Genomic DNA, 63,763 nt, shown 5'->3' on the forward strand with positions numbered 1-63,763 from the left:
CTTTACCATACGTTTCCGCATTTCCCTTGCGAAGTAGGGATCGATAGCGGCGAAATAGTTCTCGACAGCTTTGGAAACGAAGGGCTCGTTCATCACGGTAACAGCTCTGCCGCGGATGATCTTGATCCGACCGAACGCATGCTCCACCAATTGAGGATCTACCTCCTTGAGGACAAGGTCGTGATTCCCAAACATGCAACGCTGATACATAAGGAGGCCCAGCATGCTGTCGATAGACTCCACAAGCTGATCCTTGTATTTGTTGTGTTTGTCGTGGAGGCGAGATATCTCGTAGCACAAATTGCCTTTGATGTGCCGATGCGCCCAAGATACCAGCCTGTCCTCTGCATCCTCGATAGTCTTCTTCCATGCACCAGGGTCGCTGTATTCGACAACCCTTTCCTATAGACGGAAAGACAATAAGACTGTGAGTACTGAGCATACTGTGCGTTCGATCGCTTCATTGCCTCTTTTCTCTTCGAGGTCATCTCAAGTTGACATACCATTGCAGCTATGGCCGGACGATAGCGGCCCGCAAATTTTTGGAACAGCATCTCGACTGCCTCCTGCGAGAGATATTCGTCCAAAGCCAGCTTTGACTGCTCGTCGTGCAAACAATCCCGCACTCGGGAAATGTACGTATTGATCGACTCCTTGTCTGACCAACCTGGGAATTCAAGATACTGGCGTTGTTTTGTTTGTTTTGTGGTGTAGGTAGAAAGAAGAAGTAAAAAGAGTCAAACATTAGTCAGTCTTTGAGCTCAAACGCGACTGAAAGACAAGCCAGCGTTAATAAAGTTGAACTACTCACCTCAAAGGTAGTCGAGCTGTCCTTCAGACCAGAACCTGAGCTCTGAACCCAGAAAAGGGTATTTATTGACAAGCCTGTGCCACAGGTAACCAATGTAAGCTGATCATCACCAACGTCCCGAAAAGCGTGTAAAATTGGAGACAAGAGGGGTCGCGGGGATTCGTCTGAAGAAGACATCGACTGGAAGTCCCCGTTGAATTCGTCGCCAAGAAACTGAGCTTCGTCGTGGACCACGAGGAGCCTAGTGTCCTCCTTTATCTTTGGTAGACCTCCGTGTTTGATAATGTAGTGTTTCGTGTCTTCAAACTGGTTGCGGACCAAATCGGAAAGATCGATCTCACGGTGATGTCGAAGGTTGAGAAGTTGGCGAAAGAGGCTGTTGAAGATGTCCTTGAAAAAAACATGCGGGCACACTTGCAGGAGAGTCCACCTTGCGCTTGTAAATGTCTCACTGCTGTCAGCGACTTTCAAACAGTGCTTGAAAATGAGGAGTCGGGAGAGGAAGAGCAGTAATGTTGCCTTCCTTGCAAAGGCGTTATTGACTTGTCGGTCGACAATAAAAGATCCTCGGGTATCTTTCAAGTATTTTTGGACGGTAGAGTGAAGCGTGATCATGTCGCTGGAGCCCCAGTCGTCGCTAGAGGCATTGAAGTAGAACCCCCAGTGCTGAGATAGGAGCTCGATCACAGCGCGGGTTTTGCCACAGCCTACATGAACACGAAGGGATGCGGATAAAATTAGTTTGTATAATTAAGTGCTTTTTGTTATTCAGCAACCACACATTACTCAAGGAACCTTACCGGAGACCCCGAAAACGGGTATTTGCGGTCGATTATTCTCTTTCATCATGTCCAGAATAGATCCAGCCGCATGATTCCTTGATGTCAAGTCAGGCGTGGATGGGTTGGGGAGGTCCATAAACAGCAGACTCGGTCGAGATTCAGGTGCTTTTCCGAACCCACGACGCCACGCTCTTGGTAAACCACGAATGGGTCCTGAAGTAATAGGTAGAGCCCCTTCGCCCTTCACAAACGCGTCGAGAAAGGCGACAATTGGTCCAGGAGCAAAGAACTTGTCCGTGATCCGTTTGATGTCAGCATGGAGATCGCCTAATTGTATGGAAAGCGAAGGCAGGTGGGTCAGTTAGATATACAAATAAAGCAAACAGAGAATGACGCGTGAAGAGGAACGGCTCCTACCAGACAGAGGAGTGCCAGGACGAGAACCATCCGAAAGATATCCAGGGAGTGGAGTGGAGGCTCGAGCAGGGATAGGTGCATGGACTATGTTAGTGCAATTGGATGAGTGAATTAAGGTTAGTACAATGGACAAGCTCACGCGCAAGGAATGAATGAGAGCAACGCGTGTGCATTACCTGGAGGAGGTCGCTGGACGATGATGTGAATCGTTCTCTTGGCTGGGTTCTCGTTGAAGACGTCAGAAAGTTCACGTGTTGCTTTGAGCTTCTTTTTGTCTTTGGCAGGTGTATTGTCGAGAAGAACGGGCAAGTCCTCGTCGTCGTCGTCGTCGTCGTCTGGGATCGAGACACGCCAAAGGGTAAGCTGGTCTGCATCGACATCACTGAAGTTGTTGGTCTTCTCGGCCTTGATGAGTTTCTTGAGGTCATCAACAGTGTCCGTTGAGGCAATCTTGACAGAAAACGCATTGGGTGTGCCCTCTCCATCAACAAGACAGAAAAGGTTCAGGAGGTTGTCGGTCATGGTATTGCGAAGCATCAAAGGAAAAGAAAGTGCAGGGAAGAAAGTGAGAGTCGTGGAAGAGATTTGGGTGTAGAGAAGGCAAGGAGTAAAAGAAACAAAAAAGAGAAAAGGATGCAAAATGGAGGTTTAAAAGGAAAAGAAAGAAAAAAAAAGATGAAGGACGAAGAAAAGGCGTGGGAGTGGTGGCACAGGCGATGAGGGTGTGGGAATGGTGGCAAAAAGAAAGGAGTTGAGGGTGGTGAGAATGAGAAACAAAGGGAGAGCAAAGTCAAAGAGAGAGCATGGGAGCAGTGACAAAGGTAATGGGCGAGAATGAACAAGGCAAAAAAAAGGGGGAGAAACGATAAGAAAAGACGGAGGAGGGTGGCACAGCAAAGAGATGTGGGAAGAGTGCGCGTGGGAGAGACAGAAAAAGGAAGAGGCGCGGAGGGTGGTGGTAAAGGGAGTTGGATAAGGGCGATGAAGGTGTGGGAATGGTGGCAAAAAGGAGAGGTGATAAAGGAGGTAGCTAGAAACAAAGAAAGACAAGTAAAAAGAGCGTGGGAGCGGTGGCAAAATAATTGTTATTTCCTATACCGCGGGGAAATAAAAATAGTGACGTCACCAACTCGCGTTATTTTTTTTTTCTTGCTTTTTGCCACCACTCCTCTTTCATCCTTCCACCACTCCTCTTTCATCCTTCCACCACTCCCCACGCCCTTTCATCTCTTCAACAGCAACCTCATCTTCACTCCCACGCCTATTTCATCACTACATTTATACCCGACCCTCTTTTCGTCACCCGCCACGCTCATCGTCGCCCTTCTGTTTCCCTTTCTTATCCTTTACTCTTTCCATCACCTTCTCTTTGTACCCTTCTCCCTTGTTTACCTTAATCCTTCCCCTGCACATCTCTCTCTCTCTCTCTCTCTCTCTCTCTCTCTCTCTCTCTCTCTCTCTCTCTCTCTCTCTCTCTCTCTCTCTCTCTCTCTCTCTCTCTCTCTCTCTCTCTCTCTCTCTCTCTCTCTCTCTCTCTCTCTCTCTCTCTCTCTCTCTCTCTCTCTCTCTCTTCCAAGGTATATCCTTAATTGATTACGCCATGCATGAGCACATTGTCATGAAGTGGCCCGCTTCATCGGCTCCAGCAGATATACTTCGGGCTCTGCCGAGTCATGAAGTGGTTACGACAGTTGCGGTCATGCACGGCATAGATGTTCCACTGAAACGCAATGTCATGAAGTGGCCCGCTTCATCGGCTCCAGCAGATATACTTCGGGCTCTGCCGAGTCATGAAGTGGTTACGACACTGTGGTTTTCAGTTGATGCACTTGAGAGATCACTTTCAAGAAGTGTATACTATTGACATGCCTCTCTCCCTTGTCTAATTTAATGTTACTAGACATGACGGTGCCGCAAGATTGGCTGAAATGGGCACAGAGATTTGATGACGATGAACATGTCTCCTTCCAGAACTTCGTTACTAAATTTAACTGTACCGACCAAACGACTGCGACCGAAGGCTTTCTGGAATTGCTGGAGTCTGATGTAATTCGACAGAAAAGGCGAGATGCACTGAAGGCATCCTTCAACTATTTCCGCATAAATGATGAGCAACAGTTCTGGATTCAGCGCACTGCGGAAGTCGAGTTTCAAATGTCTGCCGCACGTGCAGGACTTCGGATCAACAATGCTGGAGAAGTGGAGTCCAAAATTACTTGCGCCAATGTTCTCTCAAAAAGACACGAAGTACTAGAAACTCGCCAAGATGATTTGGACATGTCTTCACTATATTCTCTTCCGGCTCCCAGAAAACCCAGTCGCCTTACCTCGTTCCTCCCATTGAAGCCTCAATCTGTCAAAGACGGTAGGTTCAATCATTTCTTCAAAGAAGGTGTGAGGCTACCTCTTATATCTAATTATCCGTTGTTTAATGTAATTTAGTAAAATCTTCACCGGCCCTATCGTCCTCATCCTCGTCCTCGACCCCACTCTCTTCTGTAGAGCTGCCTACACCGATTGGTAATTGTAGTTTTAGCTTTCTTGAGCATTTTATACTTGTACAGTACATCATGCTATACCTTCAAAGACCATGTGTAATTTTCTCCTGACTTTACCTTCCTCATTATATGAGATTAGACAAAACCAGCGCTGGCGAACTTTCCTCTGCTTCGCCAGCTTCTGAGACGGTATTGTCAGCCAACTTCAGATCGGCCAGCTCCACATTAACCAACTCCACACCGACCAGCTCCTCAGCGTCAGCACCATCAGCTCCGCCAAGGCAAAGAAAATCGGTAAGCTCCATAAGTTATATCTACCAGTTTGTTTTCATTGATGACAGACTGACGTAGTATATTTTTATTTTATTTGACTATAGTTCACCAACAAGAATCGGCTATCACTAGAAGGGCGATATCGAAATCTAGGAGAGAAATGGGTCCTGGAATCAGGCACCGTAGTGGAGGACGTGCTGTACGCTGCTGGCTCCAACGAAAACTGTGCTGTCTTCAGGTACTTTTCATTCTTTTTTTCGTTGTCTAGTTTTCTTTTGGCTCTGAAAACGAGCGTATGCTGACGTTTGCCATGTTTTCAGTCCAATCCACAGCTTTATGATTGATTTGGACGACCCAAAAATAGAGGCATTGTTCTCCAAAACCGATTGGAAAGAAATTATCGCCGACCTTCCGCCTTTCCAACATTATGGAGATGACGCAGACAAATACTTGGACCGATGCATGGATGTCGACACCAAGGAGGGGTTGAAGGCCGTATTGGAGACGCGGCAACAAGATCCCGAGTGCAGAATAATTCACTACTGTTTGGACCAGTGGTAAGTTTATGTCTAGAGCGTTCCCTGTTCCATTGTTGATGTTGATTGACTTGGACACACCTAAACTGAACAAGTATATTTATTTTATCTGCAACCAATCAAGGGAGGATTTGCTTATCTCGGAGTCGTCGCCTTTCCTTGTGACAGCGCAGCTGGGGGAAACATGGTGGAAGGAGAATGCCTGGGGAGTGTGTAGGCGTCTAGCCACAGCGGTCAAAGGTGCTTTCATTATCATGGGAGAAAAAGCCGGTCACGACTCGACGGAAAGAAGAAATCAGGCTATCAACAATGATGATAGGAAGAAGATCGGGGTCAAAGTTGATTTTCTTTGGAGGACAATATCCTCTCCTGATGTAGATTGGTCTGCTGGGGAATCAGCGACGGTTTGGGACCCAGCGTCAATGAAGTATCGCTACGAAGGTGTCTTCAAGTTGCCTCGGCAACTGCACGATATTCTTGTTGCGAGGACGTCTGAGGTTGGCGGCGTGGACTCCCTTCGCAAGGAGTATGTTTGTGGTCTGTTGACTGGAGGTAAGGATATTTGCTTGAAGATACCCTGATTATTGCTGAATCGACTTTGACTGCAATTAAACATTGTTACGGAATAATTTAAATCAAATAGGGCCAGTCATCCAGAGGGTTCAGATTTGTTGGGGAACCAAAGGTAAAAACATTACGCGATTCTTCAGGTCTCCGGAGCGTCGCCTCTTCTCGACTGTGCAGGAATTGGGCATGAGTTTACTGGCTGTTCATGATCTTCTCATCTTACGAGTAAGTGATAAGTATGGCGGACAATTACGTATTTAAACAAACGAAAAAAATACGTAACTGATCTCTGATCTTGGTAAACCTTCTAGGCGACGACCTTGCGACTGTGTCGCACATATGAGACCAGTCGCCACCAACTAGCCAAAGAGCAGGCGAAGAAGAGACGCCAGGAGCTGCTGTTCCCCTCTGCCATGCCGAACGAAAAGAGAAGAAGATTCAGTCTTCTGAGTTCCTCTCCTTGAAGGTCTCTTCTGTATAATAAATCCAGCATGCTGGCATTCTTCCGTATGTGCACGAAAAAGTGCGGCGTTCTGTAATCTCTTCATCCCTTGCTATTTATGCCAGCATCCCTTACTTATTCATTTCCCTTGACTCCAATTGATTTTTTCCATCCCTTGATGCTGTCCCTTAATGTTGTCCCTTGATGTTGTCCCTTGATGTTGTCCCTTGATGTTGTCCATTGGTGTTGGCCTTTGATGTTGTCCCTTGACGCGGTCTTCTAAATTTTTCTCTTGCCTCTTCACTCTATTGGTTGTCCCTTGATTTGTTCTCTTGGTGTTGTCCTTTGGTGTTGTCTCCAGCGCTACTTTTAACTGTTAACAGTTCTGCTCCTATTCTTTTGATATAAAAGACGCTACCTCAACTTGCACTTCATCACTGTTCACCTACAAACTTAGACTCACTCATTTTTTTCACCACTGCGTTCAGCAACACCTCTCCCCATCTTCAACATGGTAAATAATTCTCTAATGTCTTTCAATGCAATTTGCCATGTTACGCGGTTTTCTTTTCATGCTTACTACTTAATTATCTCATGCTAACATGGCCACCATCCCTTCCCCAGAAACGCCAAACTATGAACATCTGCATGACACTCGTCTTGGGTCTCTGCTTGACTCTGTCCATGTTTCCAACCAACTGCGCGGCAACAGTTGAAAGTTGCCTGGAGAATTCAGGCAGCTTTGAGGATTTCAAGCGAATGATAATGCTGAGAAAAAAAAAACTCCAGGGTTGCATGGAGATGTGCGCTTCACGCTGTTGCGCGGATCAGGGATGTCTCGATGATTGATGTTCCATGCAGTTAGACACCCCTTAATTAAAGATAAAGTTCACACAAGTAGAGCTACAAGCAGATTGCCGAGCCATTTTTTTTGGCCAAAACTCGCTCACTTTACATAAAAATGCCCCTTAAAATCTGCTCACCCTTGCTTGCACTTCTACACACAAGTGAACAAAGCTCTTTTTTTTTTTTTTTTTTTGGTCTTTCATTGTTTTTATATGTGTCTCTTAAGGGACTAAGAGAACTAAAGTACTGAGTAAACTATGGGGACTGCACTCGTACAACTGCCATTGGACAGTGAAAAATCAAGATGATTTGGAAGAAAGGGGAAGCCTGGAAGATAAGGTAATATCGAATAGTGAGGGTGCATGAATATCGAGTGGTACAAGAACATCTCTCTCGAAGCAAGTGGAGGTAGTGTCATTTCGTTAGACTACCCTTAAACTGCGCCCCAGATGGAAAAAAAAGAGAAAAAAGAGGAGATGTTGTTCTTTCGAACAAATCTATAGAACAATGGGCTTAATCTCAGCAGATCGTAGCAACAAGGCTACTCTACTGCTTACAATACCCCGTTCAATTAAAGTCGTCTGCAATGGATTTATCTCTTCCAATATTTGAAATTAACATTAGCAGGCGCCTCATGAAGCCTTTCCGCTCCACAAGACGACCCCACATAGTATGATTCAGGACCCGAGGGTCTATTCGTATTCAACTAAAAATCGGAAAAGGCGGTAATCGTCGCGTTCTAGCACGGATTCTGACTTAGAGGCGTTCAGCCATAATCCAACGGATGATAGCTTCGGGCCATTGCCTGCTCAGGCAGGCCCAAATACCAATTATCCGAATGAACGGTTCCTCTCGTACTAAGTTCAATTACTATTGCAACAACATTTCATCAGTAGGGTAAAACTAACCTGTCTCACGACGGTCTAAACCCAGCTCACGTTCCCTATTAGTGGGTGAACAATCCAACGCTTACTGAATTCTGCTTCAGTATGATAGGAAGAGCCGACATCGAAGGATCAAAAAGCAACGTCGCTATGAACGCTTGGCTGCCACAAGCCAGTTAATATATATGCAACAGCAGCAGAGTCAAGGGGTCAAGGGTAGTGGTCAAGTAGGAATGCGTAGAAATGAATGCTGTTTAATGATCGTAAGTAGGGTCTATATATACATGTCTGGGGCCTATTGTACAGTGTCGTAGTGGAGTTGTCATGATGCCGGGCTCCCATCCTGGCTCTGTGTGTCGTAACCGTGCAGCTTGGTAACCGAGTGGTAATCCTGTTGCACGCCACTTCTTGAAGGACAAGCAGAAACGGCGTGTGGACACAGTCATCTACGTCCTTGCTGTAATGGCCGTACCGCACTTTCAACAGAAATGTATTCGCAGCGTTGTCAACGTAGGTCGGATGAACCCTGCCCAAAGAACGGAACTAAAGCTCAGCCATGTTGCCGAGAACCATCTCAAGAACAGAGAATCGAAGGGATACACAGGCGACTACATCATGCAAGCCTCGGACACGATACTCCGAGTAGAATCCTTTACGCGCGTTGGAGTACAATACGATGTCGAGATTGACTTTAGCAAGGCTACTGGAGGCCATGTCATCAGCTGCTCATGCGAATACTTTCGCTCAGAGGCGACTTGCTGCAAGCACATCGCTTTAGTGCAGCTGGAGATGCCTTCTATGAAGTTGTTCAGAGAGGAGCTATGGACGTATGAAGAGAAATTCCACCCAGACATGCTCGAGCCGGACTGCGAGGATCACGCAGTACCTTAAGCGCTTTCATTGCCATTCTTGGGTGCCCTAAGCCGTTGTTCTGAGCTTTTTGCCGCATTGAACGCATTACGGGACACATCTGCACCTTTACCACACATGGAGCGGATCAATCTGTACTTGCAGGGAGCACATCAACAATTTCAAGATGCCCTCGATTTGTTTGAAGCAAGTTTCCCTCGGAAACAAGGCCACGATCTCAGCAATAAGCGGCAACGACAGCGCTACTAGAGTTGATGAAGCTTCCATGCACGTACAAGGGCTTTAGGTTTTTCTCACGGCGGATAGTAAAAATCTGAAATAAAGTTTTACGCACAATACCAATGCAAATCGTGGGGGAGAGCAGGGGGTGAAAAGAGAACTTGAACACTGAATCACTCTTGAATTCTTTCGACAGCACAAAACGGCCAATTGCTATGGCTATACTTACAAGAGAGAAGCACCAATACTCTCAATCGATAGATGTGTCATTCATCTACAAAATAATGAGTATCCATGGCCCTGTACTTGGAAATAGTATGCAGCGTCGTCTAACGCGAGCACATTCTCATCACAAAAGCGCATCCCGCCGGTTCACTTGATCACCTCTGCACCTATCAATGCTACCACTGATAGCTATGGAATATAGCTACAGTATGGAAGTCGTATTTAACGAATCTGTTCAGTATTCATAGACTTTTCTTACTAGGACATCACAAACTTGAGTCATTTTGGTAACTCAACGTCCTTGTCTATAAGCAAACTTTTGTTTTCGACATATTAAAGTGTGCTGCTTTCCTATGCATTAGATTCTCCATTGCCGACTTATACTTTTCAGAAAGTATGAGCCGGTTTCAATGTATAATGCTTATATCGACGCGTATCAAAGAAACTTGGCAGATATTCTGCTGTAGTTGTTCTCGCTCCAGTGTTCAATTTCAGTCTATCATATAGCGCGTCCATTCAAGTTGATTTAAAAGTGCTCTAACCCCAATAAGGACATAGGTTTTAATGATATCTATCGGTCGCAAAAAGGCTGGGTGCATTTGAGCCAGTATTGGCGGACTTTACTATGTAGCATGTTAGATCCTAGAATCCTATGTAGGGCTAATTGCATGTAAGGAGAGCCAGTGCATATAGGGAAGAGATGACATGCATGGAAGGAAGATTAATGCGTATAGAGAAGAAGGTGGTGTGCATATAGAGAGATATATGCATATAGGGAGCAGCTTGCATAGAGGGAAGCGGCCTCAATTTGTGACTTTGGAGGGTACCTAAGGACACTCTTTTATTCATGTGACCTATTGAGGATATCAGCCATCAGGGCGGTGCTCTATAAAGGCCGGCCTGCTGCTGAAATAAAGATACCAACTTTTCGTCTCCTTGACTTCCGGACCCCTAAACATTTCACTGCTCTCTTCGCTTGCTGCAGGGCCGATAATGTTATGATCTTGGCAGTCAAGTGCTTCACAACAACGCTGCTTTAATTTCATGCCAAAGTCTCCAAATAAAGATCATGCTCAAGAGCACTTCAATAGGCTTTCAAGGCAGTTTTATTCAACGAAATCGCAAATTTTATGTAAAGTGCAGTTGAGCGCAGGTTGTAGTTGCCAAATGGCTGATAGATGCAAATGGGTTTGTCTGTCAGTGTGCCGGTGGTTGCACCTGGCTGGCAGAAGCAGAAAAGTTGGATAGTGGACAAAGCCAAGGTTGTAGGGATGACAAGCAGGAGATGATCAGGATTTGAGTTGAAAAGACAGGCCAGGAAAGTTGTGAATGTTACTCGCCATCACGAACGAGTGTCCTTGTTGGCTTGTTGAAGGATGGCCTGATCCAAGAGAGAGGCACTTTTGGACTTGTGCTTGGGCGAACCTTCACACGACGAATAGCAGAGACTGTCTTCTTGACCTTTAATTGCGCATGTTGAAATGACTCCATCAGAGTAACGATGGGTAGCACGTTCAAAGGATCAGTAGCAATGTAACAAACCGCAAACCGGCGCAAGATGTATGTTCCCTCAGCACATATCTTCATTATGAAAAATTCAATCAGAGGTTCTAGAGACAAGTAAATATAGAGACAGATTAATAACACACGCAAAGCTGGAGAGGTTAAAGTATATTCAACATGATCAACATGGACAAACCTCGAACGAGGATGCCAACAACGCAAACATCTTCTTCTGGAAGAAGCTTCAGGATCGAGTCCAGCGCAAGTTTCATCTCCTGACCTAATGACAAGAGAAAGAGTCAGAATGTGATGAATTGTTCAAAGAGTCTATTGTCCTCGCTATTGGCAGTCACGCACCAAGCTTGGTTCTGTCATCCCAGATTTGTAATGTCCTGTTTGAAGCAACCTTGCCCTCCAAAAGCACCACAGATAACCCCCTCCGTCCAGCTACAGTTATAGTCGAGTAGTCAGGCACGAGAAGATCGTAGTCTGTGTTTTGAGTGTCCTGTTGTGTCTGCGTCCTATGAAACATGAAAGGGTAGGAGATTGGCATTTCGACAGGTGACCAGGCATATTGAGAAGGAGAGCATCGGCGCTGCTTACCAGCCACTTGTTGTAAACGTAATATTGCCGAAGTACGTTTCTAAGAAAGGTCCCAGCCGTGATTTGAGGTAGGTGTCCTCATTGCATACTTGATCGCTCCAGAGATGACCACTGCTGACCATCAAGTTCAACAGAGAGTGGAGGGTAGGGTCATTGGGAGGAAAAGCTCTCAAATGAGTCCTGAAGGACTCTGGGCTCTCCCGTGCTAAAAAGTGCGCCCACCAATGAACTTCCTCGAGAGTATGTTTTGGGAGAGGCTCCACTTGGTTCCTTGTCGCGTCACAAAGTGCGGCCCATGACTCATCCTCAACCTCCATATGTAGGCCTCTGGTCTGGTGGTCCCCCTCAATAAGGAACACAAAGTTCACTGCCCTGTATAGAACATGGTCTCAAAGGATTAGGAAATAGAAGGGTCTCACTCAGTCATGCTCTCTCTTACACCCAGCCAGCAAAAGTCCAAGGGCTGAAACTACTTACAGTTTTTCATGGGGTTCCACCATGCCGCCGTCATTTTGAATAACTCGATCCCTGAAATCCATCAAATCATGACCAACCTCCACATCATTGTGTATCCATGGGCTGTCAACATTTGAGTCACATCGTCCACTCCCCACAAGACAGTTCCAGCGATAAATTCTAGTAGTTGACTCATAGAGGTCCTGGTCTGAAAAATAATCCAGATCATTTGGATCAGTCGAAGGGAGGTCCAATTCAAGCAGGGGCTGTGGATTTGTTGGTTTTGTCGCCTTAAGATCGTTTCCACAACTGTCACTCGGCAAGGAGTAACCAGGAGGACTCATTAATAATGAAATCATTTATACATAAAATTAATGTCAATGTGAAATTCCACAGCCTTGACAAAGAGTAAGCCCACTTACAATCCTCCAGTGCCAGGCTGCGTCCAAATGAAACTATATCAATGAAGTAAAACAGAAGTAAGTTCATTGCTCATCAAACAAAAGTCTGGTTCGTTTAGCTGCGATATAACTCACCTCTCCTCGATTCTCCCTGATTCTGTCCAGTGGAAGTTCCAGATGCAGATTGTCCATACAGGTCTTCAGGCACAGTGACTGCGGATGGGGCCAAGGGTGCAGCAGTCTCGGGGAGCGTCCTGTGTGATCCAGCCAAAGAAGGCGCGTGTCCATCAGACGTTGTAGATGATCCAGTCTGTGTCCTACTAAAGTCTGGCTTTCTACCATCACCCAAAGGAGTATAGGTTGAAGGACCACCCACTGCCAAGGAAGGCTCGAAAGCTACATGTGGCGCAGGACAATCAGTCTGTTTTGGGCCAGAGTCAAACTCGGAGGAGGTCGTCGATGGTGCAGCAGCCTGGTCCAAAGTACTGGGCTGTGGAGGCGTTCGTGGTTGATTTGTCCTAGAACCGCAATCGTCAAGGTTGCCCGAAGAGGCTGGCTAGAGGGACATTGACAACACTGAAGGCACATCTTCATAGGAACAAAAATACAAATTGATAGTCATCAGTAAAGAGATAAGAATGCAAAGTTCATTCCGGACAAGCGGAGGGAATAGCAAATGAAGGTTGCAAGAAAAAGGAACAGCTCATACTGTTAAGACACCTGATCTTCTTGGTATACTGCTGGAACTGGGCATCCAGTTGATCAACAGCATTCGCTTGCAGATCAAATGATGCTTTCGATCAAGTTGCCGTGATATATCATTTGCTTCATCCTCAGCCATCTTGTCCCAATATTCCTTTGTTTCGGCCGTTTGTTCCTGCCATTCGCGAACCAGCCGCCCATGTTGATCGAAAACTTGCTGGATCTTACTCGCCTTGAGGTTTGGCAGGATGACGCTCAGCCAACGCTTGTGTAGAGCATCCTTATCAGATGGTCGAGGTGAGCAATACCTGAAATAATCTAGGTGGTGGATTTCGGTCGGAACGGACAGGGTGTAGAAGTACTTGTTGTTCACAATACCATCGAACTCTACGTGCCATGGCATTTTTCTGCCGTATTGAGACATGTCAACGAGTCAAATACTCCAGCAACTGAACTGGAGAGATTGAAAGAATGGAAAGATGATGAAGACAGGTGATTGAAATGTTTATCGACAGCACAGGCCAGCTTATCAAAAACCTCGATCCTGGAAGTCAAAAATCGGGATGGTTAGACGCACCACTTTACCCCGCTACACTGCTGGGACACGTGGTAGGCAGCCGTCTATACGAGCATGCACGACCGCCATCAACTTCTCTTCTGCAGTTAGAAAAGGATCGAAGAGATGCTGGTTGGAAGACAAGAAGAAGTAATGATACCTCGACTCTCTTCCTGACGTTCATGCCATCCTTACCATCCACTGCATGGTAGAGAATGGTAGACGCACTACTTTTACCCCGCTACACTGCTGGGATACGTGGTAGGCAGCCGTCTATGTGAGCATGCACGACCGCCACCAGCCCTTCTTCTGCAGTTAGAAAAGGATCGAAGAGATGCTGGTTGGAAGACAAGAAGAGGTAATGATACCCTCGACTCTTCCCGACGTTCGTGCCATCCTCACCATTCATACCATTCATGTGTGAAAATATTTTAAAAAAACTTTTACCTTGTAGACCGATGAAAACAGGTGGCAAGATGTATGGCGATGAGAATGATGAGAAGAAGGGTGTGATACGTGCGATGAAGGCGTGAGAGTGCTGGTAAAAGGGAGTGTGATGATAAGCACGATGGTGTGGGAGTGATGGCGACGGAGGGGATGATGCTAGGACGTAAGAATTGTAGTGAATAATGAAAGACCGTAAGAATTGTAGTGAATAATGGAAAGGGCGTGTGAGTGGTGACAAAGGGATGATGAAAAGGGTGTACAAGTGGAGGCAAAGGCGATGATGAAAAGGGCGTGCGAGTGGTGGCAAAGGCGATGATGAAAAGGGCATGCGATGGTGTGAGTGTGTGTAAGAAAAAAACTTGCGTCGACACTAGTGACGTCACACTTTTTTTGCCACCACCTTTTTTCTACCGCTCACACGCGCTGCTCTATTCCTTTGCTTTGCCATAATCATTCCCACGTCTTTCTTCATCGCCTTCCTCGATACCCTTCTCTTTGTTCATTCTTCATTCTTCGCCTTCTTTCTTTCCATCTTTCCTTTCTTTCATCCCTCACCACATTTGTCCTCTCTTCATTCAATGCTTCGCAACACCATGACCGACAACCGCATAACTCTGCTCTGTATTGAAAATGAAGAGACTACACCATTCTCTGTCGACATCGATCCATCAAAGACAGTCGATCACCTCAAGGTGTCCATCCATGCCAGACTGGAAATTGATACACCGTCTAAGGATCTCACCCTCTGGCACGTCTCCATTCCTCTTGTTCCTCTGAAGGAGCGCAGGCCTATCGTCCTCACCGAGCACAAGTCAGCAACAGAGCTTGACCGACAGACGACATCTATGACGTCTTCAAAGAGACGCCGCCTAAGAAAACAGTTCACATCATCGTGCAACGCCCACTACCGGGTACTTAATCAACACTCGCTTTGCTCCATTGACACCTCGCGCATGAGCTTATCCGTGCTCTAACCTTATTTCACACGTCCAATTGTACTGACATAGTCCATGCACCTGTCCCTGCCCGTGGCTCCACTCCTCTCTTTGGCCATCTCTCGGATAGTTCTCGTCCTAGCACTCCGCTGTCTGGTAGGAGTAATTGCTCTTCACGCGTTTCTCTGTTTGCTTTATTTGTATATCCAACTGACCCATAGCTGCCTGCCCTCTCTTTCCATACAATTAGGCGATCTCCATACTAACATCAAAAGGATCACAGACAAGTTCTTTGCTCCTGGACCAGTTGTCGACTTTCTCGGCGCGTTTGTGAAGGGCGAAGGGGCGCTACCTATTACTTCAGGATCCATTCGTGGTTTACCAAGAGCGTGGCGTCGTGGATTCGGAATAGCACTTGAGAACCGGCCGAGTCTGCTGTTCATGGACCTCCCCGACCCATCCACGCCTGACTCGGCATCAAGGAATCATGCGGCAGGATCTATTCTCGAACTTGTGAAAGAAAACAACCGTTACCATATATCCGTCTTTGGCGTCTCTGGTAGGCTACATGCTGCAAAGTGCGTTCTGTGGATATCACCCAACAGCTCTGAGGTATAGTACTGACTATAATTTGCGCTCCTTTGTGCTCCATAGGCTGTGGCAAGACCCGTGCAGTGATCGAGCTTCTATCCCAGCACTGGGGGTTCTACTTCAATGCTTCTAATGACGATTGAGGATCGGACGACATGATGACCCTTCGATCTGCTGTCCAAAAGTATTTGAATGATACCCGAGGATCCTTTATTGTTGACCGAGAAGCCAACAACGGTTACGCAAGAAAGACGACACTTTTACTCTTTCTCTCTCGGCTTCTCGTTTTTAAGTACTGTTTGAATGCCTCCGGCAGTAGTGAATCATTTACCAGCGCTAGGTGGACTCTCCTGCAAGTGTGCCCGCATGTGTTCTTCGAACAGGACATTTTTAACATGCTATTCCTTCAGCTCCTCAAGCTTCGACATTACCATGAGAGCGATCTCTGGGATTTTGTGCGCGCCATGTATGAAGAAACGAAAGGCAACCTTGTCGAGCATGGATGCCTACCAAAGATCAAGGACAACACCAGGCTCCTAGTGGTCCACGATGGAGCGCAAGTCCTCGGCGGTGAATTCGACAGCTCTTTTCAATCGACGACATCAACAGATTCCCCGCGCCCATTGCTCTCTCCGATTTTACATGCGTTTCGGGACATCGGCAAATATGAGCTTACATTGATTACCTGTGGCACTGGCTTATGACTGCCAAGGTCATTGGCAGGTGCACCGAAATAGGTAGCGATAGTTGAAAATACAATGACGCAAACATTTTTTTTACCGCGCGCTGCATGCCACCCCTTTTTTTACCACCATCGCTTCGCCATGAACCTGGCCGCATATTCTCTAATCTTAATCTTGGCATTGTTCCCTTCCCTCTTCATCCTTCACCGCCTTCTCCTTGATGCTTCGCAATACAATGACCAGTTATCTCTCCGCTCTGTGATGTCTCGTGGACGGCGATCCTATCTCGAAATCATTCAAGCTAACTCCACCGTCAACGGAGATTATTGAGCTAAACATGGTCGAAGATCTTCGAGCAGCAAGCCGGTTTGATTTAAGGATGTAGAGGCAGAGGATCTCACTCTGTGGTCTGTCTCGATTCCTATCCCTGATGACGACGATGACGGCGAGGTCCCCATTTACATCAACAATATACCAAGGACGACAAGAAGAAACTCAAGGCAACTCGTGGACTCCGCCGTGTCTTGGCGATGAGCCTGCAAAAAACATGATCCACATCATAGTCCAACAACCACCGCCAGGTAATGTTGTTCTTTCTTGCAGCCCTAACTCCCACGCTACATTGCTCTGACATAGTTCATACTCCTGTCCTTGCTCGAGCCACAACGCCACTCCTTAGTCATCTCAGATAATTCTCGTCCCGGCACGCCACGGTCAGGTAAGTTTGACGAATATACCTCGGAACTGCACTAAATGGACCTTCTTTGTGTTTCATTTCATTTGCTCTCTATTCAGGCGATGTCGAGGTATGTGGCTAGCAGACTACAGTCCTTAAACTCCTTAGGCGTCAATAAAACTTGCTCTCCATATCCCTGAGTAGTTTCACCCATGGCGTAACTATGATTCCAAACAGCTCGCCGATCTCAGCTTTCGTTCTCTTATAAGGAGCATTATCTCCTGGTACCGACTTGAACCAGAAAAACTCTGTGTGTGTTGTCCGACCGCGCCAATTCCCATGTTTGCATGAGATGTCATACTGATGGGCTACAAAAATTTCATGCATGATCTTCTCCAACAAGTATACAAAACCAAGAGGGTTGACATCATGCTCGGTCAAACCCAGGAGTTTCTGGATCGTGACCTCACCGGGGAAAGCCCTAAATGACTTCAATTCGACCTTGCAATGGCACCTGCCAATCTCAAGGATGCGTTCTGCAAGTTTTCCTGAATAGCCAATTTTGAACCCAACACTTGAATCGAAGCCTTTGGGAATCAGAATAAATATCTATATTAGAACCCACACACTGCATTTATAAGCCGCACTGTGTCTGTATCCAGAAATTCAATTCACTGATGATACGGTACCTTGAATCAAACGCACATTAGCCATATCATGTTCATTGCATTCCATGATGTAAACATATCCTTTCTTGAGGCATTCTTCATAGAGCTCTAGATCTCCTTTTCCCGTAAATGATTCAAAGTCTTTTCGCCATCGACGGTCTCTGGTGCTGAGAAATTGAAAATAAGAACAAATGACAGTTCTTAATTTCTTCTTAATTGAAGAGTCAAGGTACCACGTCAAGTCTACATGAAGGTCAGGCCAATGCTTGAATCAGATATATTGTGTACATTGTCTTATACATACAGTACACGCAAGTGAAAAATTACCGTTGAACTCGTCGGCCGTGATAATGATCTCCTTTCTCTGAGAGAGTTCGAAACTGAGGTCGTTGTGTTCTTTCTGATCTTCCAGATCTTTCGTGAGTATGAATGGGCTAATTTCGACTCGAGCCAGTAAGGAGGCGGGCATGCCAGAACGATAGAGGTGTCCACGTTGGAGCATGCTATTTCCGTGTTTCCCGCATAGGTAACCCCATTCCTCTTGCTGGGAGTAGGGTCCCATTTTGTTGCTCGTTTCCTTGCATTGAAGTCCTTCTTTAGTGAACGAGGTACACCTCACTTCTCGGAGTTTGCCTTCGCGATGAAACTCACAGATGTCGCGGTCCCTGGAAACTTCGGCGATGCAACAGGTACCATTGAGATACGTTTCAGAACAAAATATGCCACTAAAGGCTTTCGGTTCTCTTTGACTCTTGGGAACGCTTCCCAGTCCGTTGGTAATTCTTGCCGCCAATAGTAATGTATCGAAGTTTCGAATTACATTCCTATTAATCACTCCATTGACGACAAGTCCCGGATACCCCAGCTCGTACCATCGTTCACTCCCAGGCGCAGGCGTCTCGTTGTTGTTATTACTGTTGCCCTTCGACTTTGTCATGACCGAATAATTATCGCCTACTTGGATATTGCTGCCTGACGGCTCTTTTGGTGGTGGTGACTCTTGAACCACAACAGCATGAGCCTTTGTGAGCGAGAAGGCGAAGTAAAAAGGTTTGAAAACAAGGCTGTTACGAGTGTGTTGATTGGCTGACATTTTAACAATAATAAAACTCAAAACGCACTGCCCCGCCGTACTGTACTTACGTCCAAAAAAGCAACTCCAGCAGCTTTATCCGTGGGTGCTTTGATACCTTTGGATCTTTGACGTTGATGATTCTTGACTTTCATGTCGCTGTGACAGAAAATAAGTAAATACAATAGTCAGTTGCAGAATAAGTGGTTAGGTGCTGAAAGAGACAACGGGATTGAGAAAGAGAGTGAAACAACTGAAAATGAGGTGTATTACAAAAAACCGTTGGAATAGAGAAGGAGAGAACTTGTTACGCGCTGATGGGATGTAAAAAGGAGCGCTGAGGTTACTGCGCAATAAAAAAAAAGATAGAACAGGAGAACAGGGGGATGGAAATCGGCGTGTGCCTTACATCGTGGAAAGATGGAAGGATGATGTCAAGGAATTAAGCGATAAGGACCCTTTGTGGGGCTGACTGGGGCTTACCTAAGCCCTGGGATGTTGATTCAGTCTAAGTGACTATGGCTGTTAAGGAGAGGGAGCTGCGGTGAAGGTTGTTCAGACAGGTCAGTAAGACGGACTTTCGTGTGATTCAGGACAATGGACGCGAAAATACGTCACCGTATATCGGCCCCTACCTAGATCTAAACTTGTGACTTATGTCTGCTAACACATAAATTTTTTTTGCGTACAGTTGGATAAGAAAACTGTCCCTAAAAAAATTTCGAATAAATGAATTGAAATGCTACTCAGTCCAAGAAATTATTCAGTCATATGATGGGTTTTCAACACACACAAAATGAACAGAGGCAAGTTATCTATAATGGACTCTGAAGCCAATAGCGTGACTGTTTCCTTGTATATCCATTTTGTTTCAGCGCTAAATGTACACGACCTGTGTCCCACATGACTACTTTTTGGTCCCAACTGTCTTTTTTTTGTATTGGCTTCCAATTGATCGATTTTTGGTTTTTTTTGCGCATTTGACACATTCAAACACGAATTTTCTCACCTTTAGTCTTTAGCATGCAGCATGCACCAACGCCAATAAAACACAACCACATAATTGCATAACCCAGAACGCTATAAAAATGTCAACACAGCAAACACAGCAAAGTCAGCAATTCCCGAATGGAGGCGGAAAAGTAATCGTCTTTCGCATGGAGCAACCGCAAAGAAAGCGGCAGCAGCAGAGCAAGAGGAAAGCACCCAAAGAAACAACTAGCAGCACTCCAGCAAAGAGAAAGCCGAACCCGACTCAAACTCAGAGAGCCGAGCGATCAGCCATGACTCCGACGGCTTCCATTTCGCAAGAGTCGCTCCCTCACCGCCCTATATCGTCCATGACCGAGCAGGAGCTAGCTCAGGCGCGAAAGGACTCTGCGAACGAGGTCCTGAGATCGATTTTGGAGATGAATCCAGTGTCATCCACCATACGGTTATATAGGACCCACCTCAGGGTGTGGAAGGTGCGCGCGTTTACCTGTGTCTGTATTTTTTTTCTCTTCATGTCTGAGGTCTGTACTGGGTATGGCGGGCACACATGCAAGCAATCTCATATCTCATATGGGCGCGCATGGTGGTCCTCCCATTAGACATTTTGCGACGAAAGGTACAACGGGGACTGCAGCGTTGATGCAGCTCGGATGCTCGAGTATTTCACTTCAGTCGTCTTTAAACGAACAGTGAAAAAATACATCTCTGCAGAGGCTGGCTACAGCGGGGTGATTGGGCAGGCACCGCCGAAACGCGCAGAGGATGCGGAAGGCACATCCACGTCGCATCTTCAGCAGGAGCAGGAGCAGGAGCAGGAACAGGAAAAAGAGCAGGAACAGGGGAAGGAGCAGGAACAGGGGAAGGAGCAGGAACAGGAGAAGGAGCAGGAGCAGGAACAAGGAGCTACTTGGAAAGCAGTTGATCGGCCTGTGGATATGGATCCATTCGAGTGACAGACCAATGATGCCTTGAGTACTGTGGGAAGGACACCACCTGCGGCTACTACTGCTGCGGCTACTCCCCGGCTGGAGGATCAAGATCATGACTTGGATGAGGGTGGCAGCGAGGACGAGATGGACGATCTTTCAGAAGATGGTGAAGGGGATCAGCAGATCGCTCAGGGTTCTAAGGCCTACTCCATCAGCAATATTGTCGAGAAGACACAGGGTAAGCGTTATCAATATCTTAGTATTGTTTATGCTTGCATACCAGCGTTGTTGTTGGTTCTCATTGTCTTAACTCTCCTCTCTATCCTCTTCCACAGTTATTGAGGAGGCCATCATTGACAAGTTTGGTCGCAAGGTGATCCATGTTCCTCTGACAGCAGGATCCGCGGACAATATCAGGAAGGCGCTCATATATTTGTGGAATCAGCAGGCATCAAGGACAGCATCTTACCCTAACACAGCACCCAATCCTCGCCACGATATTCTCTTGAGAACGGCCTTCGAGTCTTACGAAGTGGGCCTAGTTTACGATCGCGTAACGCCCGGAACAACGCGTACAAGAACCTGTGCAATACGCGACCCGTCTTCCGAGAAATTCTTCATTCGCATGCTTTCATATCTATGGCGGGAGCTCCCTCTGCCTCAGCAGATCGGAAAGCGTGCGTACAATGCTGTAAACCGGTTCCAGTACATGCGGGAACGACTATGTCTTCTGGCTCGCCATCACATGCTCTTGCGCGAAGAAGACATCCGTAACCTCAACCTGTCAGATCTATTTAATATACAAACAATGCATCCTGCCACAGGGTCGAGGCTGGCATCTGGCCTTGTCTTTTGCATCACCCGAGGCAAGACCAACAAGAAGGGTGTAAATTTGTATGCAACGGCTTTTCGCCACAAGAACTTTCTTCGATGTACTGTAGCCGCGTTCGCATTCTATATGCTGGAGCGTTTCCAGGTAAGCACCACTATCGAGTTGTAGAGGAAACGATTCCGTGCGCGCAGCTTACAAGACTGATAACTAAATTTCCCCTCACCTTTTTTATTTTTAAGATTGAACATGAACCTATTCCTAATTTCTCTAATCCAAAGGATTGGCACAATATTAAACTCTTGACTGGTGGCGGCGCTCCGGAAGAGCGTGAAGCACACCGGACAGAGTCCCTTACCAGCAGGACCCAAATTGAAACCACCGCTGCTGTCATGCGTGCCTGCGAGGTATACTCCACCAAAGTGACGCATTCTGGACGCCATGCTGGCACTTCGGAAGCATACCATTTGGGTCTGAGTCTGGATAATATCCGCCATCTTGGCCGATGGGTGATGGGCCAGATGGAGAACTTCTATGCACCCAAGAGCCCAGTCATTGGAGCCTTTTATATGGCCCACTTCAACAAACGCGATGAACCTTACTTTATAGAGCGCGACCTTGTCACACCCCCTCTTGCGCTGCAACGCCTCATCTTCCCCTGGATTGAGCACGCTTTCGACAAGGACTACAAGAATCAGCCTGAAAAGAAGAAGGAGTGGGAGAAGGAATGCGACAAGGAGATGGAAGGTGTGAATCCAGACAATGCAACAGAGAGCGACGTATTCTGGAAAATAACAGCGACGATGAAGCTCTCCACCAAGCTGAACAGCAGTACTCAACTCGACAGGATCGGTTTCCTCAAGCTGCTTGTTCGAATGCGCCGCGTGATACTTCAGGACGCAGTCCTTTATATGGAGACTAGACGAGGCGACCAGACGTTGACCAACAGACTTATCATTTCATTACCGGAGATATTTAAAAGCAAGATGTTCTTGGACTTCAAGGCCCAGCTCCTGGACGAAATGAATAGACGCCGCCAACGCACGGACATCATCAGCTCCAGCGTGCAAGTCGACAATCAGACCATGGTCGGTGCTTTCAATACCGTTGGTAAACAGATACAAGAGTTGCAAGCGGATATGCGATCAGAGATGAGTACGATGCGATCAGAGATGAGTACGATGCGATCAGAGATGAGTACGATGCAATCAGGGATGAGCACGATGCAGTCAGGGATGAGCACAATGCAATCGGAGGTGAGTGCGATACGGACAGGCATTGAGGCCCAACAACAGCATTGTGATCAAGTGCATATGCGACTCCTTCAAGCACAGAGGCCACAGTATTATCCGCACGCTCCATTGTCTATGCCTGTGAATGATTTCGTGTCTACTCAGCAGCAAGTGCAGCTACTACAACAACAGCTTTGGCAACAACAGTTTTTGCAACCGCAGCTATTTTTGCAACAACAGCAACAACAGCTTCAGCAACAACAGCAACAACAGCTTCAGCAACAACAGCAACAACAACAGCGCCAACAGGAACCGCCACAACAAGTCCATCAGTCATCATCGACACAGCTCGACGATAGGCTCAGAGGGTACGTGATGCTGCCGGACAACGGACAATTGACCGTCCGCCAAGCATGGGATGAATACCATGGTCCCATCGCAGCAGCAAGACAGCAAGACTCGGACTGGCCCTTTACTCCAGCGCGCAGAAAGGCGTTACAACGCTGGCAGCAATTCATTGGATTGGTTAAAGTGAGGATGGAGGAGGAGAAGGAGAAGGAGGAAGGTCATTCAGTCGAGAGTCTCCAGAACTTTCTGGATGCTATGACGGCCCAGTACAAGAACAAAACTATCAATTCAATCCGAGAAGAATTTCTTAAGAGATAGTGAGATAGTACCACGAATATGAAGAACGCTATATTTTTTCAGCATCTTTATTGTTCTTCGATTGCAAATACGGCGACTTTTAACGATGGTATGAGGTAAAAACATACGCCAGAGACTGAGGAGACTGAGGTTGAGGAGTTTTGAGAGGTTAGCGTCAAAGTGTCAACAGGGAATGAAGGAGAATGGAGCCATGGGTCAGATGGAATATGGGTGGCGGGCGGTGAAGTGGTGAAATGGAGACAACAGGAGTGAATTGGTGCTGAAAAGAGGGCAGAGCGATGTGGTCTCATCTTTCAGGAACTCAGGAACTCAGGAACAGCCACAACCGTGGAGGGTTTCAGGGGCAAGGCTATTTTTGGCAAAAACGCAAGGACAATGGAACCCAATTGCCTCCAATCCTTCAGAAGTAAACCATTTCCGGAGCGTGAAAGAAAGATAAATTAAACTGATATGTGCAGTATACGAATCGGGAATGGGAGAAAGACATGGGAAGGCATGGGAAAGAGACATGCATACGATGGGAAAAAGACGTGTGTCAAAAAGTTTCAAATTTAAGTTCGTAATCTATTTGACAACCCGGGTTGTCATGCATTATTTGGCAACTCCCCTCTAATTGACATTATCACGTGACCTATTTGCCAACCAGGTTGTCAACGTTCTCCATACGTTGCTTGACAACCCGGTTGGCAAACTGTAAACACTAAAGCAGCAACTGAGGCTACGGTCACCTTATCTCTTCTCAGTCAAGCAAATGTGAATGTGCAGCCTACGATGGACACACTGTGCAATGAGCAGAGGACACTGTGCGCTGAGTACAACGTGCGGCGAGCCAGTACATTGGGTTTGACATATGGTGGTGGTCAGTACATTGGGAATTTCCGTCCCAGTACAATTTTTTATGAACTCTAAATCGTATGGTCGAGTTTCATTGGCCAAATGGTCATGATGTTCACCACATGCCGTCCTTGCTTGCAGCTTGCTCTCTTTCTCTCATTCTTCCTCTCTGCCTGTCTGTCTGCTCACTGCAACAACCTCCAGCCCAGTCAATACTCACTTACAAATCACCAACTGCTCCACACCTGCGGCTGCTCCCCCTCCTCCTCCCCCTCCACCTCCCTCATTGAACTATCCTCCACCCTCCACCCCTCATGTCAGCACTCAGCTCTCTTGCCTCAGAAAAAAGAAAGCGACCAAGGAGCCGCGCTGATGCCCAGTCGACCGAGAAGCAACCTACAAAAAAGCATCCGAGGAGGATCAAGGAACTCATTCACTTGGATGGTTCGTGATCGAACAATCAGGGGGTAGAGAGTTAGAGAGTAGGGCTTTGCACTAAACAAGAGTGCTTACCCTGCTATCTCAGGCACCATTGTCATAGACTTGCACGCTTATACCCTCCTATTAATCCACTCTGTGTCAATGTAGTCATTGCGGATAACCCAGCATTACTGGATATGTCCGACGAGCCATTACACGGAGAAGTTGAATCATACTCAGATTACGACTCGGACTCATGAGGAATCGGTTAATGAATCGATCAATGGCGGGTCAGCGCGAAGGCTCTCGATTCAGGAAGCAACCGAGGATGAAAACATGGATGTCGACGAGGCCAAGCTTAACACTCATGGTATGAATGCTGTCATTGCGGAATCCAACCCAGTGAAAGGCACCGAAGGCTCTTGCTCGTAATAATCAACTATCTATTCCTAGTCAAGTTTGAAGCGATTTTACGATACCTAATAGCCCCACCGGATCTTTACCAAACTGAAGGCGGCATGGCAGGGGACCATGGTGAATCGACGGACAGCAAGATCATGAGAGAAGCCCTCGCTTTGCAGACCTCGAACCTGAGCGTTAACACCAAGAACCAATACAAGACGCACTTGAGAAAGTTCTTAGTAAATGACGACAGCAACATACGTCGCTGGCGAGCAGACATGGTTGCGATGGAGCTGATTCAATAACCAAGTTTTGTCGCTTCTCTATCTCTTAGAAATTTTGCAGCAATCTTCCTCTCGGCAATGTCAACGGAGACAGCGGAAGGGCTCACACCTACGATGTTTCCGAGGTGAAGGTGCTTCGATTCTTCAAGGAGGTCATGTTCAAGTCAACCACCAAGAAGTACTTCAGTATGAACCAGAGCAGAGACGTTCGGACACCGTATATGTTCAAATCGACCACTACAAAGGACCACATACCGACTTCGGCTCAAGGTATGCACAAAAGAAAGGAATTTCGTGACGCTCGCACTCTCAGGCCATTAACTGTTTACATGGTGGCCTTTCTTTCATACATATGACATATGGAACAGTCCTGCATGATATCAAACCGGATGCGAAAGGGCGGAAAGTGCTGAGCGTCCCCTGTGGCCGTCAGACCATGGAGAATGCGCTGAAGGCACTTTGCTATCTCCAGGATAGACAGAGCAAACGTCCGATACGCCCGAACGAGGAGCCCGAGCTTCGTAAATCGTCACTCATCAATAACGCCATGGACAAGTACTCTAACGACCTTGTAGTTGGCATCCTTGTGAACCACAAGGATCTTTCAGCCGAGTGCGAGATCCGAAATGCCTATACCGTCGCTCAGCACATCAAGTGTCTGTTGTACACATGGGCCCAGCCCATTACGATCCTGTCACCTTGGACGAGGGAACATCTGGCCTTGGCAATCCGGCATAGCATGATTCTACGCAATGAGGACCTCTGTCATTTGAATCTCGTGGACTGCTTCATGATACAGGTCGAAAACCGAGACAGAGGATCGCAGTCAGCGTTGGCGCTCGTCTGTGCAATGCATCGCGGCAAGACCAATCGAAGCGGCCATACGCAGTACGGGTGCGCTCTAAGGCATAGCGACGTTCGCCGCTGTAGCATTGGCGCCTTTGCCTTTTACCTGTTTGATCGCTTCCATGTACGTTGAAACAGACCTTGCACGATATACCATAGTTCTTATTCCTACCTGACTAAAAGACTTAATTATGATAGAACAAGGAGGAGCCTCCGCCAGACATCAGCGACCCGGATTTCAAGGAGATCAAGGTTTTGCAAGGAACAAAAGGAACCCATGCTAGCCGTTTAGCGCCATTGTCGTATTCGGCAAGTCGCGAAACAACATTGAAGACGTTTGAGACTCAGGAACTGGAGTGCGTTCATCTCACACACTCTGGACGTCACAGCGGAACGATTGAGGCCCAGAAGCTGGGTATTCGAGCTGAGGATATCAAGCTTGGAGGCCGGTGGGTGCGTGGCAATGGCAGGATGGACCAGCACTACATGTCCAACATCCCTATCAGGTTCGCGTTTGGTATGGCGGGCTTTCGGGAAGGAAAACCCTTTCATCTCAAGAGGAACGAGGTATCGCCGCCGGTGGAGCTGCAGGAGATGATCTTCCCATTCGTCGAGACTGCATTCGGTGAACCAGGGTCTGAAGCCAACAAGAGATGAAGGGAGGAATGTCTTGATGAGATGAATGAGAGGGATGAGGATCAGCCCGACCAACTTCAAAATGTCTTGCCCCTGGATCCATCACCGTCTGAGCCAGGTAGTGCTCCTATCCATAAGGCGCACGCTGATATGAGCAAGAAACGTTTCTTCAAGATGGTCCTCCGCCTGCGACGAGTCATACTGCAGGACGCCGTGGCGTATATGCACACACATAGCAGCGCCAAGTCACCGCTTCTGGAGCATAGCCTGTTCAAATCGGAGTTGTTTCTCAAGTTCAAGGATGACCTGGCGGTTGTACTGGACCGAGAGGATGCTACCCTGCCGCCTGACCTTCCACCCATTATGGTTGAAGCTATAACGGATCAACGACAGCAGTATTCTGGCCATTACCAAGCTCTCAATGATAAGTTTCGACAAGTCCAACTTCAGTCTCAACAACAGAGGACTCAAGAGGAATCATTTCGCCTTTGGATGGCATCTCAAATGCAGCAAATGCAGCAGTATCTTTCAAGTCAACTGGCGCAGCTCTCAGTTCAAGTGCAGCAATCGAATGCCTGTGCCTGTCGTCATCCTCCGAATAGGCCCACCCCACCTTTTACTTGTTGTGCCTATGGTCCTTATGATTATGGTGAGCAGGTGCAGCAACACACAGCTTTTTACCAGGAGACATCAAGAGTGCCATGGCTTGGACCTACGATAACGATGCCGCTTCTGCAACCTACTAGTTCTGGGGCACTTATACCACCTGTAGCGCCAATTACAGTACCGATTCGACCGTCTGCTTGGGTACCGCCGCCAGCACAACCACAAGCACGACCGCAGGCACAACCAACACTAGCCCCTCATCGATCCGAAAGTGTGGCTGATGTCTCCGCTCAGGAAGTAGAATCTGAAGAACCAGGGTTCACTGTGAGCAAGAGGCCCAGGAACGCAAGGGAGATCTGGGATGAGCGTCAAAGCTTTGCAAAGTTTCAGGAGGAATATGAGCGACGAAAGGGAAGGCGCCCGAAGTTGGCTGAGAAAGACCGAAAGGCGCTCAACAATAGGTTGCGGATCGTGAAGGAAATTGAGTTCCGTGCGAAGCAAGCGCAAGCCAGGGATAGCAGTCTTAGCCTCGATGCGGCGATAGAAGGTGCGATGAAGAGCCTTGATGGTATGAGGATGAGCTGCAATATGCTTTACAAATATTACCAAGAGGAGGCGCTGAAGCGAGCGGAAGCTGTTTGAAAAGGTCTATGTAATTATATTAATTATATGTATAATAAAAATGTGCTTCTAACTGCGGTTGTAAGTGTGTAAGTGTGTAAGTGTGTATATGGTGAGTGGGAGAGAAGCATAGAGACGGATGGAAAGGCAGATGGAGAGAAGGATGAATAACTAAGAAGCGCGATCCATTCATCCATCCCACCCAGATGTGCCTGATCTTGATCTCTCGCCCACATCCGTTCAGGGTCCTAAGGTTACCCAATACTTTTCACTTTTTGTGTCCCTTCCAGATTTCCTCAGCTTTTCCGACTCTGGCACATATCAGCCATTCGCAGTGTTTGAATCCAAGAGCGCACAGGAATTTTCATATGAACCTCTGTATTTTAAACTAATGATACCGACAGAGGCCTTTGAACGTTCCAGGTATTGATTGTTACGGTTAATATCAGTGTTGTGTCTTATGCTTTTTGATGGAAGTGTCACGCTTATGCTAACTCACCGTTATTGAAATATGTGGTCCCGGTTTTGAGAGGATGAGCTATAAGGAATTTTACGAGACCTTCCATCATATCGATAAGTTTCTTGATTGCAGGAAAAGGAAAACTCAGCGAAGAAATGGGAGAAGTGCAGATGTTACGACTGAACGTAGCAGGTGTAAAAACATGCAGCAAAGAATGGTGTGTCGAAGAAACCAGAATGCTATCGTTGTTGCACGTACTACCTGATGTGATAAACTTTGCGGATACTTTTATGCATTTACTTATGCTTTATTGGTCGACACGAAAGGAAGTAACTGAGTGGTTAGCCCTCATACCGAGTACGCATCGCTCAGAGACCTTGCACTTGCAAAATTGGGGCGGGAATATATACAATTAGCGTCAGGACTGTTGTCAGGACTGACAAGTTACAGATGATGTAAAGAATGAGGTGAAAGATAGATAATAATACAAGACAAACGCTTAGTATTAGAATTTGAATGACTGCAAAAACATATTAGCTAGTAGAATTTATTATTCGGTTGGAGGTCTTGCCCTCCGTGAATAAAAGGCTCAGGTCATTACCGTGTATGGTCTTCGATTATGCTATCACTATGTGGCATGAGTAATGCTCAAAAGCAACAGTTTTTATTTTTTCTCTGTATGTACGATGGTTCTGAAAGATCTCTGCTATTAGCCGTTTGCGTTGGATTCTCTTGCTTTTATATGATGAACGTTCCTGCTACAAATGTTTGTCTACTAGCGGAGAAATGTTGTTTTATCCAAGACAATTGGATGAATATCGTTGTGAACTTTTGTGTGGTAGGCGGCAGATGTCCAGCTTTCAAGTCGCTGCTGTGCAACTTCTGTCCAATCGTCACCCTCGAGCCCCAAATATACCGGGTCTGATTGTAAACTGTCGATCTCCCAAACGTGGCCTTTGTAGGGCATTATGAGAACGATGTGATTGTCAGAAGATGTTTGGAGAGTATTGTCGCAACCATTATCGTTATCGCCGTTGATGATTGCAGTAGGTTTGTCAGTGCAGGGTTGAACGCTACGCAATATGTGTTGATGGAGGCATTGAAGAAGAAGATTTTTCTGAAGAGAACCCTACGTTATTGAAGATGAAAAAAATTATGTTAGAAATGAGTCCTCTTTAATGAGATAAGATGCCGGAATGCTGATTTACCGGCGTAATATCTGATTGAATGTCGTTCAATATGCTCTGCGTTGTGCTTGAGGGGTTTTTGTTAGCAACATAGTTGAACAATGCCATAGAGCAACAAGGTCCTGAAGTCAACTGTAATTGATATATGTAGAAACCAGGAGATTAGGTAGAGAACGCCTGATGATCAACAACTGATATTGATGTACGAGTGTTGATTATCACCTGTTGAAAGTTGATTGGTTTTATCGCCTCTCTCGGTGGTGGCATTGGTTTTGTCGGATCAGAGAACCGTCGTATTTTGTTGTCTGTGTCATACTCTGGTTCATCATATGTGTTGTCCAAGTAAAGGTAGTCGTCGCAGTATGTTTTGTACATCAAACGTCTCGTTTGTAGGCTGTTTCGGTAGCAAAGTAGATAGGCCTTGTGTGTTTGCCTCTTGACTGAATGCTGATTAGAATGGACAACGATCTTGTCCAGGAGTTTGTACGGTTCGTTAAGGTATGTGAACCATGGATTGACAAAGTCTATTGGGAGATTAGACAATTATTGATTTCATGGGGTAAAGGTTCATGATCAATGCAACTAAAAATGATTTACCTGGGTCATATAGAGCATCGTCCCATATAGGTCTTGCAGGATCGACCTCGGTATGATGCACTGTACGCTGTTCGTTTGAATAGTATATTGGATCAGTGTATTGAGTTATTAACATTATTTCAAGCACTCATTGTGAAATGGTATAGACATACCACATTGGGAATCGAATCTTGTGCAAGGTCAATCGCGCCGAATCTCTGATGAATGCCTGAGCGAACAAGGCACGCAAAACGTTTGACTAATGCTTGAAGTCCCTTTTTGGTAGCTCTCGTTGTTTCACATGAGTTGCGATGCCATGTTGTAGAATGGTGTCGCAGTCTGCTGTGGTCCAGTATGGGGTGATGTCAGCGATGGCAGTTTGGATCCGGCCTTCCTTCAATAGCTCCATGACCGATAGTAGTTTGTTGAATCCTTCTTCTTCATTGTCGAGCTGAACTGGTTGACCACCACTGATATGGCTTAACAGAAGGGATTTTGCATAGTCGCGAAGATGAGCCGTCTTATTTTCCAGGAACTTGTTAGGTGAATAGGTGCTATGGTCAGTGCACTGATGTTTAAATCCGTACTTTGAGATGCAAAGTTGAGTGAGGTTGATTATTTTTTTGATGTAGGGATACATATTTGGGATGTCGTTGTCGATATACGCTGGTCTAAGATGGTTTTCGAGAATTTGTGGTAAGTTTGGGACACACCCGTACGTTTTGTTCAGGAAACGTTTAAAGGAATTGTCTCGTTGTTCTAAAGTTGGCTTCTTTCTCATCTCGAGTATTGATCTCCATGTTTGTTCTGCAGCTATTGAAATGGTTGTATTGTTGTCCTTGATACTGCATTCCTTTTTTTGACGTTTGGCTTGTCTGCTGTTGATGGAATTGTTTGGGTCGACCGAGCGCTGCCGCTTTTTAAGAGTCATTGTTAATGGATGGTGGTTTTGAACGGTTATAAAATGCAGTGGCAATGTCAAAGGGTGAGGGAGTGAATAGATGATTTGAAATGGAAAAAGGGCGTGGGTCTGGTCACGTGAAGAAGATCTCAGCATCGCAAATGATATACAAAATATATTTTATCGCAAATCATATACAGTTTTGTAGATGACTTCCATTTTTGTCCAGGAGTATGAGATCAAAGACAACCTCAGCAGGTGCAAACGGTCTGATCAGGTGGAAGTGAATCTAGGGTGGAAAGGGACCTTATTCGTATGAATGCTGCTGTCTAGTTCTACGCGTGGATGGAGTTTATAGATACTGGCTGGATAGATAGCAACAGTGTTCTAGAAAGTCGTAGAAAGATGGGCGAAGCACTGATGACATCATAATCCACTTAACCGAGCATAAACCTATTGCAGCAGGGTAGGTGATTACCATGCTAATATATGTTCCAGTGGGGCAGTAGTCCTGCAGTTGTGGTAGTTGCTGTTGATCGGATTGGACACTTGTTGCCGGTTCATCTTGACGCTGTTTTTGTTGCATTTTCTGCTCCTTTTCCATCTTCTCTTGTATGGCGTGACTGCTGACAGTTCCAGGCGCTTTCTCGACATCGCTGCGCTCAAGAACTTGTCGAACTTCAATTGGACAAAGCAAGGGTACATGCTGCCGTTGATCTTGACAAAAAATATGACGTCGGGTCCGGAGACATGAGGTGCTGGGAAATAGAATGGAGGGATATCCTGATCGCCCTGCTTGGAGTTGTGCTCGACGTGCGCCTTCATAAAATTCTGTGTCGTGATGTTTCTGTGCGATATGGCGAGTTTTGGTTGCTGTTCGTCGTATCCAACAATCGTCACATCCCCGACGAGCTGCTCGGGAAGAGAATTCTTGGTCAACAAAGGCCACGAGGACAGCGGTCGACTTCTAAACGTCTCAACAAAGACAGGTGGTATCATCGTTTCCTACATGTTTCCGTGTACTGAAGCGTTGTTGGAGTGTAGCATCGTCCGTTCCGCTGCAGATATGAGTGATGGATCCTTTTCCCGAAAATAATTGTGGGTGGCCTTCAGGGCAACGACTCCATCGAGAACTGCTCTTGCTGCACCTCCGAAGATCTTGATGCGACCGAACGCTGCTTCCATCAATTGCATTTCATTTTTAAGCACAGTCTCAGACGCGTCCAGTAAACAGTTGCGGAAAAGAAAGAGACCAAGAGCTTCTCTGATGGAGGAGCATGAGGCGAAAAGCTCGGAATGCTCGGAGATCTTGCTTTTTAAGCTACAAAGAGTGTCGTAAATAGAATGGGGATTATTTAGCAGATTACTTCCATTTGTGGATCTTAGAAGCCGATGTGGTAACGAATGATGCGTTTGGGTAAGAGAAGTAATATATGATAGTATGGAAGACAATTTGTTCTTCATGGCCGCTGACCGTTGCAAGAACTTACTCGGCGTCAGTAGTCTGAAAAATCTGTCACGTCATCTATGTTGTGTCAGCCAGTTTATTGCATTCTGCGATTTAGTCTACGAAAACAGCACTATATCGCAAGCAGAGGAAAATTCTTGAGCTTCTCATACAAGCCCAGCTGCTCGAGGGCAGGCAGGATGTTCGCGTCGAGTGCCATGATACCACCTGTTGGATCTACTGGCGATATTCACGGGGGATGTTTTCCTTCCAAGGATATTTCTCGCTTTTCATATCTTCCAAAACGCCGATTCCACCTAGTTGAGTACAAACCTGTTATTTTCTAGATCTTGATATGAGATGAATCCAGCAGTCCTCTCGCGGCCTCTCGCAATATTTTCACTCCGTACCGGAGCTTGCACGCACCATCGAAGCTGTTCGACGTCTGGAACTCTGCCATGGTCCTCTTCGAAAAGTTGAGTCCTCTTTCGATCAGAATGCAGTTTGCAGTCGTGTAGCTGCCATCATTGAAGACACGACACCACACTGTGCGATTGGCTGGCCTGTCACGAGAGATCGACCCTGGCACGTCTCCAGGAAAAAGCGCCACTCGAACTTGCTCCAGACGACGCGGTCCCTGTGCACCTTCGAATTGACGAACTTGCGCCACCTCTGCTCCCACTCCGCGGTCCAGGGCTTTTTCTCCTTCTCGGCATCGAATCCGTCTCGTAGCTCCTCAATGATATGATCCGTCCACTGGACCCCATCCTCCCACCCTTGCTCAATATTCTTCAGATATTGAATGCGTTGATCAACGGTTCGATCCATGAAAAAGCTATTATCGATGGGAAGCAACATACACGCTAGTTGCTTGAACGTAAATACCGGAGCTACTTCACTTTCCGCACGGCACTTACCAGTTCGAAAAGTGCGAAGCGGCCACCAGGACCTAGTCCTCTGCTCCATACATGAGAGCCTCTCCTTGATCAAACATCGTCGATCGACAGAGAATTTTCTTCTAGGACAGTTGATCACGGTGAGTGAAAGCTGTGTGCCTGTCCAGAAGCACACGGGACTTGCTTCCCTAGCCATGTTGCGCAGGAAAAACACTTCCCGAGAGGCATACATCGCTGGCCCTGAAGAGAAGCCTTGCACAGCCATTGTCATGACCGTGCCGAGCGCTGAGTCCCGGGAAGCAAACTGGGCTTGATCCTTGTGGTCACTGATCCATTTCGAGAACTTGAGTATCTATCGGGTTGGCGTGGGCTTTAGAATTGCAGTCCTTCGTGCATGCATGGCAGTATGCGTAGAACTTGATAGGGATGTTGGCCGACTGTCCCCTCACGAGTCTCCCGTTTGTCCGATTCAGCTTTATGGAGCAATCCGCGCAGAAGGTGTTTTAGCGCAAGCTGATATTTAGCTGTCAGGGGCGAGCTGCTGGAGCAGGCCTGGAAGCAGGTCTCCTTCAATCTGATACGCTCGTCTGGCCGCATCCTCGTGCTATCATTTATACCATCGACCTTTTTGTCAGCCACATCCTTTCGGCAGAACAGCACTCTGGGGCTCCCGTGCATGAGGTAGTGCCGTGTCAAGCCTGTCTTTGACCACGCATTTACTGCAGAGGCCACTATCGTGAAAGTACAACCGACCACGCGAGTCTCGAAGAGCCACGTTCCTCCATGTCATCAAAGCTGTACATCCGTCTCCATCGCAGAGTTTCCCTTGCGGAGCATCGAGTCGATCTTATATTCGTGACTGATGACATGCTTGTAGTTGCTCTCTTGCATCGTGCTGAATAGAGAAAAGTCGTCAAGCCATGCCAAAGGCATTGCAGGCTTGCCTTCGACCTATCCCATTGCAAGGACTGTACTGCATAACCATCTTCTCCTTGTCCAGCGTCGTCAAGTGTTCTAGAAATTTAGCTCCTTTGCATACTTGTACCATGCCATTTGCTAGATAGGAGCCCTCGGGAAAGAGCATATCCTCGGCATGAAGCAGGGCAGGGACACCTTCAACCAAAGACTCTTTATGCAGGACGGTTATCGTGAATGCTATCAAACGGGAGATTGGTATTAATATACCATGTGCCCTTTCTATGCATTAAAGTTGCTGCTGGACGTTCTATTACCGTTCGGAGCTTCGGCGATCGGTGAAGGAGGCGGAACGCCACTATACCTGGTCTCAGTGGCGTCGTCCCCTGAGTTAGACTCCTGCGGTGTGCTGCTTTGTTGATGGCTCTTGACGTGCTTCCCGATGTCCTCTTTCCTAGAATAGGGTCGACCGCAGCCTGGGCGCGAGCATTTGTATGCTCTGTGCGAGCTTAAATGGATTTCAAGGGCGGCTTTGTCGGTAAACACCTGACGGCAGTCCTCGATCCGACATAGATGTTTGGAATGCTGTTGCCTCATATGGGTCGTGAGGCATCCTTGTGTGAGGTAGGTATTACTGCAGTTCTCTTCGATGCAGTCAAATTGCCGCCGAGATTCTGCATGTGCGGTACGTATATGCCTTTGTAAGGCGCACTTTGTAGCATAAGACTTCGGACAGGTCGCCTCGCTGCATGGGATTCTTTCCTTCGGCATCCTGAAGTCGACAGAGTTGTATATGAGCGTAGAAGGGTTGAGATACGAATAGCAGAAAAGGTAAGAGGAATATTTGATTATTAAAGAGAGAGAGAGAGAGACGAAATAGCGCCAGAAAGAAGTAAAGGAATGTGAGGAGAAAAGGAGGAAAGGAGGAAGGGCAGAGTTTATCTCGATTGTTAAGAATTGCAAATTGGTGGCAAATTTGCCTGCTTTTCCTCATGGCAAAGCAGCATTCGTCTCTAAATTTATTGATGCCAAAACTGGCTGGAACAATTAAGCTTGAAGCAAAGCTTACGCGCATGCTAAAGCCTCCACCGAAAGTCTTCCAAAAGTGTTTGCTGGCGGAATATAGCGAGGCTAAAGGGAGGACTGAGGGTGAACTGGCAACGATCAATTTTTATTTCACCGGTTGAGTTCTCCGCATAGGTTTCCTCGACGGGCTTGATCCTTCCAAGCTGTAATCATGACCTCGGTATTGTTAATTGCGGTTTCCCATTCTTTTGGATTCCCAGTCTTGATAATTCCCTCGATCGCTGTGACGATTGGGCGGAATCGACCGGTAAGCCTTTCGTGTAGTATGTCGACCGCAGCCGGAGGGATTAGAGTGTCCATCATTCTTTTCGGCTCGTCATCTGGTAGTTTCTCCTTCATCCGATCGATATAGGACTGCACCGAATCTGGACCGGTCCGCCCTAGAAACTCGACATGCGGAAAGATGTTCGAGCTATATTCCTTGACGCCGTCGCCGCTGCTCAGCGCCCAATGGAGAGTTTGGATGCTCAATCCTGTCCCGCAGCAGATGATAGTAAGCTCTCCTCGACCACCAAGACTTCGAAACCCATTCAACACGGGGGACAACATCGGACGTAGATCATCTTGTGTTGATGATGACACAAATGACGTATTACCCCGATCGCTGAGAATCTGGGCTTCGTCCACGACCAGTCGTAATTTGGTGTTTGCTGAGAAATTGGGATAGTTGCGGGCAGCAAGACTCTCTTGTACTGAGAGGAACCCATCTCGAACCACGCCAATCAGCACCAATTTGGAATGCACACGTTCATGCAGCTTTTTCAAAAAGGACCCTGAAAAGCTTTGAGAAGATGTCCTGGAACATTTGAGGTCAGACTTAGAGTACGGCCCAACTTGCGCTCGAAAACATTTGGCGGCAATTGGGGATCTGCAGACAGTATGTGAGGACCAGGAGTCGGGAGAAGAAGAGCACAAGGGTTGCGTTCCTTGCGAAGACAGTGTTGAGTCTAGGATCTTGTTCCTCCAAGGTTTTTTTGTCAATTAACTCAGTAAGGTGGCTGAGGTCGTCTGATCCAGGATCGTTCTTTGACGCGTTGAAGTAGAATCCCCACTGTAGACAGAGCAGCTCAATCATGGACCGAGTCTTGCCGCATCCACTATGGATATCAGGAAGCATAAGTTAGACCAGGGAAGAGCAATAATATAGATAGGTACAGTAACTATTCAAAGCTATGCGTTGCAATGAGAACCTAACCTGACGCCGAATACTGGAAGATCTTGTGCTTGCACGCCTTCCAGCTTGCTCAACAGAATAGAATGTTCGACTGAAGCCGCTCAGGAACAGGATCGCCCGCGCTTGACGGAGGATCTGGTAGATCCAAAAAAAGAAGATTGGGGCCTACATCCTGTGTATCGACGATGCACGCCTCGCGACCTTCGGAAGGCCACACACCTGACGTAGTGACTGGCAACTTGAACTCTCCTCGAACGTACGTGTCGAGAAATAGACAAGCAGGGAATCCAGGGGCGAAGAACCGGTCTGCGATTTTTTTGATGTCCGAACGAAGGTCGCCTAGTTCATGAGGAAGAAGAGGGCATGAGCACAAGATTGTTCGTTACGACGGAAACTAAAAGCGACATTATTGCGATGCACTTACCCGACAGCGGCGTGCTAGGACGAGAATCATCCGAGGGATGGCCGGGGAGCGGAGTAGATGCCCGAGCAAGGACAGGTGCATGGATTATGTCGGAGCAGTAAAGAGTGTGAAATAAGGTTAGCACATGGACAAGCTCATGCGCGCGGTCAATGAAAGCAAAAGCGCGACGACATTACCTGGCGGGGGTCGCTGGACGATGATGTGGATTGTTTTCTTCGCGGCTTTTCTTCAAAGACATCAGAAATGTCGTCTGTTGGTTCGAGTTCCGGTGCTGTCTCGTATTCTTTCAGGACTATCGGCTTGTGCTTGTTGGCCGGGACAAGTGGGATCGAGACGCGCCAAAGGGTGAGCATGTCTGCATCGACATCGGCGAAGGCGTTTTTTTTTCGTTTTTGATTTTATCTTTAAGCTGGCCGAAGGTCTTGGTAGACTCAATCTCGACAGGGATTGTGGTCGATTCACCGTCCACCACACAGCACAGTATCAGTTCGTTGACTGGCATGGTGTCATGTAGCATGAAGAATGATGTGACGAGTGAAAAGGTAGAAAGGATGACGAGGGTGAAAAATGGGTGGATGAAGGATGTCAAAGGGAAGAACAAAGGCGTTGTGGAGACAATAAATGGGAAGATGGAAAGAAGAGCGTGGGAACGGTGACAATGGCGATGAAAGACAGGGAACGAAAGTAGAAGAAAGGAAGAGATGAAAAATTGTGAGAGTGATGACAGACAAAAAAAACAGGGCGGGATGGTGGTGGCAGAAGCTCTGAACCCAGCCACCTCGTCTGTGCAATTCTTGCTGACGAGGGGCTGGGACAAAATCTCCCCCTCTACTATGGGGTCTCCCTTCCCGTCGTACTTCCTTTTTTGGACGAGATTCCTTTTTGGGAAGAAGGCTGCCAGCGGCCTCAGACCAACGCGCTCCTCGCTTCCTCTCCGCTCCTTCGCTCCTTCACGTCTTCCATAAAGTCGTCTCTTACATCGAATCCACCCTGCTTCACTCTCAAGTTAGGCGTCAACATGTCAAATAAAAGGCAGCTCAGGTACAGATGCGCATCTCAAGCACGTATTCATTTCCTGGCACGCGTTCATCAGCAGCATCCGAGCATCCGAGCATCCGAGCATCTGAGCATCCGCTGTTCAGTTTATCTCATCTCTTTCTCGCTCTCTTCTTCATTCTCTTGTACAAAAATAATAAAAAACGCTCGGGGTGGATTCTGCTATAGCGACATTCCGCCATACAAAGGGACTCCGGCCACGCCAAGTAAACGCGCTTCCGGGGCTTCCAGGGTAAGACACAGTTTGATATAGTGCTCGGCGAGTCTTTGTTGTTGTGTTTGTCACGTTTCTTGCTGGTTTCCGACACGGTACAGCTTCAAGGCATAGGCGAGTTCGGCGTCCTCAACTTCAACAAACCTGATGTACAATCCCCAGGAGGTGCCAACCAAGTGAGTGAATATCAGTCACTGGTATGAACGCGATGTTTTGTTTCCAAGCACATTTCCAATCGTCTCTTGGCGCTTTGCATTTGCTCCGCATAGAATACTCCGAGAAAAATCGCTGATGCTCTTCTTTCGTTGGGTGGAGCCCGTTCTCCTCTGGAGGGATCGACTTCCTCCTGGGTCTCCACAACATTCAACGCCGCAGAAGACGCCGCGAAGATGCCAACAGGCCCAAGTATCTCGATACGCGAGTTTGTCCATACATCGCATGAGACGTTTGGTTCGCCAACACCTAAGAGCGTAAGAAGTCGATCCCATTCCCTCGTATTTAGGCCAGGTCAATGTGTATGTGCTTTGGACAGACATCTAACCTGCTGTGTATACTCAGAATAGACGCGCAGTGCTTGGGCAGCTGAAAGTGAGCAAAAGCACCTCGGCGATCGAGGTAGGCGAGCCATGCGCATGATATTGTTAACTGCCAAGATTTATATTACCGCCAAGAAATATGTACTAACGTTCATGTCATCTCAGGTGCCAGATTCACCTTCAGTAGGAAGCTACACAACTGGGCTAAATGGTCAGACGCCAACCTCGACTCGCAAGAGGCCTGTAAGTAGACCAGTTTTACAAGCACACGCATTATGTCCGCATCGATTTCCTATCTAAATTTATTAAAATCTGAATATATATTCCAGTCCACTATTCCACAGAAACTACTTAGAATTTTGCACTGCATCACGGAAGAAAATATGACTCTTCCCACCTTTTTGGAAGAGTTGTTCAAGTCCGATGATGCAGATGTCGCACAGTGGACTGGGGTATTCCACGAAAGCAAGGGTGCTGAGCGAGTTCTCAAGATCTGGGACAGCAAGCTGCAAGGCGGCAAGTGGGAAGAGGATTTTGTCAACAGTGCTGTCGATGTCGTCGTCAACCGAACTTTAAAGCATCTTAGAAACGACGAGGTCAGAAAAGACTGGCGGCTACCACACACGAAGGTGACTGGGCAGAAGATCGCAGGTTTTTTAGTCGATGATTTTCGCTTTCTTCATCGGTACGCCGAAGGCGCCAAGTATTTGACACGGTTCTTGAAGGGTCTCCTCGAGGAAGATATTTCTGATCAGAAGCTCTCGCGCAAGTCACGCAAGCGTCGCGGGGCTCAAAAGCCTACGTCTGTTCGGGGATGCATCGCGGCGATGCTGATATTCATGTCGTCGCAAAAGGTCAACGCCTTCCAGACCATCATGGGGCTCTTTCTCCATTGCACAGGATGTCCAAAGAGAGTACTCGAGGTCCTCTCTGGGCTCGGGCTTTCGATCTCCTACAGCCAAGTCCAGAACGGGCTGCGATCGTTGACCAAGGACGCTCGGGAGCAAGTCAAGGAAGCGGTGGAGAAGTTTGATTGGTACATCGTGTACGACAACCTCAACATCGCTAATAAGCACCACAACCAAAGGTTTGACAAACGCGATACTTTCGACAATGGTACCGCCGCCACCGTCATTCTCTTCCCCTCCGACAAGGACCAGCCTTCCACTGCACCACCTGCTCTCTTTCGCCCGGAGGATGAGAGGCCGAACCCCGTTGCTGCCTTGTTCCTTCCCAATGAATTCGACTCGGAGGTGTTTCGACAGGTCAGCCGATCACACGTGTCCAATGCTATTGTGCGATCATCGCCGGAGGGATCCACTGCCGTTGCTATTCCAGTTATGCCTATCAAAAAGCTCAATGTCAACAAGACTGCTCTGTTCCCGCTGCAGACCATGAGGCTCGACGAATCGACCATTGCCGGCAATTTGGCGGTGCTGGAAAGAATCACGCAGGTCGGCCTTCAATTGCCGAAAAGCTGGTTTGCACATCCCAAAAACACCATCGTTGCCGGTGACCAGATGACTGTGTCCAGGTTGCTGACTCTCAAGATTCACCGCATTGTCGATACCGATCCTTACCACAGCCTTGCATGGGTACACCCGACCCTTCAGCTCTTCCACCTTGGTATGAACTTGTGCGGCACCATCTTCAGGACACATTTTGGCTCCCCACTATTCCCAGGTACTCTTGCCTCGATCATTATTTTGCTGGACCGCAAGCGCTTGAGCAAGGAGAAGCAGGAGTTTAAAGCCGCGGACGAGTTGCTGAGGATTGTCTTTGACGCGATGGTGCAGTCGCTCTGCGAGTCCCTGCGGGAAGGTGGTGCATCAGACGAGCTTGATATTCCGAAATTCACAGAAACCATCACCAACTCCTTCTGTGGTTTGCCTTCGCCGTCGCTCTTTGATCTGCCCTGTACTACCGTCAACATCAACGCCCTTCTTTTCTTGCGCGATGTAGCGGTGCACATCGAGTTAACCGAGGCCATCAAAGCCGGCGACATTGGTCGCATCAGTCACCTGCTGCCGATCATTACTTTGATGATGCATGGAGGAGGCAACACGAACTATGCGCTTGAACTGCTGCGTCTCCTCTATGGTTTTCGCCATCTGTGGACGGATGAGTGGGCGACAAGGGTCCTCTCTAGCATGCTTGTCAACCCCAAAGGCGTTGAAGGCGGATGGATGGCGACCGACATGCTTCAAGAGAATCATAACTATCTCATCAAATCCATCTTTTCATCGAAAGGATCCAACATGACCTGGGAATATCTCAGGGATGCAATTTCCACCAACATCAGAACTTTTCAGGCCATTTCGTGGATGTTCGAGCGAGAGGTCGGAGTTGGCTCCAACAGCACTAAGCACAAGAAACCATCCACTGCATCGGAGATCTCCAAGATTCAGAGGTACTTCCGACACAGCGGCATTTTATGCAAGTCCGGCCAATGCAATCAAGGGAACCCGGTGGTCGATCTTCAGGGGCTTGGTGGAGACAAGATGGTCGGGGGATCGATTGTACGATTTTTAGATAGGCACCAGATGGAGAATGCTGTGGATGTAGAAGAGACAGAAGCTCTCGAACATATGATAGATTAAGTATAAAAATATTTGTTTTATTTTCTCTCCGTTTAACTACTCTGTGTGAAAAATGATTGAAATGAACAAAGAGAACGGGAGAACGAGAGAACGATGGTTGTAGAGTAAGATGGATAGAAAGAAAGCGGTGATTCCTCGGGTTAGGTGGACGACCGATCCTTCCAGTACGGCAATCTCAATCTGCGGAGGCGGTTGGTCGCCGAGAGGTTGCTGATCAATCACACATACGGCCGCCAATGAATCCGATTATAATTCTGGTAAGTTCTCTTCGCCATCACTTCCATCCCCATCGTTGTCGCTTCTCTCCCCATCGCCGTCGGAGCCGTTCTCTGACTGGTATGGCACAGATGCCGCCGTCGTCTGGCTGCCTGATCCGCGGCGAGCATCGATCTCGTTGTTGAGCTTGTCCAGGACCTGCGCGACCTCGCCATACAAATTCCCTCCAAGAGGCGCCCAATTGCAGGAGGAAGCGATGGCCTCGACTGCCGTAGCAGTTCTGGCCCCAGAGAATTTTTGCGACAGCTGTTTGGCCACATTATCCGGCAGGATCCACGTTTCTCTACCCATCCTGAAAGGTCTACTGCTCACCCATCTCTCGTACGCCTCCTTTCTCCACGCTTGGAGTCTCTCCAAGGCCATGTGTCTCTCTTCCTCCGAACGGCTCGGCCATCTCCTTCTGTTGCTCGATCTGGTATCATGACGAATAGTGGTGGGAACGGGACGATCAACCCTGAAGCATCCAGAACAGCTGTTGTTGCAAGTACGAGCGTCATTCTCAAACAATTTGTCTATTATTTTCCAAAGACACCCTCCTGCTTGGTTCATAAGGTACTCGCGCACGTTTTTGTCTGAGGGGGAAGTTTTGCTGATCGGTGGTGCATAGAGGATTCCAAAGCCTTGGATCTTGGGATCTCGTGCTGCTCGTCCAAATCGCTGAACCAAGCTCGGTATATCCCTTGGAAAGCTACATGGTACAAAAAAATGTCAAGACATTTTAGGTCAGGGCATTCGTTCCCTAGTGATCGCTCTATTTTCATATATTTTTTGTGTATATCACTCACCCGTACTGAATAACTTGAATCACATCGGATATGTCACAACCCATGCCTGCAGCCTCGGTAGCCAGCAGGACATGGATGTCACCCTCCATGAACTTGCTCATGGTTGCCTCCTTGTATTGGGATGTTAAGGTGGAGAAGTAAACACCCAGCCTATCCCGTAGATCGGGTCTCTCGCTCGTTAGATATTTAAAGACATCCATGAGAAGAGAGATTTTTTCGAAGTAAATAATCGTCTTGTCTTTGCCTAGCAGACGATTGAGACCCTTCTTGGCATCCTTGGGCTGAGTGTAAACCTCGAGACGAACATTTGTGGGAATCTCTTGCACACGAAGAACGTTGGCCTTGGACAGGAAGAGTTTGTCCATGGTTTGAGTGAGCGCATCGGCAGTGAGTGTCGCGGTGACACCCACAAACGGAACTCCAGGCGACCAAATGCAAAGCTCACCGAGGCGAGCATATTCCGGGCGAAACTTGTTGCCCCATTTTTCAACACAATGGACCTCGTCTACCACTATGGCAAGCAACAGGTTCCGCCAGCGCGTATTTTGCCAAAGCCCTCGTACCAACCTCGAAGTAGGGCTGTCGCCAAAAATAATCTCGGGCGACATAAAGACTGCTCTGAACTCGCCTTCACATATGCGTCTAATCATGTCGCCATTAATGGCATCAGAGTTGTCGCCGGAGAGAACGATGTGAGGTATTTTGGCGTTGACCAGCTTCTGTACGATTGAATGGCAAAGCACAAAGATAAAAGGCGGTTAAAATTGACACTATTGCTTCTGGTTGTATACTACATGGAAGGGTCCAGTTATGAACTACCTGCTGCTGATCGTTCATCAAAGCTATCAGTGGCGAGATGATAGCAGTGATACTGCGAGGCCAGTATGCCATAGGAAGAAAGAATGCGAGTGTTTTACCCCAGCCGCAGGGAGCAATCAACACACAGTCGGATTTTTGCGCTATGTGTTTCAACACCTCTAGTTGCTGCTCTTTTGGAGTACAGTTGAAAACTTCTCGACAAAGGCTAATGGCTTTTGATCTGGAAAAAAGTTGGGGGCCCTAAAAGATGCACAAGATTACGCATGCAAAATGTTAACAAAAAGACTGAATAGCAAGGCAAAAGTGACTGAATCAATCTTCAAAAAACACTTGCCACATCATCACTATCCTCGTTTTCTTTGTCTGGCAATGGTATAAGTCTCTCTAGCACAGCTTGTGATGGCGACGAAAGGAACTGCATAGGCGAGGGGATAGGCTGAGTCGGCGTTGCGACGGAGTGTATTGGCGTTGCGTCAGATTTTTTTGGCGAGAAGGCAGGCTTTGTTGGCGACGTGTATGGCGAGAAGTCAGAATCTTCAGATGAAGAGTCAATGCGTGCTGGCGATAAAACATTCCGTGCATGAGATAAGAGAGCTTGTGCTGTCGACAATATAAATGATGTTGGGGAATTAGGAGACTGTTCAGGCGAGTCGATAGACAGATTTGGAATGAATGCGGAGCGAATTCGGATTGGTGTCTCCTGCCCTGGCTGAGAAGGTTGCGCGGGCGCCCAGAAAGGGTTCGCGGCGTCTTCTGCGGCGTTGAATGTTGTGGAGACCCAGGAGGAAGTCGATCCCTCCAGAGGAGAACGGGCTCCACCCAACGAAAGAAGAGCATCAGCGATTTTTCTCGGAGTATTCTATGCGGAGCAAATGCAAAGCGCCAAGAGACGATTGGAAATGTGCTTGGAAACAAAACATCGCGTTCATACCAGTGACTGATATTCACTCACTTGGTTGGCACCTCCTGGGGATTGTACATCAGGTTTGTTGAAGTTGAGGACGCCGAACTCGCCTATGCCTTGAAGCTGTACCGTGTCGGAAACCAGCAAGAAACGTGACAAACACAACAACAAAGACTCGCCGAGCACTATATCAAACTGTGTCTTACCCTGGAAGCCCCGGAAGCGCGTTTACTTGGCGTGGCCGGAGTCCCTTTGTATGGCGGAATGTCGCTATAGCAGAATCCACCCCGAGCGTTTTTTATTATTTTTGTACAAGAGAATGAAGAAGAGAGCGAGAAAGAGATGAGATAAACTGAACAGCGGATGCTCAGATGCTCGGATGCTCGGATGCTCGGATGCTGCTGATGAACGCGTGCCAGGAAATGAATACGTGCTTGAGATGCGCATCTGTACCTGAGCTGCCTTTTATTTGACATGTTGACGCCTAACTTGAGAGTGAAGCAGGGTGGATTCGATGTAAGAGACGACTTTATGGAAGACGTGAAGGAGCGAAGGAGCGGAGAGGAAGCGAGGAGCACGTTGGTCTGAGGCCGCTGGCAGCCTTCTTCCCAAAAAGGAATCTCGTCCAAAAAAGGAAGTACGACGGGAAGGGAGACCCCTATGTTTTTGGCTTTCCAGTCCTGTTGGAAAAATTTCCAAACTCCTATGGTTGGAAATCCAAGGCAATCTTCCCACTATAGTGTAACTAACAAACATCCTTTCCAACCTTGTGACAATAGAGAGGCTTGATTGGATGAAGGCAGTGCCTGTTTTGTTTTATTCTCTTTCACTTTCACTTTGTGCTTCTCTTCCTCTTCTTTTTTCATTTTTGCTCTTCTTTTATATCTCATCCTCATCTACTCTCCTTCCTCCACCTTCCCCTTTGTCCATTTTCTTTCGCCTTTGCCCTCTCCCACTCAATCCTTAAAGAGGACGCTCCACAGACTGTCTTCTTCGCTTTTTGGTTCCAACAATATGAACCCATTAAAAGTTCAGTGGGTTTACGTCCATCCTTCAGTAGAAAAAAGTGGTGCTAAGCGCTCACGAAAGCGACAGGGCTCTGTTGTAAGTGAGAGTCAGAGAATCGATGATCAGCATAGAAAGCAATATAAACCCTCTAGGATCCCAGGACCAGGAGGGTCTGCTGAAGGTACAACGCTCAAGGTTCACAAATGCACGCAAGCTATCGAGTAATCTTCATTCTCACTCTCCACTCTCCATTCTCACCTTCAACTTCTTCTGCTAATAATACCCCCCGCTCACAGGGGAGCTGTCGACTATCAAAGATCAATTGATAATGGAGCCGCCTCTGGACATGGACATTTATGACAATGAAAATGAAGGCGAAGGCGAAGATCCCACTATGAACTCTGTGTCGGAAGAGAGACTCGCTGAAGATGTCGACCTGGACTCGGAGTGTGATACTGGCAGGGATGGCAGTGGTGGCCTTATGGATAGACGACCGGTGGCAGCAAGAGAGCTGGCTAAGAAAGGTTTGTAGATATCCCTGATATTACAGGGGACAGGCTTGACTGGTCTTGACAACAGAAGAGACTCAGTAGCCTTCTGTTTGTAATGACTCTGATTCTTCGGCACTCTGGCATCATAGAAAAATTCGACAAGTTTGTGCGCTCCCTCGTTCTAACCAAAGAGTTGGAAAGCACCTTCGTTAATCCTCCTGGGGTCATCCAATCTGAAGCTTCCCGATCAGTTCGACAACAGGAGTTAGAGACAACTGCCAAGAATGAGAAGGGGAAACCACTTGCAGTAAATACTATGGATATGTACATGCTGCCCTTGGGATTGTACAAGGTGAGTCTGACAGTTACAGGCGATACTACTTTAAAGGATTGTAAGAGCAAGAAGAAGAACGAAGGATACAAACACACAATAAACCGGCCATCAAACGGATAATAATAGAAATTCTGCGATGACAACTACTCAGACGAGGGGGCACTTCGCTATGATGTGACCCCAGGCAAGGCCATCCTCTTCTTTGAGAAGGTCATGTTCTGTCGCACGTCCAAGAGATACTTTTACAAAAAACAGTTCAAAGACATTAGGACGACAATCTGTCTTCCACCAGGCTTTGAAGGCCACATTCACAAAAATCGAGTCGATCTCGCAGAGGGTAATGTGTCTGAGCCATTCCACGTAGTGACACCTTTTTTTGATTGTCGGCCTGTTATGCTTTGCAACAAGATTAGAGCAATTGACATTTCACACTACTATTACTCATTCATCTAGTCTTGAGGGAGGTCAAGGAAGATGGGAAAGGAAGGAAGGCGGTAGTTGTGCCTTGTGGCCAAAAAACTATGGACATGGCGCTGTGTGCGCTCACCTATCTCCAGAAGCGACAAGCAAACCGGTTTACATCTCCAAACAACTCAAAGGAACTTCGGAGCGTCACACAACTACAAAATGCGATTGATCACTACTGCCAAAACTTGATTGTTGGCGTATTGCAGCATGAGAAAGACCTCTCGTCAGACTGCATGATACGAAACAGCTACACGGAAGAGGAACATTTAAGAGCATTGCTCGATACGTGGGGTCAGCCACTTGACACACAGGCTCCATGGATAAGGGAACACTTTGCTCTCGCAATCCGACATGCAATGCTATTAAGGGACGAAGACTTGAGGAGGCTTAATTTGTCGGATTGTTTTGTGGATTTGGCTCCGAACCGCCTAGGAGGCACACAGGCTGTGGCGATGTTGGTTTTTGCGATTCATCGCGGAAAGACGAACCAGATGGGCAAAACGCTCCACGGAGCTGCAATTCGTCACGAGGATGTGCGCCGCTGCAGTGTAGGGGCGTTTGCATTCTACATGTTCGATCGGTTCCAGGTGCGCTTTTTTTTGTTGTTGTTGTTGTTGTTGTTTGGGCCAAATATGGATACTCAACATAACATCATCCACTTGGATACATAGAACAAGGGAGAGCCTCCACCAAATCTAAATGACCGCAACTGGCTCCAGTTCAAAGTTTTACGAGGAACCAACCTTGACCCTACAACTCCAATCACTTATGCCACTACTAGGGAGTCTACATTGAGGACATTCGAGCGACAAGAACTCTCATGTGCCTACATTACACATTCTGGTCGACATAGTGGCTCGATGGAGGGTCAAAGGTTGCAAATCCCTTTGGAAGATATCAGGAGAGCTGAACGATGGGTACATGGCAATGGAAAGCTGGAGAATTACTACCTCAACGAGTATCCGTGGAATTTTGCGTTTGCCATAGCAGGCTTCAAGGAGAGGCCGTTTCATTTGAAGAGGAACGAGGTATCGCCGCCCTTGGATCTTCAGAGAAAAGTCTTCCCTTTTATCGAAAGCTCATTCGATAACGACAAAGGGATGGACCAAGCATGGCGAAAGGAGTGCGATATGGAGATGATGGAGTACAATCCCAATGAGAAAAGTCAGCTTCGCGACATCAAGCCTCGGATTCCTATGTCTAGCACATACGAGAAAGCACCTGTTCATTTTTCCGATTCTATGAGGGCCAAGAAGTGCTACCTACGGATGCTTCTTCGTACGCGACGAATTATCTTGCAGGATGCAGCCGAGTACTTGTGTGAGTATTCGTATCTGCAATCGCCTTTGTTAAAGAACAAAATTTTCCAGACACAAGAATTTCAAGAATTCAAGGGTCTTGTCAAGGAGAGACTGCAGATCAAAGAGCGATCAATGCCTGACGGCATTTCCCCAAAGGTCCTACAACTGTTCGCAAATCAACGAGAAGAAAGCAAAGAGGAAAAATCCCGGCTAGAAAGGGTTATTACAGCCTTGATGGAAGAGCGGCGAGAAATGCGGCAAGAGATGCAGCGAGACCGTGCACAGCTGACTCACTTGACGGCACTGCTTACCGCCAGACCGATGTCGCTACCCATACCAGCAGCACAGTGGACAACAGGAGCATTGTGGTCGCCAGGCCTTACTTACCCTCATACACACATCCCGCATACTACCCGCCGCCAGTATCGGAGTCTCCCAACTCTTGCAATAATTGTTCATCAGCATCAGCACTGCACACTATGCCTGCAAGAGCTACTGCAAAGTCGATGACAGCAGGGCCTGCTCCACCATCATTCTCAACAAGGACACCTGCCGTGTTGCCAACAAGGGGGTATGCCGAAATCGCCCCACGCCCAAAGCAAGGCGCTCCAGACCCAGATAAGGCTGAAGAGTTCTTTGAAATCAGTTACTATCTTGAATCTGCAGGGGACGTCTACGAGGAGTACACAAGGTACCGGACATATCGCGCCAGTCAGAAAAGGCAGGGCAAAGCCGAGGATATCCTGCCGAAAACGAGAAAGCAATTGAGCAATAGGAAATTCATCGTCATGGAGGTCGAACATATTCAACAACAAGGAATCCAAAAAGGGCTGACCAACAAACAAGCACTTACTGAGGCATTCGCCCAGTTAACGCGCTCAATGTCTGAGACGTATGGTGGAAAGAAGCTGAGCATCAATAAGATGGTCGAGTATTGTCGCAAGAGGGTGAAAGGAAGAGAGAATGGAAACAATGAAAATAGGGAACACGACGCCCAAGACGTCCAAGAAGAAGAAGAAGAAGAAGAAGAAGAGGAGGAGGAGGAGGAGGAGGAGGAGGAGGAAGAGGAGCAGCTGAGAAGAAAGAGGCACTGAAATGGTGTAATAAATTTTCCCTTGCGTTAAGAAGCTCGAGAGCAAGTAAACATGGATTATTTTTTTTTTTCCCTCTTTTTTTTTTCTGCGTGTATTATGTGTGTAGGCAAGGTTCACGGGTCCATGGGTCAACACACCCCGTCGCCTTTGGAACGTCTACACACATCAAGCGGTAAGATGGCAAATGTGTGCAATGAGAGCATATTTTGGCCGATTTTTGGTCGTTTCCAACTTTTTCACTTTTTTCCAATCCAGGGCGCTCTAGACCAAGGGTTTTATTGGATTTGACTTGGAAAAAAATCTTGTGGCTGAAAACCAGTCGAACCTCTCTAAAATCAACCAAACATATCGATCCCCTCTGAAGTAGGAGGCCTAAAAAGGAAATTACATTTCCGACCTCCTTAACTGGAAGAGAGGGCTGGGTCGAGCCTAGGAGACCCCATAGTAGAGGGGGAGATTTTGTCCCAGCCCCTCGTCAGCAAGAATTGCACAGACGAGGTGGCTGGGTTCAGAGCTTCTGGTGGCAAAAGTTGAAGTGGTGGCAAACAGAGGATGGCAAACAGAGGATGGCAAAGATGGAAAGAGGAGCGTGGGAGCGGTGGCGAGCAATGAAGGAAAGTCGAAGGCGTGAGACCGATGGCGAAGACAAAAAAGGGGGCCGTGGCGAGACCGTGGCAAAGGCAAAAAAAGGGAGTGGCAAATTTTCGCTATTTCCTACATCGCAGGGAAATAAGGAAAGTGACGTCATAGATTTCTTTGTGTGTGTTTGCTGCTTCTCGCTTACCATTCCTATCTTGGTTATCGCTTCTCATCTCTCCACCCCCTACTTTTTCATCAACGCCTGTCTTTTGCCACCGCTCCGCGCCCTTACTCCCACGCACCATTCTTACGACCTTTCCTCTCCCACCATTGCTACCGCTCGCCTCGCTCTTCTCATCATTACACGCCCCTATTCTTCTGCCCTCTTTTGCCACTAGCCCAACCCCATCACCACGTCATTACCCTTATCTTCGCGCGCCCCTCTTTTTCGTCGTCTTTCTTTCTATTCTCGCCACCACTCTCACAGGCTTTTCATCATTACTCCCTCGCCTTTTCATCTCCCACCGTTGCCACCACTCCCACGCCCTCGCCCTTCTCGACATCACACTCCTTTTCGCTTGTTTTTTGGAACAGTGGATTAGGAACACCTGCATGCTGCGCATGCTTCACGTCAATCCAGACTGACTCTCAGTTGCCTTCCGTACGTGTGTCATCCCTCGTTTAATGATCTTCACTTTCTGTCTGTTCCTCTCGTTGTTCCTTTCTCTTTTTCTACACCACATCCTTCGCCGTTTCCCCCTCTCTCTTTATCGCCTCCTTGTGTCTCACCCTCCCTCTCTCATATTCAATTTTCGCTTTATACGAGACGTTTCAACATACGCATCAATCTCTTTGTATCATTGACTTCGTTAACACCCGTGTCGCAATTTATTCGCAAGGCCTATTTCGTTACGTGCCAAGTAATTGGGATCGGTAAGTGGTCAACCAGGTTTCTTTTGTCTGGTATTTTTTTTCTTCCTTTTCTTTTCACTTGTAGTTTGTTGTGTTTGCCTTGTTTTCGAAAATCGAGGGTATGATTCATGGGAGGCAGACGAAAAAGGCCATTGTCCGTTCATCATAAGCCGGAGCATTGCGCTCGTTTATGATGGATAGTGTCATCTGCCTATTCTCCATGGGTGTAGGGTATTGATCTCGCCATCCCCTGGTTAGTGTGGAGTCGTCGCGCTTCATTATTAGTCCTCCTCTCAATGAGCAATTCTAAGCGTGAGTTGTAGATGGAGAGGCTACTTCGACGCCTCTTGCCCGACGATGGTTGGGTCAAATCCCCTGGTAACTTGGGTCCCATCACCATACATTCCCATGTCCCATTACTCCCTTGCTCTTACTGTTTCTTTCCTTCTTTTAAAAGTTATTCGATAATCTAATTTCAAAGCCTGCGCTAACGACTCTGCCATTTTTTCCCGCAATCTACATCTCTTTCTGTCCCTTTCTATCTTGAATTCGCCATCGCCACATCGCACGTCCCTAGTATACATCACCCTCGAATACTCCAGCTCCACCTAGCCTAACGGTTTCTACGTTTCCATCCATGTCGTCAAATGAATCCACCTCATCCTCCACCAATCCCCTTTTCGAGGAGCAGACGGACTTTCTCCTGCAGCGACACACTTTGCCATTTGAGAAGCTCCTGGAATCGTTCAACAGGCAATATTGTTTTAAAACGAGCGGTTCACTCAGCGATGCACTGATCAAGGGCGCCACGCGCATTCTCAACCGAGGGCCAGATGCTGATATTAAGTCTTGGGCTGAGGACAATAGGGTATGAGATGACGTTGTATAAGATGATATTAATCAATGGCATTTATCACTGGGTTCAAGTGATGATCGTGCACCTCCCAAGAGCGAAATCTGATCGAGCAAAATTCGACCGTTGCCTGGATTTGATGTTGACGCTCAAGGTAACATATTATAGGAAACAACAAATAGCGTATCATGAGCCTCTATAAAATAACCTTAAGAGTATCTTAAGAAGATCAATACTGATCCTTTCCTCAGGACTCCCAGCCCTACCCCAAACAAGAAGACAAACCCTTCAAATCTCACCCCCACCAAGAGGCCTTTTGTTCGGCCTATTAAAGCAGACCTAACTGTCGGCTTTTGATCACCATCTTCCTTGGCCTGCTCAGCCTGTATTTCATTAAATAAAAGCCGTTTTTGTCAAAGGTGAAGGGTCTGTCAGATAGTGGGACCACAATACGAGTGTCAACAATTTACAATTTATTTTTGTAAGGCGGGAATCGGTGACAGACATACGAACTCTGTCTGCATTCTCATATAGGTCTGTTTTACTCTTTTAAGATCGACTGATAATTCAATATCGAGTGGTGAAGGAGAGTGAGGATGCTTTGCAAAAAAAAAATTGTTGTTGGAGGCAAAGGCGAGGGGTGCGAGCACATACAGAAAATACTTGTTGATGTTGAGGGGAAAAAAAAAGGAACTCTTGGCTGCCACAAGTCAGTAGTTCAGACCCTTGAGAGTGGTAACAAACGCAAACGCTACCTTAAGACCAGATTTATTAAAAGAACGGACCACTCATCGACAAATGGGTTGATTACAGTATTCTGATTGATAAAACCAGCTTGATCTGATAAATAAAGGCGACGGAAAGACTCTCTTTCTCTTTGTCTCTCTCGCTCGTTTTTTTTTTTTTTTCTTGTTGTTGTTTGCATTGCATTGCCGCCTTGTTTGCATGCCCCAGACCATGATCTCCCACGTCTGTCCAGTGCACCAGCGGACCATGTCTTAGTGAGGCTCTCAGACTCAAACCTCTTCTCGGTAATGGTTTGATCGTTGTCCATACCCGTCCATCGCACCAAGTGCGTTCTTGCAAAAAAAAAAAAAAATACATGCAGCCCCTTAGTGTCTCTTTGGCGTTGCCTCCAAATGTTGTCCCTGGTGTTGTCAATGGATGTTGTCGATTGGTTTTGTCCCATGTTGAAGCCTTTGTCTTTTCCAATCCGTCATTCCTTGCTGTTTCAGATCCGTCATTCTTTGCTTTTTCCAGCCACCTTGTTTTTTCTCATTCCTTGATGTTGTGCTTTGATGTCGTGTCTTGGCGTTGTCCACAAGAGTTGTCCCTTGATGTTCCCCTTTGTTGATCAAAGATGTTGAGGATGATCAAGACTTTGAGGAGTATGTGAATGTTCACGGAGGCAGAAGAGGTACGTACTACAATTGAAGTTTGCATTGCAGACTACTGACCTCACTACAAGCCTACCTCTACCAATCCACCGGTCCACCAGTCCAAGCTATATTATGGATGAACACCATGGTCACTTGGTTTAGGATTTTTAAGATTTGTTAACAGCATGCTCGCTTGGTTTAGCTTTTTTTAGGTTTTTTAGGGGCGAGCATGGAGTCTCTTGACAGACTCCATGGGTCTTTGTAAGGATTTCACATAGAGTGCAGGTGCTCTATGTAGCGAATCTTCAACACATTGACTAAATCCTCCACAAACTAGTTTTAGACTTTGGGTTGTTCATGAGTGTCGGCAGGGCAATATAGATCTTGCCATTGTGCCAGCGTCGAAGCAGCTCGGCCCTGACGCGTGGAACCCAGGTCCGTCGATTGCGGTACAGCATGAGCGAAGCCATGGCAATGAGGGTCAAGACAAGAAGCACCAACCGCCAATGGTATTCCACCCTCCAGGTGAAGTGAAAGTGCTTCTTCTGCAGGCAGTTGGCGTCGGGAGCAAGGCGCTTGGTAGGATCCAGCTTCACGATGCCTTCGCTGACATCGTGGGCAAGCTTGCAGGCGCGGCACATGGACTCGTCGTATACTGGGGGCCACGACAACAAGTCGGCGCTCTGGTTCCGATTGGTCCATTGCCTGACAAATATTGGCGAAAGGTCGCTGACAGTGGGCCTGTGGGTCGAATCCTTGGGGTACTTGTACCACAGCCGCTCCAGGTACCTCTCATCGTTCTCATCCAGCTCCTTGACAAGGGCCGCCAGTTGCTTGGGACTGTATTGGTCCGCTTGGATCAAAGCGTTATGAGTCGCCGCAAATGGTCCGTAGTCGTTTGGCCCGTCGACAATGGGAATAGTGGCTGCCTCGTACGTACGAATCAGCTTCTCTGTAACGTAGAAGTCGCAGTTACTGTTCTCGAAGGCGAGATAAAAGCGATACGCACTGACTATTTCGAGGTCGGTCAAGAAAGAGCCGTCGGCGTGTGTCGGCCACTCGCGGTTGCGGGTGTTACATTGACCATAGATGTCGACATCGATGTATTTTTGGAGTTGATGGATGTAGTATTCACGACCATTGGATGCATGGCAGTTACTAACGATCCATGCAATCGGTGCAAGCCCTTTTCCGCCGTTGAATCCCTGATTCCGCATTGCCTTCTTGTACCCGAGCGTAACGGGTGGTGGTGCAAGGACGGTGTCGAGGACGCTGCTGTCAAAGTAAGGATAGACAAAGTCGGAGCTGGGGTGGTAGTTGAACTTGTATGTGAACTTGCCGATGACCGATTTCTTCCGCTCGAACCACTGGGGTGGCTCCCCTGTCAAGGATGAGTTGAAGAAACGCAAGGGGGAGGTAAACTCGAGGTTAATAAGATTTTCAACAAAACGTGTAGTCAAAATTAGTGGCTGTCAATAGTGGTTATGGTCGGTCAGGTCCAGGTATAGGAAGCGAACAAATAAAAGGTGAAAGAGTGTCCCACATACATCCGTAGAGAATCCAAGCCTTCTTTCCCGCGTCCATGTCTTTCAGTGGTGGCAGATCTTCTGGTTTGTTGAAAGCACTGACCGAGTCGTCGGCCTGGTATATACTGACGAAGATCAGGGGCGATTCATTGTACTGAGACTGGTCAAGAGGTTCGTGGTAGGGATTGTATTGAGTATGGCGGCAGATGTATGGCAGATTGCAGTTGTCGACAGATGTGCCGTTGAAGAGTCTGAGCTCGTCCTTTCCCCACCATAGCAGCGGGTACTCCTTCTCCTGAATTGGGGTGTTCATGGCGTGATGGAACGGTGAGTGCAAAGAAAGAGATGAAAGAATCACACGTTTTTTTTTTTTTTTATTGACGCCAGATCCCACCAGACGCGCAGGCGTGCCACAGGCTGCATGGTCCAAACCTCGGCTTGGACTGTCAGCCGGCCGATAGTTACCGAAAGATAGCTAACAAAAGGCCCCCACTAAACTAATGTAAAATGAGGGCCAAATACCTATGATGCACACTCTGAGTCGCATGGTTTCTAATACTTGAGCCGGGGCCCAAAACCGCTACGCAACGATGAAAGAATCACACTTGAGAGCCAGCCCTCAACACAGCCATAATCACGTGATCAACCCCTGTCGCGACTGGCGACCGCCAATCCGGGACCTGAGACAGCCGAGGCTTGGACCATGCAGCCTGTGGCACGCCTGCGCGTCTGGTGGGATCTGGCGTCAATAAAAAAAAAAAAAAAAAAAAAATCCAGGACCTGAGACAGAGTCGATTTGACTGAGGATCAACGTTCAGTGTTCGAAGAAATCAAAGATTGATTAATGCGATGGATTGTAAGCGTGATAAGATGATATTGCAGAGCGTGGCAGCACATCAGGATTGGCTACAGACTGCGCAAAAGCAGGATTCATTGCGATGCGCGGTTGTTTGTCAAAGATAACTTCATGCCACGCGGAAGCATTAGTCTGATCGCGTGTCATATGGTTGTTCGCCAGCATGAACAACCTTATTTTCTGCATGGGCTCTAGGCTCGTCCCCAGCCCTCTCTCTAAGCGCAAGGTAGCATGCTATATATGAATGTGTGTACGTATTTGTATGAAGAAGGTGTTTGGCATGGTGGTTGAAAGAGGAATCACGGTGAAGAGCACGGTTTAAATCTCTTTTTTCGATCCTCAGAACCATCTCTGAATCTCTCTCTACTTCACACGCTTCATCACGATCCTGACCCTTTTGGAATTCAGGGGTGGAAGCACCAACCAATGAAATGAGTCCGCGTCCCCGATCTCATCTCTTTCTTTCAGAATGACTCATTCTGCCAACTCTTCATCATTACGGTTTCTCATCCCGTTAGTCAGCACATATGCATCATGATCACATCCCTCCTGTGGTCTGCATTCTTTTTCTTTTTTGATCTTTGATCTCTCTCGGCATGGTGACTGTGGTTCAACAATTTTGTTTACGCCTTGAATCAAGCCCCATGAGCACACTTCTTCTGAAGAGAGGCAAATAATAATATTGTGCGCAGAACCTTTTGAATAAAGACTCAATCGGATTACTTTGCTGCATAGGCTGGTATTCGTATGGCGTATGAGAAGGATGTCCACGTTGTACCCGGCGACGTTATCACCAGCGTCGATAATAGGCATCACATCGTTTGCAGGTATTTCGGTTCACCGTGGATCGCCTATTTACCAGCCCATTAACCCCAGCGATGGAGGGGAAGGTACTGAGCGACCCACAACGGCTGAGAAACAGGCGCCAATCCAGTTCAGCGCCGCGCTAGTTGACTCCAGTCAGCAATGCACGGACAATGACCACGAGGTCATTGACCTGAATACGATTGAAGACGATGAATATGGAAAAGCGTACGAGAATTACACCGTGGAGCATAATCCTCTCAACGACTTTTACGATGGCTATCCCGTTTTTATGCCTGACGAGAATTTAATATTCATAAAAATCAACAATTCTGTGCGACGCAAAGGCGATAGCCTGGACAATCGCATCATTGTCCCCGTCTACATTTATGGCGACAAGCACATGGCACTTGTTGATACTGGTGCATCGCATTCATTTATTGACACGAAGATCGTGAGCCAATACAATATTGCTGTCATTGAAGCAACAGGTCACGTTGAGCTGGCAGACAAATCTACCATTATGAGAATCGGTGAGACAGAGAATGTTGGAGGAAGCGTTCTATCCGCTCCGTACGAGGTCATCGAACAGAAATATGCGATTTTAATCGGCATGGATCATTTCTATCGGTTCGGCTTCAGGATTGAAGGTCTTCCTGATGTGGAAGAGTCTACCCATCGGGTACCGGAACCTTAAGAGGATAGCAAGCCTACTCTCAAGCGTCTCATGATCCCTGACATCGAGAAGGAACCTGAATTTATAGCTGCGAAAGAGAAATTCATGCGCTATCAGGCCTAAATTGGAAGAATTCCTTTGACAAGTCACTGTCCGATTCCAGAAATGAAAGTGTTTCTTCCCGTGCCTGAAGGCACAGTTGTGTTTCGTAGGTCACGTCACTTTGCTCATGCTCAATGCCCCATTCTAGACGAGGCTGTAGAGAAATGGATAAAGGACGATGTTGTTACATTGGCTCCGCCCAACAACCCGCACAACAACACACTGACCTTGGCTGCGAAGAAGGATCTTGAAGGGAACAAGACGCTCTGGCGGGTCTGTCTTGACCCACAACCGCTGAACGCTCATCTACCAGATGATAATTTTCCCTTGCCACTGATTTCTGAAATTATGCAGAGTGTCGGAGGCAACGACATCTTCACTACCGTCGATTTGCGTCAAGCTTATCATCGTCTGCCAATTCATGAAGAGGACCAACCCCTCACGGCTTTTATGCACAATGGGCAACAATATATGTTTAAAAAGGCACCATTTGGCCTTAAACCATTATCGAGTTTGTTCCAACGTGGAATGTCTCGCATTCTAGGAGACCTTGATTTTGTTCGCAAGTTCATGGATGATATCATCATCAAGTCCCAGAATCGTGAAGGTCACATTCACCACGATGAGAGCGTCATTGAACGCCTGAACGATGCCAAACTCATTATCAATCAAGACAAATGTAATTTCTACAGCACCCAAGTTGCGTTACTCATATTCATCATCGATCTGAAGGGCAAGCGAGTCGATCTCCAAAAATTGGCTAATATCGATGACTGGCAACCGCCTACCACTGGAAAGCAGGTACAATCGTACATGGGCACTTTTAATTTCTTTAGGGAATTTATGCCTATGATCAGTACTATTGCTGCTCCACTTGATGCTTTGCGCAACGAGCCAGGCACATTTGAGTTAAACGAGATACAATTGCGTTGCTTTAATGCACTGAAGAATATTCTTGTGCAGGCACCTGTATTATCATTTCCGAATTTTGCTGAGCCCTTTTATGTCGCCACAGATGCATCTAACGTGGGTATTGGAGCTGTCTTGTACCAGCTGCCTGAAGACGAAGAGAATCCCAAGAACATTAGATATATTTCATTTGTCGCGAGGTCGTTGCAGGAGAGAGAAAGGAAGTACTCCGCAACGCAGAAGGAGCTACTAGGAATAGTATTCGCTCTAAAGAAATTTCATTATTATTTGTGGGGTAGGCATTTTACGTTGTACACGGACCACCGCGCACTGACGTTCATTCATTCTCAAAAGGAGATGAACTCGATGCTCACTAGATGGCAAGAGACCATCCTGGATTACACATTTAAAGTCATTTACCGACCATGAGTGCTTAATGTATTACCGGATGCATTGTCGCGGCAGTTCCCACGGGAGCTTTGGACGAGTAGAGTACCTATGAATGGACCTACGAAAATTTATAGCTACATGCATCTTATCCAGGATAAGCAAACTCCCAGAGAGACGGTACCAGAAGATAAACGTAAAACATTGCTAGCCGGTACTCACGCGCTTGGCCATTTTGGCACAAATGTCATGGTCAATCATATTCACTCTCTGAACAAAACTTGGCCCTTGATGGCTAAAGACTGCTTAGAATTTGTTCAGAGCCGTACAGAATGTCAACGCGTAAATATAAGACGCAAGGGATATCATCCTCTGTCTGCAATCCATGCCCAACTGCCCGGAGAGCATATGGCAATAGACCTTGCCGGATCTCTCCCAGGAAGTGCCAAAGGGAACACCATGTTGCTCATTTTAGTAGATGTCTGCACTCGGTTCGTCTTTCTCGTGCCCATGAAAAATAAGACAGCAGAAACCGTAGCGCACAAATTATTCAAGATATTTACCATCATTGGTTTTCCCCGCATTTTGCAGTCGGACAATGGAAAAGAGTTCGTTAATGAGATTATGAGAGTGATGGCCACAGAGATGGGTGTACAACATCGGTTGGTCACTCCATATCGCCCTCGAGCCAACGGCGTAGCCGAGAACCATGTTAAGACAGCTGTAAACATTATCCGTAAAGAAATCAAAGCGAAGAAACGCAATTGGGACCGACATGTCATCATGGCTCAATTAGCCATGAATACGAGAATTGTTGCGTTGCACAACTCGTCCCCTTTTTCGTTATTTTTTGCCAGACGATTCAACGGTTTCCATAATTTTTCAAACGATAAGGATGAACGATTATCCCATAGTGAACTCTTGGAGCGACTTCAATACATGACTGAAGTTGTCTTCCCAGCTGTGAACGCCAAGTCGCGTGCCACTCAGAAGAGAATGATTGAGCGATTCAACAGAACGGTACTGCACAATGAGTTTCCGGATGGAGCCAAGGTCATGACTCTCGATCCTATCTTGGGTGATAAATTGACACCCAAGTATGAAGGTCCTTACGTTGTTGTGCGTAGAACCATAGGCGGTGCGTATGTTTTGAAGGACGGCACTGGCGATTTGCTTCAACGCCAGTATGCCCCATCCCAACTCAAACTCGTACTCGACGACTACGACGACACCACTTACGAAGTAGAAGAGATTCACGAACATCGGGATAATTCTGAGGGGGGAGTGGAATACTTCGTAAGCTGCAAAGGGTATACAGAGAGGACCTGGGAACCAGAAGAGAACTTTGTTGAGAGAAAGTGTATCACAGACTACTGGAAGAGTCGCGATCTTCCTGGACCACCTTCTCGACCGCACCCTCGTCAAACTTTGAAGAGCCACAAGGCAAAGCAGAATCAGCAGGAGGCACTATTGACTCAGCGTCCAGTAGCACGTAAAAATACTATGAACAATTCTGCTGATAGTGTAACCACCCCGAAACCTAAACGCGGTCGCCCACCAAAGGTCAATATAAGCGCAATTGATCGAGAGCCACCCCGCAAACGAGGACGCGGTAGGCCACGAAGCATATCAGCGAGCAGAAAGTAGAGGAGCATGAGAAGGGGGTTTTTTATGTACTTTCCCCTTGAATCACGACAGAGGTTTTCCTTCGGGCTTTCCCTCGCAAGGCCTTTTTGCTTTTGCCTTGTAGTGATTATTACAATTGTCATGTAGAGGTTTTAAACTTTCCTCTGAAATTTATAATTTTATTTACCTTGAGGTTTTCACTTTTTCCTTCATACCGTAATCAATCTGCCCAATATGAGCAAGAAGACCTGGCTTACGCCTCCCATGGGAGGGGAGCTATGCCATATTGGACAGATACTTCACTAGGATCACGCTACGTAGAAAAGTCCGTCCGGTAACCTATATAAAGGGGACCGGACGGTGCTATTAAAGATCCCTCTCTTGTCTCGTGCTTACTTGTAGAGTCCGCGTCAAAAAGTCCCATCTCAAATATATTTTTACAATACGACATTTTGAATCGTCTATGTCCTCACGTGAGGTTCACGTACAAGGATGAGGATGGCCAAAGTTGCATGACTGGCTGCTGCACGCCTGAGGGGATCTGGCGTCAATAAAAAAAAAAAGGCCGCATGGTTGGCTGCATGTAAGCAAAGTTATCTATTTGACAACCCCCCTCTAATTGACCGCTGATGCTGCCCACTACACACTTGTCCACTGCAGGCTGCACTAACTCGCATCTGCTTGCTCTTACCATTCCTCCTCGCTGCCCCACTACTCCTCCTCCTCCTTTACCCCTGCTGACGAGTCATTACACTAGCCTACCCACATCCTCGTAGCATGGATCCAGCTGTACTGAGTAGAGCTGAACTGACCGCTGCCTCAATCGCCGCTGCAGTGTATGTGGATTCAGCAGGCGAGCCAAAATAAGTCTCGTAACAGCAGTCAATTAGGGGGGTTGGCAAATAATGCATGGCAACCCGGGTTGGCAAATAGATAACTTGCATGTAAGCATCCAGCCATGCAGCATCCAGCCAGTCATGTGCCAGCGTGCCCATGTGCATATGGCTGTCGTGAGCGACTGGGTTGGTCATCATCTGCGACATTTAACCTGAACCTTTACTTCCATAATTGTCAAAGACGCGTCCAGCCTCGAACATGAACAACAACGAAGACAGTGAAGGGACTTCAAGCAGCCCCACCTCCATACCCCACCACCTTTCCGCCCCCTCTCCACCATTTTCTACACCTTCTCCTCCCAGCTTTTCTGCACCATCACCTCAGGACGATGGCAATGTTGACCTTTTTGCGCCTCCTCTCGTGCTTTCCCCTACGTCTGGCGGCGACGCGTCCAAGCCCGCTAACGGTTCAGGCACGGATCCCGGATCGACCAATGAAAAATCTCCTCTTAAAAGGACCCCCAAAGACTTCGCCAGTCAAGTATGGCTGGCTCCCAGGCATACGCGCCTTGAACAAGACCCCGTCCCCAATGAGGAAAGCACGCGCACTCAAATTCAAGACTCGCGCCTCCCCCCAAGCGAACAAGGATGCTCAGTTTTCTGCAACGCCTAACCCCTTCCTGGAAACAAGCGACGAGGACGGCTGGAGAATGACTCTGAAGTCTTTGAAGCATCGCTCCAAAACCTTAAGCACAACCGAGCTCAACATGATGGCACATGTCTACCTTACCGTGGCCAAACTCGCGCCGCCCGAGGTTCAATTGTGGTTCAGGTCCTTGCCGGGCGCAAGCGACAGTTATCAACTGAAAGATCTGACGGGTGTAGGTGAAAACTCCTGTCAAGCCGCATTGAGAATCTCCAAGGGCGAGGATATAAAAGGAGGAGTTAGAACTGGGCGGCCTATGAAGGAGCAGGGTCCAGAGTACGCAGCTCAACTAGGCAAAGCTGTCGAAGGGCTTAACAAAAGAGGCCTTCCAAGCACAAGTGGTCGAATAAATGCCGCCATGAATGAACTCGAAGACCACAAATACTAGTTGAGTACTACGCAAAGGGACCTCAAAAGCATAGGCATGTACTGGGGCAAAGGAGTCAGACAGAACATATTGCATGATGCCCCTCAGAATGTAACGTTGCGGCTCAAGTACACTACCGAAAATAATGAGTAAATGATTTTCACTTTTGTAGCACATTTGTCAGTTGTTTCCGAACCCGGGTTATATAGCTGGTGATAGTTACAGGATAACATGCCAGTGCAATGAAAAGTAATCTACAGCATTTGGGAGATGCGGAGAAAATTATTGCGCGTTGTATACAGAATTAAGTTTAAACTGTTCAATTTACTCATTATTTCTCCCATGGACATGGTTTTTATTTTTTTTTATTCATCTTCGATATCAAGTTTACTGATGGCCTGTTTAGTACCTAGTGTGGCCTCCCTTGGCATTCTTAACAGCTTCGATCCTTCTGGGCATACTCTCAATCAAGCCTTGGCAGACAGAAGGGGGAATCTTGTTCCACTCCGCCTGAAATCTTTCCCATAGTTCGATCATGCCCTTCGGAGGCACCGGGTACTTGCCTAACTGGCGTTTTGCGTAGTCCCAGAGGTGCTCGATCGGATTTAGGTCAGGAGAGTTGGGCGGCCAGAACAACAAATTGTACTTGTGCTGCTTAAAGAAATTCATCGCAGTGCTGGAAGTGTGTTTCGAGTCGTTGTCCTGTTGAAAGATCATATCCTTAGGCTTGATCTTGTACCAGCGCTGGGTGAGTGGGAGACATTCCTCCAGGATTTCGACATAGAGACTGGCGTCCATGATCCCCTCGATCCTGGAAATGAATCCAGCACCATGCCAGGTCATGCACCCCCATAGCATGATGGAACCGCCGCCGAACTTGACCTCCTCCTGGACAAGCCGATCGTCCAGAGACTTGTCACCTCCCTTTTTCCAGACCCACAGGACTCCATCGGACCCAATGCGGTTGACCCTAGTCTCGTCGGACCAAACGACTCGTTTCCAATCATCGATTGTCCAGTGCTCGTACTTTCGCACGAAATCCATGCGCTCCGCCTTGTGCTTGGAGGTAAGTTTTGGCCTTCGCCGTTTGCGCACGGCGGTCAGACCCTCCTGTCTCAAGATCTGTCGAACTCTTGCTGCCGTCAAGTCCGTCCCAAAGTCTCTACTAAGCCGTTCCTGCACGTCTACAGCGATTTGAAGTGTACCATTTGTGATTTCTCGAACCATCAAACGTTTGGTTGCCTCGGATACTTTCCCAGGGCGGCCGGATTTTCGCGGCGGAAGGGTCTCCTTGATGGTCTGCGCGAGCTGAGAGACCTTGGCCTGTGATACTCCACGTCTCTTGGCAATGGCTCGTGTGGTCATTTTCAACCGGAGGTCAGCAATGATCCCCTGTTCAATGTTATGATTGAGCTTCTTCATGTAGGATTTAAAGTCGTGGCGTAAGGTAGTCGATATTATGGTAGTAGGAGTGTGTGGGTAGCTGAAGTGGAGAAGAAAGAGCAAAACGAGGTTCAAAAGTGCATGGGGGTAATAATGAGTAAATGACGTCATAATTTTTAATTTGAGATATATATGGCTCGCTGTATTAGACACACCTGGTAGTCATTCCACGCGATGCTGAATGGACCATGATATTACTGGCGAACATGCACAGCACTAGTGGTCTTGGACATCGAGGCATAAAATTTTATCGGCACTTATACCAAAACATTTACTCATTATTTTCGGTAGTGTATGTGTGTGTATGTGTGTGTGGATAGTATCTTCACTGAAAAAAATGAAATATATGGTGGTTTTTGAAGTCAGTGAGAAAGAGATGTGTCTCCAAACACACATCTACACAATATTTATTAATCAACTCTAGATTAAGTTTCAGAGGTGATAGATTTATATAGTAATAAAGCACGCTGGACTCGGCTGAATATGCAGCACTGTGTATTGTACAAGAGGCTGGGATATTTATACAGGTAGTCTATGAAGAAGAGTCTTGGCGAACAGTTACGTTAGACGAAGCAATGTGATATGCCAGAACTTGGCACTCCGTGTACAATACGATGGAAACAGTGGTGAAAAGTTGGACTGTGAAAGATAGCTTTAGTTGTGAAAGAGGAGGTTGTAATGAACAAAGAGTGGCTATACATATATTGCTGTGGCGTGATCGGTAAGAATATATCACACATTGAAGCCATCTCAGACGCCACTCATCCTTGACAGCCCATCTCACGCCTCCGATACCTTATATACCAGCTTCTCCCCACTAACGGCCTTACTCCTCAGTAGAGTTAGGGCGTTCTGCGCTCTCTCGACCAGCGTCGCTCCTTCAACTACC

General features: G+C 47.3%; 21 protein-coding genes across 21 annotated transcripts in view; 8 read left to right on the forward strand and 13 right to left on the reverse strand.

Annotated features, from left to right (window-relative positions):
• The window catches only part of BC939DRAFT_34590 (uncharacterized protein), a 3,488-nt gene extending 793 nt beyond the window's left edge, over window positions 1-2,695 (reverse strand). The window contains exons 1-6 of the mRNA XM_051551659.1: window positions 2,187-2,695; window positions 2,011-2,094; window positions 1,612-1,920; window positions 812-1,518; window positions 504-683; window positions 1-402 (exon numbers count right to left, since the gene is read on the reverse strand). The exon at window positions 1-402 is cut by the window's left edge and continues 793 nt beyond it. Coding sequence (XP_051406688.1) covers window positions 1-402; window positions 504-683; window positions 812-1,518; window positions 1,612-1,920; window positions 2,011-2,094; window positions 2,187-2,547 — 2,043 coding nt within the window. The 5' untranslated portion in view covers window positions 2,548-2,695. The remainder of the gene's footprint in view (window positions 403-503; window positions 684-811; window positions 1,519-1,611; window positions 1,921-2,010; window positions 2,095-2,186) is intronic.
• A 2,252-nt stretch (window positions 2,696-4,947) lies between these two features.
• BC939DRAFT_34642 (uncharacterized protein) lies at window positions 4,948-6,634 on the forward strand. Its single transcript, XM_051551660.1, has 5 exons — window positions 4,948-5,019; window positions 5,102-5,338; window positions 5,442-5,869; window positions 5,961-6,109; window positions 6,196-6,634. Exons 2-5 carry the CDS (start codon window positions 5,118-5,120, stop codon window positions 6,346-6,348), a joined length of 951 nt encoding a protein of 316 aa, XP_051406689.1. The 5' UTR covers window positions 4,948-5,019; window positions 5,102-5,117; the 3' UTR covers window positions 6,349-6,634.
• Window positions 6,635-6,817: 183 nt separating this feature from the next.
• BC939DRAFT_468360 (uncharacterized protein) lies at window positions 6,818-7,357 on the forward strand. Its single transcript, XM_051557904.1, has one exon. The coding sequence runs from the start codon at window positions 6,921-6,923 to the stop codon at window positions 7,173-7,175; it is 255 nt and encodes an 84-aa protein (XP_051406690.1). The 5' UTR covers window positions 6,818-6,920; the 3' UTR covers window positions 7,176-7,357.
• A 2,979-nt stretch (window positions 7,358-10,336) lies between these two features.
• Window positions 10,337-12,148, reverse strand: BC939DRAFT_34683 (uncharacterized protein). The gene is made up of 4 exons (XM_051551661.1): window positions 11,954-12,148; window positions 11,477-11,843; window positions 11,382-11,394; window positions 10,337-10,553 (listed from the first exon to the last, which is right to left on the reverse strand). The coding sequence occupies exons 1-4, from the start codon at window positions 11,985-11,987 to the stop codon at window positions 10,455-10,457; spliced, it is 513 nt and encodes a 170-aa protein (XP_051406691.1). The 5' UTR covers window positions 11,988-12,148; the 3' UTR covers window positions 10,337-10,454.
• A 2,483-nt stretch (window positions 12,149-14,631) lies between these two features.
• BC939DRAFT_481855 (uncharacterized protein) lies at window positions 14,632-15,707 on the forward strand (the record flags this gene model as incomplete). Its single annotated transcript, XM_051559062.1, has 3 exons — window positions 14,632-14,849; window positions 15,195-15,532; window positions 15,628-15,707. 3 exons carry the CDS (start codon window positions 14,632-14,634, stop codon window positions 15,705-15,707), a joined length of 636 nt encoding a protein of 211 aa, XP_051406692.1.
• BC939DRAFT_468395 (uncharacterized protein) lies at window positions 15,367-16,347 on the forward strand. The gene is made up of 2 exons (XM_051557905.1): window positions 15,367-15,532; window positions 15,628-16,347. Exon 2 carries the CDS (start codon window positions 15,720-15,722, stop codon window positions 16,266-16,268), a length of 549 nt encoding a protein of 182 aa, XP_051406693.1. The 5' UTR covers window positions 15,367-15,532; window positions 15,628-15,719; the 3' UTR covers window positions 16,269-16,347.
• Window positions 16,348-16,987: 640 nt separating this feature from the next.
• On the reverse strand, window positions 16,988-17,992 carry BC939DRAFT_35073 (uncharacterized protein). The gene is made up of 3 exons (XM_051551663.1): window positions 17,919-17,992; window positions 17,629-17,758; window positions 16,988-17,532 (listed from the first exon to the last, which is right to left on the reverse strand). Exons 2-3 carry the CDS (start codon window positions 17,656-17,658, stop codon window positions 17,095-17,097), a joined length of 468 nt encoding a protein of 155 aa, XP_051406694.1. The 5' UTR covers window positions 17,659-17,758; window positions 17,919-17,992; the 3' UTR covers window positions 16,988-17,094.
• On the reverse strand, window positions 17,993-18,992 carry BC939DRAFT_35072 (uncharacterized protein). Its single transcript, XM_051551662.1, has 3 exons — window positions 18,735-18,992; window positions 18,243-18,612; window positions 17,993-18,168 (listed from the first exon to the last, which is right to left on the reverse strand). Coding segments are annotated over exons 1-3 (456 nt in total). The 5' UTR covers window positions 18,819-18,992; the 3' UTR covers window positions 17,993-18,166.
• A 397-nt stretch (window positions 18,993-19,389) lies between these two features.
• Window positions 19,390-20,289, forward strand: BC939DRAFT_35135 (uncharacterized protein). The gene has a single exon (XM_051551664.1). It carries the CDS (start codon window positions 19,752-19,754, stop codon window positions 20,253-20,255), a length of 504 nt encoding a protein of 167 aa, XP_051406696.1. The 5' UTR covers window positions 19,390-19,751; the 3' UTR covers window positions 20,256-20,289.
• An 8,722-nt stretch (window positions 20,290-29,011) lies between these two features.
• BC939DRAFT_35227 (uncharacterized protein) lies at window positions 29,012-29,943 on the reverse strand. Its single transcript, XM_051551665.1, has 2 exons — window positions 29,630-29,943; window positions 29,012-29,550 (listed from the first exon to the last, which is right to left on the reverse strand). Exons 1-2 carry the CDS (start codon window positions 29,714-29,716, stop codon window positions 29,197-29,199), a joined length of 441 nt encoding a protein of 146 aa, XP_051406697.1. The 5' UTR covers window positions 29,717-29,943; the 3' UTR covers window positions 29,012-29,196.
• Window positions 29,944-30,314: 371 nt separating this feature from the next.
• On the reverse strand, window positions 30,315-31,260 carry BC939DRAFT_35229 (uncharacterized protein). Its single transcript, XM_051551666.1, has one exon. The coding sequence runs from the start codon at window positions 31,239-31,241 to the stop codon at window positions 30,444-30,446; it is 798 nt and encodes a 265-aa protein (XP_051406698.1). The 5' UTR covers window positions 31,242-31,260; the 3' UTR covers window positions 30,315-30,443.
• Window positions 31,261-31,268: 8 nt separating this feature from the next.
• BC939DRAFT_468440 (uncharacterized protein) lies at window positions 31,269-32,531 on the reverse strand. Its single transcript, XM_051557906.1, is given in 3 exon segments — window positions 31,269-31,374; window positions 31,564-31,741; window positions 31,756-32,531. 3 exon segments carry the CDS (start codon window positions 32,082-32,084, stop codon window positions 31,276-31,278), a joined length of 606 nt encoding a protein of 201 aa, XP_051406699.1. The 5' UTR covers window positions 32,085-32,531; the 3' UTR covers window positions 31,269-31,275.
• A 493-nt stretch (window positions 32,532-33,024) lies between these two features.
• Window positions 33,025-34,361, reverse strand: BC939DRAFT_481860 (uncharacterized protein; the record flags this gene model as incomplete). The annotated part of the gene is made up of 3 exons (XM_051559063.1): window positions 33,025-33,395; window positions 33,450-33,780; window positions 34,230-34,361. The coding sequence occupies 3 exons, from the start codon at window positions 34,359-34,361 to the stop codon at window positions 33,025-33,027; spliced, it is 834 nt and encodes a 277-aa protein (XP_051406700.1).
• A 1,751-nt stretch (window positions 34,362-36,112) lies between these two features.
• On the reverse strand, window positions 36,113-36,667 carry BC939DRAFT_35300 (uncharacterized protein). Its single transcript, XM_051551668.1, has one exon. It carries the CDS (start codon window positions 36,544-36,546, stop codon window positions 36,247-36,249), a length of 300 nt encoding a protein of 99 aa, XP_051406701.1. The 5' UTR covers window positions 36,547-36,667; the 3' UTR covers window positions 36,113-36,246.
• An 18-nt stretch (window positions 36,668-36,685) lies between these two features.
• On the reverse strand, window positions 36,686-37,213 carry BC939DRAFT_35287 (uncharacterized protein). Its single transcript, XM_051551667.1, has 2 exons — window positions 37,028-37,213; window positions 36,686-36,942 (listed from the first exon to the last, which is right to left on the reverse strand). Exons 1-2 carry the CDS (start codon window positions 37,106-37,108, stop codon window positions 36,769-36,771), a joined length of 255 nt encoding a protein of 84 aa, XP_051406702.1. The 5' UTR covers window positions 37,109-37,213; the 3' UTR covers window positions 36,686-36,768.
• An 8,394-nt stretch (window positions 37,214-45,607) lies between these two features.
• On the reverse strand, window positions 45,608-46,191 carry BC939DRAFT_35590 (uncharacterized protein). Its single transcript, XM_051551670.1, has 2 exons — window positions 46,169-46,191; window positions 45,608-46,068 (listed from the first exon to the last, which is right to left on the reverse strand). The coding sequence occupies exon 2, from the start codon at window positions 46,044-46,046 to the stop codon at window positions 45,741-45,743; it is 306 nt and encodes a 101-aa protein (XP_051406703.1). The 5' UTR covers window positions 46,047-46,068; window positions 46,169-46,191; the 3' UTR covers window positions 45,608-45,740.
• Window positions 46,192-48,841: 2,650 nt separating this feature from the next.
• On the forward strand, window positions 48,842-49,558 carry BC939DRAFT_468476 (uncharacterized protein). Its single transcript, XM_051557907.1, has one exon. The coding sequence runs from the start codon at window positions 48,965-48,967 to the stop codon at window positions 49,199-49,201; it is 237 nt and encodes a 78-aa protein (XP_051406704.1). The 5' UTR covers window positions 48,842-48,964; the 3' UTR covers window positions 49,202-49,558.
• A 3,141-nt stretch (window positions 49,559-52,699) lies between these two features.
• BC939DRAFT_35724 (uncharacterized protein) lies at window positions 52,700-54,514 on the reverse strand. The gene is made up of 2 exons (XM_051551671.1): window positions 54,184-54,514; window positions 52,700-54,017 (listed from the first exon to the last, which is right to left on the reverse strand). Exons 1-2 carry the CDS (start codon window positions 54,473-54,475, stop codon window positions 52,954-52,956), a joined length of 1,356 nt encoding a protein of 451 aa, XP_051406705.1. The 5' UTR covers window positions 54,476-54,514; the 3' UTR covers window positions 52,700-52,953.
• A 1,329-nt stretch (window positions 54,515-55,843) lies between these two features.
• On the forward strand, window positions 55,844-56,720 carry BC939DRAFT_468500 (uncharacterized protein). Its single transcript, XM_051557908.1, has one exon. It carries the CDS (start codon window positions 56,115-56,117, stop codon window positions 56,517-56,519), a length of 405 nt encoding a protein of 134 aa, XP_051406706.1. The 5' UTR covers window positions 55,844-56,114; the 3' UTR covers window positions 56,520-56,720.
• A 3,703-nt stretch (window positions 56,721-60,423) lies between these two features.
• On the forward strand, window positions 60,424-61,623 carry BC939DRAFT_468504 (uncharacterized protein). Its single transcript, XM_051557909.1, has one exon. The coding sequence runs from the start codon at window positions 60,748-60,750 to the stop codon at window positions 61,450-61,452; it is 705 nt and encodes a 234-aa protein (XP_051406707.1). The 5' UTR covers window positions 60,424-60,747; the 3' UTR covers window positions 61,453-61,623.
• A 1,612-nt stretch (window positions 61,624-63,235) lies between these two features.
• The window catches only part of BC939DRAFT_468507 (chaperonin 10-like protein), a 1,988-nt gene continuing 1,460 nt past the window's right edge, over window positions 63,236-63,763 (reverse strand). The window contains exon 1 of the mRNA XM_051557910.1: window positions 63,236-63,763. This exon is cut by the window's right edge and continues 1,460 nt beyond it. Coding sequence (XP_051406708.1) covers window positions 63,655-63,763 — 109 coding nt within the window. The 3' untranslated portion in view covers window positions 63,236-63,654.

This window comes from Gamsiella multidivaricata (assembly GCF_025024155.1).
Source record: "Gamsiella multidivaricata strain RSA 2152 chromosome Unknown BC939scaffold_118, whole genome shotgun sequence".
Classification (NCBI taxonomy): Eukaryota; Fungi; Mortierellomycota; class Mortierellomycetes; order Mortierellales; family Mortierellaceae; genus Gamsiella; species Gamsiella multidivaricata.

What these genes read in the sequence shown, in the direction of transcription:
- BC939DRAFT_34642 (XM_051551660.1), top strand. Translation starts at nt 5,118, where the DNA reads ATGATTGATTTGGACGACCCAAAAATAGAGGCATTGTTCTCCAAAACC. An exon ending in CACTACTGTTTGGACCAGTG is followed by an intron (nt 5,339 to 5,441) that starts GTAAGTTTATGT and finishes CAACCAATCAAG; the next exon opens with GGAGGATTTGCTTATCTCGG. An exon ending in ATGATCTTCTCATCTTACGA is followed by an intron (nt 6,110 to 6,195) that starts GTAAGTGATAAG and finishes TAAACCTTCTAG; the next exon opens with GCGACGACCTTGCGACTGTG.
- BC939DRAFT_468360 (XM_051557904.1), top strand. Translation starts at nt 6,921, where the DNA reads ATGCTAACATGGCCACCATCCCTTCCCCAGAAACGCCAAACTATGAAC.
- BC939DRAFT_34683 (XM_051551661.1), bottom strand. Translation starts at nt 11,987, where the DNA reads ATGACGGCGGCATGGTGGAACCCCATGAAAAACT. An exon ending in GTGGAACCCCATGAAAAACT is followed by an intron (nt 11,844 to 11,953) that starts GTAAGTAGTTTC and finishes TATACAGGGCAG; the next exon opens with TGAACTTTGTGTTCCTTATT.
- BC939DRAFT_468395 (XM_051557905.1), top strand. Translation starts at nt 15,720, where the DNA reads ATGATGACCCTTCGATCTGCTGTCCAAAAGTATTTGAATGATACCCGA.
- BC939DRAFT_35073 (XM_051551663.1), bottom strand. Translation starts at nt 17,658, where the DNA reads ATGGAATGCAATGAACATGATATGGCTAAT. An exon ending in ATGAACATGATATGGCTAAT is followed by an intron (nt 17,533 to 17,628) that starts GTGCGTTTGATT and finishes GTTCTAATATAG; the next exon opens with ATATTTATTCTGATTCCCAA.
- BC939DRAFT_35072 (XM_051551662.1), bottom strand. Translation starts at nt 18,818, where the DNA reads ATGAAAGTCAAGAATCATCAACGTCAAAGATCCAAAGGTATCAAAGCA. An exon ending in CTGGAGTTGCTTTTTTGGAC is followed by an intron (nt 18,613 to 18,734) that starts GTAAGTACAGTA and finishes TCGCTCACAAAG; the next exon opens with GCTCATGCTGTTGTGGTTCA.
- BC939DRAFT_35135 (XM_051551664.1), top strand. Translation starts at nt 19,752, where the DNA reads ATGTCAACACAGCAAACACAGCAAAGTCAGCAATTCCCGAATGGAGGC.
- BC939DRAFT_35227 (XM_051551665.1), bottom strand. Translation starts at nt 29,716, where the DNA reads ATGGCATTGTTCAACTATGTTGCTAACAAAAACCCCTCAAGCACAACG. An exon ending in TTCAATCAGATATTACGCCG is followed by an intron (nt 29,551 to 29,629) that starts GTAAATCAGCAT and finishes TCAATAACGTAG; the next exon opens with GGTTCTCTTCAGAAAAATCT.
- BC939DRAFT_35229 (XM_051551666.1), bottom strand. Translation starts at nt 31,241, where the DNA reads ATGCTGAGATCTTCTTCACGTGACCAGACCCACGCCCTTTTTCCATTT.
- BC939DRAFT_468440 (XM_051557906.1), bottom strand. Translation starts at nt 32,084, where the DNA reads ATGATACCACCTGTCTTTGTTGAGACGTTTAGAAGTCGACCGCTGTCC. An exon ending in CTGGAACATATATTAGCATG is followed by an intron (nt 31,375 to 31,563) that starts GTAATCACCTAC and finishes TTTCCACCCTAG; the next exon opens with ATTCACTTCCACCTGATCAG.
- BC939DRAFT_35300 (XM_051551668.1), bottom strand. Translation starts at nt 36,546, where the DNA reads ATGCTTCCTGATATCCATAGTGGATGCGGCAAGACTCGGTCCATGATT.
- BC939DRAFT_35287 (XM_051551667.1), bottom strand. Translation starts at nt 37,108, where the DNA reads ATGCACCTGTCCTTGCTCGGGCATCTACTCCGCTCCCCGGCCATCCCT. An exon ending in TCCTAGCACGCCGCTGTCGG is followed by an intron (nt 36,943 to 37,027) that starts GTAAGTGCATCG and finishes CTCATGAACTAG; the next exon opens with GCGACCTTCGTTCGGACATC.
- BC939DRAFT_35590 (XM_051551670.1), bottom strand. Translation starts at nt 46,046, where the DNA reads ATGTACATATCCATAGTATTTACTGCAAGTGGTTTCCCCTTCTCATTC.
- BC939DRAFT_468476 (XM_051557907.1), top strand. Translation starts at nt 48,965, where the DNA reads ATGGATTATTTTTTTTTTTCCCTCTTTTTTTTTTCTGCGTGTATTATG.
- BC939DRAFT_35724 (XM_051551671.1), bottom strand. Translation starts at nt 54,475, where the DNA reads ATGAACACCCCAATTCAGGAGAAGGAGTACCCGCTGCTATGGTGGGGA. An exon ending in GGCTTGGATTCTCTACGGAT is followed by an intron (nt 54,018 to 54,183) that starts GTATGTGGGACA and finishes CATCCTTGACAG; the next exon opens with GGGAGCCACCCCAGTGGTTC.
- BC939DRAFT_468500 (XM_051557908.1), top strand. Translation starts at nt 56,115, where the DNA reads ATGCCTGACGAGAATTTAATATTCATAAAAATCAACAATTCTGTGCGA.
- BC939DRAFT_468504 (XM_051557909.1), top strand. Translation starts at nt 60,748, where the DNA reads ATGGCAATGTTGACCTTTTTGCGCCTCCTCTCGTGCTTTCCCCTACGT.